Source organism: Hippocampus bargibanti, linkage group LG06, assembly GCF_051943395.1.
Source record: "Hippocampus bargibanti isolate YZ-2025 linkage group LG06, ASM5194339v1, whole genome shotgun sequence".
In the NCBI taxonomy this organism is placed as follows: Eukaryota; Metazoa; Chordata; class Actinopteri; order Syngnathiformes; family Syngnathidae; genus Hippocampus; species Hippocampus bargibanti.
The window spans coordinates 18694501-18755448 of record NC_142739.1 but is presented as its reverse complement, the minus strand read 5'-3'; the positions used below and the strand labels follow the sequence as shown (position 1 = coordinate 18755448).

The window sequence follows — 60948 nt, the reverse complement described above, 5'->3', positions numbered from 1 at the left end:
AGCTACGTAAACAGTTAGCAAGTTAAGTGCAACCATCCAAACATTTTTTTCATGTTGCTTGGCCTTATTTTCAGAATGGTGGATTACATATCTAAATTGAAAGAATTTTCTAAACTGAACTTTCAATCGAAGCAGGAGATAATTAAAGGAAGACCAACACACAAACGGTGAGGGATGAATGTAAATCTTCTGGACAGCTTCTCAGCTTTTTGGCCGAGAAGGATCTCATTGAAACTATGCCTGAAGCGACAAAATTGCTCCAGCTCGTGCTCACTGTTCCAGTTACTACAGCATCAGTGGAGCGGTCATTCTCAGCACAAAAGACTGAAAACATACAGTCGTTACAGGACTGATCTAGGACGACTTTCTTCACTGGCAGTGATCTCCATTGAGACAGAGAGACTTGGACTTCAATTATAAGTAAAGATAACACGATAATAATGTGTTTTAATTCCTTTTTTCTATGCTATAGTTTGTATACAGTATATAAAGAATGCTGACATGACATTTTAAGCAAAACACGTTAACTGTTGTTAGGGCGGCCCGGTAGTCGAGTGGTTAGCACACCGGCTTCACAGTGCAGAGGTCGCCGGTTCGCATCCCGGTCCGGCCTCCCTGTGTGGAGTTTGCATGTTCTCCCCGGACCCGCGTGGGTTTTCTCCGAGTCCTCCGGTTTCCTCCCACACTCCAAAAACATGCATGGCAGGCAGATTGACCACTCCAAATTGTCCCTAGGTGTGCGTGTGAGAGTGACTGTTGTATGTCTTTGTGTGCCCTGCGATTGGCTGGCAACCAATTCAGGGTGTCCCCCGCCTCGTGCCCGAAGACAGCTGAGATAGGCTCCAGCAACCCCCGCGACCCTAATGAGGAATAAGCGGTACGGAAAATGAGATGAGATGAGACGTTAACTGTTGCCAATCAAACGGTGAATAAGCTACTCTGTGGAGTTCAGATGTTTGTAAATGTGACTGTGATGACAGTGCCTCACCAGCCATGAACCTCACCGCACGTCACTGCTATGGTGGACAGGTGGCTTTCGCTACAAATGGTGCCATCGGCTACACGGGTCTCCTTGAACAACGAACTGCTGCGTGAGCGGGTATGCCTATTCAATTTGAATGACATGCAGGACAGAGGAGCATTGAAAAAAAATGCACCGAATGAATTCTTGCACTTAATGTTCCATTGTTTTGTGCCTTTGTCGAATTGGATTTTTTAAGTGCAAGAACCCCCCCACTGAGTAAGAAAACCAATATAATTATTGGTATTTGATGTTCAAAAAAAATTACAAACTTTCGCTTATACATATTAACACCTTTACATGGTTTCTTCATGAAGAATAGTAACAATAAACACATTTTTTGGCAAAAATAACATTACACACAACGAGATGACAGGGATCAGGATCAGCTGGATGGAAGTTTTTGGAGAATCCAGTCTTTCAGAAGCTCCATCTTTTGCAGGGAGATTTGGTGGTGGAGGCCGGGAAAGGAGTGGAAAGTGGTTTTCATCCCTGCCTTCTGTAGCAATGCCAATGTGTCCTCTCCCCAGTGGTGAAGAACCAGCTCATCACTTGTCCCATGGCACTGGAACAACTCCGGAACGGAGTGTCCTGCTCTGACTCGCTCCTCCACTGCCTTCATGACACAAAAACTTTACAAGTAAGGGTCAGTGTGCTGTAAATGTTCACGTCTCAGAGATGAACGTTTTCCTGAAAATAAAAATGTGAGCACTGAAGGTTGTTAACTAATATCCTGATGAATTTTAGACAATTTTCCTGCAAATTTCCAGAGAATTTTTCATGAAATTTTGAAAATTGCGATTCCAAGAAAATCCCAAGGATTTTCATCACTCACAAGTACCATATTTTCCGGGGTATAAGGTGCACCCCCAATGTATAGTGTATTTTCAAACTTTTTCCGTATATTTCCAAACTTTTTCCAGATATAAGGCGAACCTTCAATGAATGGAAAAGTTTTCCAAATATAGTATATAAAAATATATAAAACCTTTCCATATCTAAGGCATACCATTTCATATGGCGCGACAGTAGGGCTGAGGTTATGCAGTCGGTGAATGCTGACAGTTGTTGCCTTGTGGCTCATTATTACTTCACATATAAGGTGCAATGGCATATAAAGCACAAGGGTTATCTTTTGAAGAAAATGAAGGCTTTTGGGTGCACTAAGCAGAATTTTGCTTGGGCTCAAACAAGGTCTTTTAATACTACCACTTTTAGTTGTGTATTCCACAACAATCAGAAAAAAATCTGGCATTTTCACACACAACACCAAAAAAGCTCAGAATCACATCCAGATGGCGGCCAGCCTACGGAAGTATAGATTTACTGGCGCCACCAATACTAGGCCCAATGCATCCTCGTAGAAGAGTGCTTCCAGGTGTCCTGTTGAGGAACCCCCATCACCCACAGGGCCCCTTCAAAAGGCATCTTTCAGCATCAAAGTCTGAGATTGGTATTTTACTGGAGGCGGTTATACAGTATTTGTGATTCCGTCAATGTCACCAAATTAGAGATTTTGAGTCAAACTGCAAGCAATGAAAATGGATACCCTCTCCCGGCAAATTCCTGTCACTGTAAAGTGACCTTGAGAGTTTTGAAAGGTGCTTAAAAATAAAATGTATTATTATTATTATTATTATTATTATTATTATTATTTGTCATCAGGGTGAATTTTTCTTTTTTGGCTTGGGGCAATTTCAGTTATGACCTCCGGCCATTAGATGTTAGGAGCAACACCTGCTGTCAAACAATAAAATGACATCCAGACGCTCCCCATCTTACAAATGAGATATGTTCGGAGCGGTCGTTTGTCGGGTGAATTTGTTCGGAAATTGTTTCAGTGCTATATTTTGTATGGCATGTATGTTTAAGTCAACCACTGAACGGGGAAGTATAAAACACAGACGTTTTAACAGTCGTCAAATTCACACCTACTGTAGTACGACAGCATATACCGACTGTATCCTTGGGTCTTCAGTAAGCCATCACTGAAGCTGCTGGCACATAATTACTGAATTAAGTGCCAGCAGCCATAACTTTTTGTTATGCATTGCGTCCTTCTGGAGCGTCAACTGGGAAGAGGGATTTCCTCCTCACCCACATACTCTACAAAGCCAATCGTAAGCGAGCTCGGCGGATCGGGGCCTAAACTTGTTGGCAACACTTCAGCTGATTGTTCAGCCTTGGTGTCCATCGCGTAAACATCCAGTCCATGAAAGCTCTATGTGCGTGCGTGTGCGTGAAGCACAGTACGCAGCCAATCGCAAACGATCTTGGCCAGAAAAAGGCGCGCAATACAAAATCTAACTTACAGCATCTCTGTCTGAACATTCTTAGGCATACTGTACCTGCAAATATGTTCGTATGTACCGTTATTCGGAACTCGAATGTTCATAAGTTGGGGGGGCGTCTGTATTGGAATCTATTTTTTTATCCTCTGCAAACAGCTATCATTGCAGACAACCGAAACTGTTTATGAATTATTTGTATGGTGCCCCAGAAGGTTCATAAAATCTTGATGCATAAACAGTTTTTAACATCTCCGCATTCCCTTTAATTGTAAGACTAAATGATGCATTTTAAAGCACACAATGCTGTGTCAGGTTACTTTTTCTTTTATCAAGGTGTTTTTTTAGAAGCAAGAATTATTGGCATTTCTTTTGAGAAAAATACTTTGGTGTACAAGCATGGTCAAGTAACAAATTGAACTCTTGGCAGGGCACAGATTTCTGCATACATTCTCCATAAAATGTGATCTGGGAAACATCCACTGTATTTTTGGCGAGTCACAACATTAAAACGTTAACATTGAAAAAAAAAACCCACCTGTTCTATACCCTCATGTTTGAAAGTACCTTGAAAGAGTCATTTGAGTTTCAGCATTCAAATGCTGGTCCACATACTCTCAGTTACAATTTGCAAACAGAATAGTTCTTTTGACCTTATCAAACTTATTTGCTACACCGGAGACATGGGAGGCAGACATGGGAGGTGAATATATTTTATATCCACTTGCTCTGGAGTATGAGGGAGGCGGTTACACCCTCTTCTCTAAGTGTACGATACTGGCCAGAAGGCCCTTTCTTGTGAAATAGAAGGACTCCCTTCCGCCAAAATGCAGCCACTGCATTGGGGAGTTAGCGGGTTATGTATACTCAAGGATCTGATTTAAGATTCTATGCTATCTGTTTACAGTTAATATCATGTGTTGCAAATATGGCAGTGACTACTCTGGCAACTGGACAATCAATCATTCCATTTTGGTAATTTCATCTTGAAGCATAACGTTTATCCAAAGAACCCGTGTTCGGTATTCCAAGATGGTGGAAGGAGGTCCCAATTTGTTGATGTCTGTTGTCTGTTTGACAAACAACAATTAAAATGTCATAAATGTAACCTGAAATAAAACATAGTGAATTTGTATATACTGATGTGTTGTACCTGAAAAGCAATGAAGTCTTTATTGAGGAAACCTGAAAGCGCAAAAACCCCAGCAACATCAGGGTGGTAGCGACACACCAAGTGGAGGGCCATAGCGCCACCCATGGAGAAGCCCCCTTGCATTTGGAGCGACAAAGAGAAAAATAATAGATTATTCGCCCCAGATCTGAACAAGGGATGGAACCTTACTACCGACTGAACTTCTTTCAAACAAACTACAAGTACAGAAACTTACACATGGAAACTTGCTGATACCAATTACTTATAATTGGTAATGCCATTAAGTTCTTTGGCAATTTCAATAACAATTGATTGTTGTTAACCGTAGTTTGTAAATGTGTAGGTCTTGTCTCTCTGCCTGTGAAAAGCACATAGTTTGCCTTGTGGAGAAAACGTGGTACTTAAACAAAGCTACCTTACCCTGCCTTACCATTACTAGTCCAATAAAATTTGACTCAATTTCATGGTCGATCTAAGTTAGTCAGCATAATTTGTTCAGAATGTCATTATAATAACAGAAAGTTTGTTCTTACATTTTAAGAAGGATGAGGAGAAAAATGTGATCCAAGTGGAGCATTCGTAGCTACATGTTTTGAAACTATCATTGTGAAACTCATTGCTGATAATTGCATTTTCAGGCAAGTTACGCAAAATACAGTAATTGGGGGGCTCCAGAACCAGCATTGTTGACTCAACAAACAGCATGGCATAATTTACGGGCAGTTAGGCTACATCCACAAAGACCCCCCACCCTCCTTTCTCAAATCCTCTGCACCAGCATGATTCTGCTGTTTAACACTGGCATCAAAACAAATTCAGAATATTCTGCTTCACATTCCATGAAAAATCTGAAGAAAATAATGAATCAATGAACTGTCATTGACAATAACTTATTACGGCAATGAAGCAAGCCATTGAATGTTTATCCAACACGTCTGTAAAAACACAATTTTGTTTAATCTGAGATCATAATCCATAAATACAGATAAATCAAATTGAGACTTTTAATTGTGTCTCTTTTTATGCCGCAACGTCAATGGGACTATTTTGTATGAACGCGATTGACAGGAAATGAGGCAATGTAAGATCACTGCACATTGAGCAGAAGACTTTGAGAAGATTGTGAAAAGGTCCTAGGACAATTATAGCGCACACTTAATTGCATTTTAAGACAAATTATAGTTTTTAGTCACAGTCTAGTCTCAGATTATGAGTATGTGTTTTGCTGGGACACTACAGTACAGTATTTACAAGACTCCAACTGGATGTTTTCCTCACAAAGCACGTCTCCCATCATTTTTTAGGAGTTTACTACCTTATCCTGATTGACCAAGATGACGGAGTGCACTGAATGCCAGTGACTCTAAAACTGTGAAAAATGTGAGGGGTTAGCCCAGCGTAAATTGATCAAATGGTTTTCTGCCTTCAGAGGTATCATGAGCACTTCAACTATATTCAAAGATATTGTGCAATCCCAGAAGTGGGTGTGAAGTTTAACACCTGACACCATTTCTCCCGCTCCTGCTGGCATTGACATAGAAATAAAACTCTTTGACTCTGGGTGTCATGCCACTGTGTGAACTCATAAAAGACACACGTGGCTAGTCTCGAGTATACGGACAATTTGTGGAAAAACAAATCTATGACACTAAAAATGACACGTTAACAAATGAACATAAGAAAAATCATAAAACGTTTCTGAGAAAAGAATACGGAATTCCGCATTACTGACAATTAATGGAATGTGTATTAAATTCAAATTCCCCCTGCTTAGACGGAAACAGCAGTCTGCCGCCTCAAAATGGTTTCCATTGAAAGTCTGCAGTTTATAAATTAGGCAGGCTAGTGCACTTTGGGTACACTGGGCAGCATTTCCACAGAACACCCAAGTGAATCCACTGAGTATTTATAGTTAATGACAAAATATTATGATTTAGTAAGAACGTATTTCGGCACTTTCCCATGAGCATATGTTTTTTCACTTGCAGTACTTAGGCATCAAGTTGGGGCGCTTTTCTGGCCTTTCGCATTACGTCTTTCACACAGTTCTCTCAAACCTCCAACCTCCCCATGCACCACGACCTTCATAGTTTCATGACTTGAAGGTTAACCCTTTCCCAACCTCTTTCTGTAGTTTCCTCTTTCAGGGGTGACCAGCAACCGTGAAATTAAAACAGGTGATGGCCTCCCATGTGTTTCCTGTGGGAACTCTTACCTTACTCCAGTCATAATATTTATAGTAGTTCATTTGGCTCATTGTATTTCACAGTAATTTAGATGCGCTTGATAAGAGGAATATTTGAAGCAAAAAGGTTTTTAGACAGATAAATGTCTTTACAAACACTTTATTCACTGTTGGCAGAATATAAAAGGCCCCAGGAACTTGATGAGTTGCATTCTTTATTTTATTCATGACAATGGGCGGCAGGGAGTTGGGTTTTGGGCTCTGTGCGAGTTTGTGTATGAGAAGGAGAACGGCATGAGAGGAAAAGAGATACTGTACTTGGAGCAAGGGAGGGCATTGAGTGAGTGAGTGCGTGAAAGGGACAGAGTGGTAGTGTTGGGAGTTGACAGATTGCATAGCCACCATTCTGCCAAAGTAAAAACATTTGACAAAGGGGAGGGTGTTTAAGTCAGTTACTCATGTGTTCTAACCATTTTAAATACAAGTTTTATTCATGAAGCTCTCCAGAGAAACATTTAGAACCCTAGATGAGAAAGTTTCTTCAACCGTCATCAGTACTTCTTTGAAGGTGTCGGACGTTTCGCTTCTTGTCCGAGAGGCTTCGTCAGCGAACTTAAATCTTTTCCTCGTAGTTTGGCCCTATATATATATATATATATATATATATATATATATATATATATATATATATATATATATATATATATATATATATATATATAGTAAAGTCTCGTTATATCGATATTCAAGGGAGTCCGAAAAAATATCGATATAACCGGGACTATCGATATATCCGATCCTGGGCCGAACTGCATTAAACAAAAGCCGCCAAAAGAGGGCAGCCAAGCGCCATATAAGAAACGGAGCTGGCCATTAGCTCCCTTTTTTTTGGGTGACAGATGTTCCCCCAATGTTGCCTCAAAATGGCACATATAATTCTTTAATGATTGTAAACATGTATGCTTTAATGTTCAGAACTACAGTGTATTTGAAACATATTCATAACTGGATGTGTAACAAGAAAGCATATTATCCGAATCTGAAGCCATTGTTTGGATTCACAAGCAATGCAAGACGTCTTGGCGTGAAGTCATTTTTATTTGCATTTGAATAAAAAGTGACATCGGCTGTCCTTTAATACACAGTATGGAATGTTAATAATTTTCAAAATCATCGCGCTTCAGCAGACAAAACAAGAAACATTGTTGCAAAAAATGATTGCATTCATATACAGTACAGTGGGCATGTACATAACACAACAGGGAAACTGCAACGCTTACATCTTACTGTATTATGTATACAATTTAAAAAAGTCATCAATCTTCTTCTGCTTTCCATTTTTACCTTTTAACACAAACACTTCAATCTCGTCTGCTACACACGAGCTAGCGTCTGAAAATGAAAATGGCTCTGCTACACGGGTGCTGGGCACGTAACCAAGTCACCTGACCAAGTCGACCAATGGCGCGACTGATGGCGTGACACGTAACCAAGACACGTGACCAAGTTGACCAATGGCGCGACCGATGGCGTGTCACGTGACCGATGGCGTGTCACGTGACAAAGTCACACGGCCAAGTCGACCAATAGCGCGACCGATGGCGGTACTATCGATATAACCTATATATATATATATATATATATATATATATATATATACTGGTCACATATACTCACTATACTATACATATCACATATACAACTTGGTCATATATATATATATATATATATATATGTGACGGGTGTCACAACAGTGACTGTCTTCATCTCCACGATGCTGCTGTATTAATGAAGACGAGACGCGTGGATGTGTCTTTTTATTTCTTTTATTTCTGCAACACAGTATGGCAGAAGGGATGGGTGAAGTCGCATGGGTTTCGTCTTGTGATTAACCTGAATCTCCTCGAGATTGTTCTCAAATGCAAAACATTGTAGATAACAAAACAGAATTAACAACGTGTGATCGTATAGTGGTTATTTACAGAAAAAGAGAATACAACACAAGTTCACTGTTATTTACAAGATGTCCCTGAACGCATCATGGGCGGAGACTCGGCAGAACACGCGGTGCGCTTGTAATGGCTGGCGCACAGTTCAACCAGCCACGGACACTCACGGGCAAATGAGACACGACACAAGAAACTAAATATTGTTCAATAAAAACGAAATGAAACAATTATTACCTGCAACACAGTATGGCAGAAGGGATGGGTGAAGTCGCATGGGTTTCGTCTTGTGATTAACTGCGCAATAGAAAAGCACTATGAAGCTAAGTTCCACTCGACAAAACGTGAAGTAAATAATGACACAAAAAGTAATCTGGACTAGAATGAATAAGGGAACTAATTAGATAACACTAGACAGTAAAAAAGGGGAAACAAAATAAGATATTGTCATGAAAATGCGCGTTAATCAAGACCAACAGAAAATTGCGACTCACCCTGAATCTCCTCGAGATTGTTCTGGAAACTATGGGCGGGACATAGTGCCACACTGTGCGCCGTTGCGTCACTTCCTTCATAATTTAATAACCTAAGTGTACAACTCCGTTACATACACCCCCCTTAAATTATGCAGAAGTGAGGCAACATACACACGGAAGACAACAGAAAGACCAACAGGCACAATAGACAAGGTTATCGGGCAAGGATGTACAAAAATGCTGTCTAATTATGTCGCTCATCTGACCAACTACGTCAGGTGACTGGAGTAAGGGATCTGTCGCCGGTGTGTCAGGGTCTGTGCGCTCGTCGGAGATGCACTGTACTGGGTCTGGGAAGGAACTCTGTCCCCACTAACATAAGTGGCCTCAGCTCGCACCTGCCCATTCCCCTCTGTACAAACTACTTCACCCTGCATAGCACTACATAACTGTGACAGACTGGAGAAAGGTATCTGTTGCTCGTGTATCAGTTGTCTGTGCGCTCGTCGTAGGTGCACTGCACTGGGTCTGGGAAGGAACTCTGTCCCCACTAACATAAGTGGCCTCAGCTTGAACCTGCCCATTCCCCTCTGTACAACCTGCACCACTCTGGATTGCACTACACAACTGTTACACGGTTGGGAAGCCTCTACCTCTACCAACACACTCATTCAAAGGTGTGCTACTTGTTACATGTAAGGAGCTCATTCTTAGACTTAACACATGAAAACACGTACATGAAAAAAACACACTAATTGCAAAACAGCAGGTCAGACAATTAACACACTACATGTATTTCCAAAACGGGGGTCGACACACCGTCCACCGAGTGATGGGACTGCACAGCGTCTTCATTGTGCAGCATCGCGGTCCCGGTCCGAAGTGGAGAGTCACTTGTGAATCCGGGTCACGGCACCAATGTGACGGGTGTCACAACAGTGACTGTCTTCATCTCCACGATGCTGCTGTATTAATGAAGACGAGACGCGTGGATGTGTCTTTTTATTTCTTTTATTTCTGCAACACAGTATGGCAGAAGGGATGGGTGAAGTCGCATGGGTTTCGTCTTGTGATTAACCTGAATCTCCTCGAGATTGTTCTCAAATGCAAAACATTGTAGATAACAAAACAGAATTAACAACGTGTGATCGTATAGTGGTTATTTACAGAAAAAGAGAATACAACACAAGTTCACTGTTATTTACAAGATGTCCCTGAACGCATCATGGGCGGAGACTCGGCAGAACACGCGGTGCGCTTGTAATGGCTGGCGCACAGTTCAACCAGCCACGGACACTCACGGGCAAATGAGACACGACACAAGAAACTAAATATTGTTCAATAAAAACGAAATGAAACAATTATTACCTGCAACACAGTATGGCAGAAGGGATGGGTGAAGTCGCATGGGTTTCGTCTTGTGATTAACTGCGCAATAGAAAAGCACTATGAAGCTAAGTTCCACTCGACAAAACGTGAAGTAAATAATGACACAAAAAGTAATCTGGACTAGAATGAATAAGGGAACTAATTAGATAACACTAGACAGTAAAAAAGGGGAAACAAAATAAGATATTGTCATGAAAATGCGCGTTAATCAAGACCAACAGAAAATTGCGACTCACCCTGAATCTCCTCGAGATTGTTCTGGAAACTATGGGCGGGACATAGTGCCACACTGTGCGCCGTTGCGTCACTTATACATATTTAATATCTACATATACAACTTGTTACATATATATATATATATATATATATATATATATATATATATATATATATATATATATATATATATATATCCCTAAAGCCCAGACGTGGCTGTGCCAGACTCTGCTATAATTGGTCCCTGCTCTCAGGTTGGGGGGAGCAGAGGACTACTCCTTCCCCATACTCAGGAAAGGACAATAGAAGTAATCAGTGAGGAAAATAGAAGTAATCAGTGTAGCCACAGGGAGTAGTCCCCCCAAGCTCCCTCCAACCTGAGAGCAGGGACCAATCATAGCAGAGTCTGGCACCGCCACGTCTGGACAGTAGGGATATACAGTAAAGTCTCGTTATATCGATATCGTTTATATTGATAATACTGCTTATTATGATACTATTTTCATTTCCCGTGCACATTTCTAGTCTTTTTATGTATAATTAGTTCCGTTAAGTATGATTCATGGTTTTTACGATAATCCGGTTACTACGGTGCTCTTTTTCATCTCCCGACGGCCATGCTATGTTTATATCGATACAAAAGCAGTTTAAGGTGATTCGATATTTGCTGAGGGATTTCTATACAGTAACACCATTATCGAAATCTGTATCAGTTGGTTGACTTGGTCACGTGATTTGGTTACGTGACCAGCTCCCGTGTCTTGCAGTGTAGCAGACGCCATTTTGCTACCGTCTTCAACCATAGCAAAACAAAAGAATTGTGACCTCGGAACGAAATACAAAGCAATCGTGGCTGTTCAGGAGAATCCAACACGAAATCAAAGCCAAGTATGTCCCAGGAGATTCGAGGATGATGAGGATGAAGAACCAACAAAGACACATGCGTTGCAAGGTGTTACGGACATACAATCTTACTTAGAATCCAGAGAAAAAGCATCAGTTTTTTTTAGAAATGTTAAACAAGATTGAATCGTTTGTGTTAAAAGGTGAAAATGGGAAGCGGAAGAAGATTGAAGATTTTTTTAAATTGCATAATAAGATGTAAGCGTTGCAGTTTCCCTGTTGCAGTGTTATGTACATGTACACTGTACTGTACTGTATATGAATGCAATCATTTTTTTGCCACAATGTTTATTGTTTTGTCTCCTGAAGCGTGATGATTTTGAAAATTACTGTACATGCCATACTGTATTAAAGATCCCCCAGTCATGTAACCGGCTTATGTGTTACTGTCACAATAAAAAAAAATGTAGCAGAGCTCACGTCTTTCATTACTGCTGCAATAGCATCAGAAACATACTGTAATGCCCCTCAGCATGGCAAATGTTGCGCACAGTCGCTGCTATAGCGGGTCGGACAACAAACGTAGCAGTTATCACATACAGATACTAACAGGAGCTGCTGTTACGCCACAGCTCAGCCATTCTATTCAGGCACTCTCTCGAACCCCGTTGTCGGGTCCTCCCAAGCCCCAGTCATGTAACAAGCTTCCGTGTTTAGATCTGTCGACGCGAGCACAATAAAAAAAGGCATAGCAGAGCTTATATACAGTACTGTTGTTCAACACCAATTTAAACCATGGGGAAACGTAAGAATTGTGATATCCGAACAACGTACAAGGTAATCGTGGCTGTGGAGGACAATCCAACAAGCAAATCCTTCATCGCGAAAGAGTTTGACGTGCAGCAGAATACTTCATCAACGTAAGTAATGTAACCGTTGCAGTTTTTGTTTTCCATCCATGTATTTAATTGTGTTGCATTCAGATATCTTTATCGCTTGCAACAATCACTGTTTTTCATATGTTTGTACATGCTGGCGTTCGTGGGTTCGTGTGAATAGAACAACGTGAGCGGCGTAGCAGCTCTGTACGGAGCTTTGAGACGCCGGCGTAGGAGGGGGAAGCGTGCTCGTCAAGCTACGGCAGCGTGGATTTCGAACGCCGCTCCCATCGATCCACCTCGCTAATCTACGCTCACTACCAAACAAGATGGACGAACTTCTGCTTCTCACAAAGACCAATAAAACGTTTGCCCGCTCTGCTGCGCTGTGCTTCACTGAGACTTGGCTCAGTGACCGCCACCTGGATTCCGCGCTACACCTACCCGGATTCCGTCTCCTTCGGGCCGACCGTGACACGGAGCAATCGGGGAAATCCAAAGGCGGTGGACTATGCTTCTACATCAACGAAGAATGGTGCACCGATGTCACGATGCTCGACGCACACTGCAGCCCTGGTTTGGAATCGCTGTCTCTCAACTGCAAGCCATTCTACTCGCCACGTGAGTTCGCTTCCTTTATTCTCGTTGCCGTGTACATCGCGCCACAAGCTAATGCTAACGCGTGTATACAAACGCTAGCGGACCATGTAAACCAGGGGTGTCAAACACACGGCCCGTGGGCCGGAACCGGCCCCCAAGGAGGTTCAATCAGGCCCGCAGGATAATTTGAAAGTGGAAAAATGCATAAAAAGACATGGAATTGATATTTTTAATTCGCTGCAAATCATGGATTATCCTCTAAGGGGCAGACTCGTTCCATCAGATTAGAAGACACGCCGCATCACTGAGGCAGACTCAAAACAGCAGACGGTGTCAATGCGCCATCTACTGCTTGTTACGACGTTGTTAATACTTTGGTCTCTGCCTCTCCGCTACACCCTCATTAGCCAAAATGTCGTTATCCAAACGGAGAAAAGTAGATAAGGAATGTAGAATTTTCAAAGAAAAATGGACCACGTCCTATTTATATACAGAGATGCACGCAAAACCTTTGTGCTTGGTGTGTTTGCAACAAGTTTCGGTATTGAAGGAATATAATATTCGACGCCACTACGAGACTCATCACAGCGAAAGATATGACGGGTTGCAAGGACAACTGAGAAGAGAAAAGATTAACGAATTGCTGGCGGGTCTGAGGAAACAGCAGTCAACTTTCATCCGGGGCCGAGAATTCAATGAAGCAGCGGTAAAAGCCAGCTACCTAATTGCTAGTGAAATAGTATTAGCATCGAAGCCGTATTTCGACATTTCGACGGTGATTTCGTTAAACGATGCATGATGAAGGCGGCTGAACTTGTATGTTCCGAGAAGCGACAAGCTTTTGCCAATATTAGCCCGACGAGGAATACTATAGCAGAGAGGATTTATTGCATTTTCCGTGGCAATTGACGAGAGCACTGACATCACAGACGTGGCCCAACTGGCCATATTTATTCGAGGAGTTGATGAGACATTGACTGTTACTGAAGAGTTTCTTGAGTTGGTGCCAATGATGGACACCACAACAGCCAAGGACATTTTCGGCTCTGTCGTTGCTGTATTGGACAGAGTTGGAGTGGACCGGTCCCGCGTTGTCAGCCTGGCTACAGACGGCGCGTGATCCATGTTCGGAAAGAAAGCAGGTGTCGCGACAAAGTTCAAAGACAAAGTACAAGCCCTTAATGGAGGAGATTGTTTCTGGACATTTCACTGTATTTTGCACCAGGAGGCATTATGTCGCAAGTCACTGAAAATGGACCACGTCATGGAGGTGGTTGTTGGCACTGTAAATTTCATCCGGTCCAGAGGTCTGAACCATCGTCAGTTTGACAAACTTCTCAGCAACATTACCCACAGCCTGCCATAGCACACTTTAATGTTAGTCAGCAGGTTAACAGCAGTACTGTTCATACAACTCCATAAATTTTCAGTATGTATTGTATGTGTATGTATGTTTCATGTACGAAGTTTACAGATTTACAGGACAGGTGAACACTTTCTTCATTACACATTTAAAATCACTCTCCGTTTGTAAGGTGTACGCAGGGATTACATTTAGATTTTATACGCGTATGTGTAAGTGGTTTAAAAATTCCCTTCCTTTAAAAGTCTCATTTAATCTTAAAGTGCATTACTATATTTTTCAGTACCAATTAAAGTTTTGTGCCTTTGTACAATCAGTGGGATCAGTTGCAATGCATATTTGTGAATGATAAAAGTAAATTGCACATTTCTCTAAGGAAATATGAGGTGTTTCATGAAATGTTTTGTAAAAGGATAGTTCATTAAATGTCAATATTTTCCTAATGTTCTTGTGCTTCTTTACACCAAAACAAAGGAAATACATGATATTTGTTCTATTTTTAGCAGAGTATGGTATAATTTTAATGGTCCGGCCCACTTGACATCTCCCTAGGCCGTATGTGGCCCGCGATGCGAAATGAGGTTGACACCCCTGATGTAAACCATCTCGAACTAAAATATCCAGAATCACCCCTGATCATTTTGGGTGATTTTAATCAAACACGTTTAAACCGTAAACTTCCCAAATATAAGCAGCATATTGACTGTTTCACCAGAGGAGAAAACATTCTAGATCAGGGGTGGGCAAACTTTTTGACTCGCGGGCCGCATTGGGTTCTAAAATTTGACACAGGGGCCGGGCCAGGAGCATTTGGAGGGAGTGTTACACATTACACATACGCGTATGTGTAAGTGGTTTAAAAATTCCCTTCCTTTAAAAGTCTCATTTAATCTTAAAGTGCATTACTATATTTTTCAGTACCAATTAAAGTTTTGTGCCTTTGTACAATCAGTGGGATCAGTTGCAATGCATATTTGTGAATGATAAAAGTAAATTGCACATTTCTCTAAGGAAATATGAGGTGTTTCATGAAATGTTTTGTAAAAGGATAGTTCATTAAATGTCAATATTTACACGTATGTGTAAACCTAAAGCATTAAAGGACAACCGACGCTCCCCGACAAGTTATGTCCATAATTTATAAAATCACTTCAAATGACTTTTACTGAGCGTTTTTTACAAAGATTCCACAGCATATAGCTATAGTTTACGTTCTAAGACTTGCGCTGAATATTCACGAAGCCTTGTTTTCGAGTTGATGACAATCCCCATGTGGCGTCACGTTTGGACCGCCCCTGACCGAGAAAGCGACACACAATGCATTTTGGGTACTTTGTTTGGTCTGAAAACTTCGTGTTGATGGCGAAATTAGAAGGAAAACACATAAATAACGCCATGGTGAATTGTTGTGTGTTGCACCAAGACAACCATTTGATATTCGCTGACACAAATTCCCAGCTGACAAATCAGCTGCATTTTCTGGGTGCGACATTGCTGTCATTGACGGCTCGAATTGATATGGGAGGACTCCTTGAATCAATTGCAAACATTTATGCTTTCCTCTTCAGAACTATTTGAATCATATTCATAACTGGATGAGTAACAAGAAAACATCTTCTCCGAATCTGAAGCCATTGTTTTGATTCTCGAGCAAGGCAAGACGTCATGGCGTGACGTCACGAACAAAGGGGTGGGACCTTCTGAAACTGGCCATTTCCGGATTCATTTTGAAGTCATTTTTATTGGTGTTTTTCATTTAACTAAAAATATCAGCCTGCCTGTTTTGGGTATTATAGATGCTATAAAACGTTTTTATAATGTCAGTGGGAAACACAAAAAAATGGTGCCGGTTGTCCTTTAAATGTAGTGTGTACAAACCTTATAGCACAGTAAGAACCCAATTTATTAACTGTATTTCAAATGTGAAAAATATCCCTGATCAGTTAATAAATTTGTCTCAAGGAATATGGCGTTTACATACTATTTTGCAGATACTTGGAGGAGGAAATGGAAATAGATTAAAATAACATGCACTGTGATTCATCAAGATTGCGTCTGTTTTTAATAAGTTTCCATCGAAGGGGCAAAGTTAAAGAAATCAACATTTATTGAAAAATTGAATCACTTCCAACATTCAAAAAATATTATTACACAACGAAATATTCAAGCTCAATAATACCTACTTGTGTTAAATTCCGCCAAATCATAGATGGTTTGTCCTGACCGCGCGCTCAACAAACTCCTCACTGACGCCCTCGCCTTCACGTGCAAACAATACACGTGTACCGTTGCCGAGCACACAAACATCTGCAACCTGCAGTGAAATTTGCATACTCGGCACGGCAGCCAATCAGAAGCATGCTGCTTTCTTCCGGACTTTCGCAAGCGTTATAAAGTCGTGCAATTGCATATCATTTTCCAAAATAAATGCACAGAACCTCAGCCCAGAAGAAAGATTCAATAGAAGCTAACAACATATGTGACGCTACAAAACGTAAATTTACATTAAACCGTGACTGTAAAGTGTACGTGAGACTCATGAAAGGGGCTGAGTGGCTCGTAGGAAGCAATGCAAACGATGATGACAATCGACTACTGCAGCAAAATCTAGCCATGCACATTTATCGTAAACTAAGCTAGGTAGCATTTGTAGTCGGTACATTATTGATTTAAAAAAAACGTTATACTTTGTGACAATGTTTTTTAATGTGATTAGTTGTCTCATTGTGCTTCAGATTGTGAAAGATGGGGCAGGCAACTTTTCGGTTATCTGCCCTGTTGTCCGCTAACTTTTTGTCATGAGTTTCAGACGCTGTTTTAAATTTCATCCGGTCCAGAGGTCTGAACCATCGTCAGTTTGACAAACTTCTCAGCAACATTACCCACAGCCTGCCATAGCACACTTTAATGTTAGTCAGCAGGTTAACAGCAGTACTGTTCATACAACTCCATAAATTTTCAGTATGTATTGTATGTGTATGTATGTTTCATGTACGAAGTTTACAGATTTACAGGACAGGTGAACACTTTCTTCATTACACATTTAAAATCACTCTCCGTTTGTAAGGTGTACGCAGGGATTACATTTAGATTTTATACGCGTATGTGTAAGTGGTTTAAAAATTCCCTTCCTTTAAAAGTCTCATTTAATCTTAAAGTGCATTACTATATTTTTCAGTACCAATTAAAGTTTTGTGCCTTTGTACAATCAGTGGGATCAGTTGCAATGCATATTTGTGAATGATAAAAGTAAATTGCACATTTCTCTAAGGAAATATGAGGTGTTTCATGAAATGTTTTGTAAAAGGATAGTTCATTAAATGTCAATATTTTCCTAATGTTCTTGTGCTTCTTTACACCAAAACAAAGGAAATACATGATATTTGTTCTATTTTTAGCAGAGTATGGTATAATTTTAATGGTCCGGCCCACTTGACATCTCCCTAGGCCGTATGTGGCCCGCGATGCGAAATGAGGTTGACACCCCTGATGTAAACCATCTCGAACTAAAATATCCAGAATCACCCCTGATCATTTTGGGTGATTTTAATCAAACACGTTTAAACCGTAAACTTCCCAAATATAAGCAGCATATTGACTGTTTCACCAGAGGAGAAAACATTCTAGATCAGGGGTGGGCAAACTTTTTGACTCGCGGGCCGCATTGGGTTCTAAAATTTGACACAGGGGCCGGGCCAGGAGCATTTGGAGGGAGTGTTACACATTACACATACGCGTATGTGTAAGTGGTTTAAAAATTCCCTTCCTTTAAAAGTCTCATTTAATCTTAAAGTGCATTACTATATTTTTCAGTACCAATTAAAGTTTTGTGCCTTTGTACAATCAGTGGGATCAGTTGCAATGCATATTTGTGAATGATAAAAGTAAATTGCACATTTCTCTAAGGAAATATGAGGTGTTTCATGAAATGTTTTGTAAAAGGATAGTTCATTAAATGTCAATATTTACACGTATGTGTAAACCTAAAGCATTAAAGGACAACCGACGCTCCCCGACAAGTTATGTCCATAATTTATAAAATCACTTCAAATGACTTTTACTGAGCGTTTTTTACAAAGATTCCACAGCATATAGCTATAGTTTACGTTCTAAGACTTGCGCTGAATATTCACGAAGCCTTGTTTTCGAGTTGATGACAATCCCCATGTGGCGTCACGTTTGGACCGCCCCTGACCGAGAAAGCGACACACAATGCATTTTGGGTACTTTGTTTGGTCTGAAAACTTCGTGTTGATGGCGAAATTAGAAGGAAAACACATAAATAACGCCATGGTGAATTGTTGTGTGTTGCACCAAGACAACCATTTGATATTCGCTGACACAAATTCCCAGCTGACAAATCAGCTGCATTTTCTGGGTGCGACATTGCTGTCATTGACGGCTCGAATTGATATGGGAGGACTCCTTGAATCAATTGCAAACATTTATGCTTTCCTCTTCAGAACTATTTGAATCATATTCATAACTGGATGAGTAACAAGAAAACATCTTCTCCGAATCTGAAGCCATTGTTTTGATTCTCGAGCAAGGCAAGACGTCATGGCGTGACGTCACGAACAAAGGGGTGGGACCTTCTGAAACTGGCCATTTCCGGATTCATTTTGAAGTCATTTTTATTGGTGTTTTTCATTTAACTAAAAATATCAGCCTGCCTGTTTTGGGTATTATAGATGCTATAAAACGTTTTTATAATGTCAGTGGGAAACACAAAAAAATGGTGCCGGTTGTCCTTTAAATGTAGTGTGTACAAACCTTATAGCACAGTAAGAACCCAATTTATTAACTGTATTTCAAATGTGAAAAATATCCCTGATCAGTTAATAAATTTGTCTCAAGGAATATGGCGTTTACATACTATTTTGCAGATACTTGGAGGAGGAAATGGAAATAGATTAAAATAACATGCACTGTGATTCATCAAGATTGCGTCTGTTTTTAATAAGTTTCCATCGAAGGGGCAAAGTTAAAGAAATCAACATTTATTGAAAAATTGAATCACTTCCAACATTCAAAAAATATTATTACACAACGAAATATTCAAGCTCAATAATACCTACTTGTGTTAAATTCCGCCAAATCATAGATGGTTTGTCCTGACCGCGCGCTCAACAAACTCCTCACTGACGCCCTCGCCTTCACGTGCAAACAATACACGTGTACCGTTGCCGAGCACACAAACATCTGCAACCTGCAGTGAAATTTGCATACTCGGCACGGCAGCCAATCAGAAGCATGCTGCTTTCTTCCGGACTTTCGCAAGCGTTATAAAGTCGTGCAATTGCATATCATTTTCCAAAATAAATGCACAGAACCTCAGCCCAGAAGAAAGATTCAATAGAAGCTAACAACATATGTGACGCTACAAAACGTAAATTTACATTAAACCGTGACTGTAAAGTGTACGTGAGACTCATGAAAGGGGCTGAGTGGCTCGTAGGAAGCAATGCAAACGATGATGACAATCGACTACTGCAGCAAAATCTAGCCATGCACATTTATCGTAAACTAAGCTAGGTAGCATTTGTAGTCGGTACATTATTGATTTAAAAAAAAGTTATACTTTGTGACAATGTTTTTTAATGTGATTAGTTGTCTCATTGTGCTTCAGATTGTGAAAGATGGGGCAGGCAACTTTGCGGTTATCTGCCCTGTTGTCCGCTAACTTTTTGTCATGAGTTTCAGACGCTGTTTTTAATATAATTTGGGCAGGTTCGGTGGGCCTGATTAAAAAGCCTAACGGACCGTATGTGGCCCGCGGGCCGTAGTTTGTCCATGCCTGTTCTAGATCATTGTTACACAGCACTTAAAGGCGCATACCGGTCTGTTGCGCATGCAGCATTGGGTCTTTCTGACCACTATTTAATCCACTTAATTCCCTCATACAAACAGAAACTCAAATGTGTAAAACCGGTAGTCAAGACAGTTAAAACATGGACAGATGAAGCAAAGTTATCGCTACAAGAATGCTTAGATTGCACTGATTGGAGCGTCTTTGAAACTTCAACGGGCACATTGGATGAATACACAGACACTGTAACATCATACATCAGTTTCTGTGAGGACATGTGTGTACCAACAAAGTCGTTCCGCTCATTCAACAACAAGCCATGGTTCACTCCCAAACTCAGGCAGCTTAGGAAAGAGAAAGAATCCACATTTAAAAGCGGCGATCGAGCAGTTTACAAACTCGCCCGAAACAGGCTGACGAAGGAAATTAACATTGCAAAGAAAAGTTATGCGGAGAGGCTTAACAAACAGTTCTCCGCTAACGACTCTGCATCGGTGTGGAATGGCCTGAAAGCAATAACAAATTATCGTTTACCTTCCCCCCAATCAGTGTACAACAATGGTATGGCTGATGAGTTAAATACATACTTCTGCCGATTTGAAAAGAACACCTCCATTTCCCTGGTCTGCCCACCATTACCAGAAACTACCGTATCTCCGCCCTCTGCCCTACAGATCCACGAACTGGACGTTAGACGGCTCTTCAAGCAGCAGAGGATCAAGAAAGCTGCAGGACCTGACAGAGTGTCCCCCTCCTGCCTGAGAGTCTGCGCTGACCAGCTGGCTCCGGTCTTCACACAAATCTTCAACAGATCCCTGGAGCAGTGTGAAGTCCCATCCTGCTTCAAACAGTCTACTATCGTCCCAGTTCCAAAGAAACCAGCACCCTCGGGATTGAACCTGTTGCTCTGACATCTGTGGTCATGAAGTCCTTTGAACGCCTCGTGCTGAACCACCTAAAGAACATCACCGGACCTCTGCTAGATCCTCTTCAGTTTGCCTACCGGGCAAACAGGTCTGTGGAGGATGCAGTCAACATCGGACTGCACCACATCCTCGACCACCTTGACAACACAGGAACCTACGCAAGGATCCTGTTTGTGGACTACAGCTCTGCGTTCAATACCATCATCCCAGAACTCCTCATCCCCAAACTTCTCCAGCTTGGTGTGTCCCCCACGATCTGCCAGTGGACCCTCAGCTTCCTGACAGGACGGACACAACAGGTCAGACTGGGAAATATATCATCCACAACACGAACCACGAGCACTGGAGCCCCGCAGGGATGCGTCCTCTCTCCATTGCTCTTCTCTCTCTACACGAACGACTGCACCTCAACGCACCCAGCTGTCAAATTCATAAAGTTCGCAGACGACACCACGGTCATCGGTCTCATCAAAGACGGCGAGGAGTCTGCGTACCGACAACAAGTGGAGCAGCTGGAGCTCTGGTGCAGCCGTCACAACCTGGAGCTGAACACGCTCAAGACAGTTGAGATGATCGTGGACATCAGGAAACATCCATCACCACAGGTACCCCTCACACTATCCAACTGCCTGGTGTCAACCGTTGAGACCTTCAAGTTCCTGGGAATCACAGTCTCCCAGGACATGAGGTGGGAGGTCAACACCAACTCTATCCTGAAAAAGGCCCAACAGAAAATGTACTTCCTGAGGCTGCTAAAGAAGCATGGCCTGCCACTGGAGGTGCTGCAACATTTCTACACGGCTGTCATCGAATCCATCCTGTGTTCTTCCATCATCGTTTGGTTCGGGGCCGCCACAAAAATGGACAATATCCGACTTCAACGGACAGTTAGGACGGCGGAAAAAATCATTGGCACCGCCCTACCCACTCTCGAGGACTTGCACACTGCAACAATCCAAACTAGGGCGCGGAAAATCCTACTGGACCCTCCGCACCCTGCCCAGTACCTTTTCCAGCTACTCCCCTCAGGCAGGCGCTACCGATCCATGTGCACCAAATCCAGCAGACATTTAAACAGCATCTTCCCCCAAGCCATTAACTCTTTGAACTCTTTCAACAGTCGCCAAAATGGAACGGTATAGAAAGTTAGCAGTTTTTTTGACGACGATACTAGTGCAGCGTGCTCTACCGGAAACAAATTCCTTGTGTGTTCTACATACTTGGCAATAAAGATGATTCTGATTCTGATTTTGCATCGTCTGTCAGCCTGTCCATCACCATAGCAAATAAGAAGGGGCTTAGAGCTGACCCGTGGTGGAGTCCCACCTCCACCTTGAATTCCTCCGTCACACCGACACCATACCTCACAACTGTCTTACAGTCATGATACATGTCTTGCACCGCTCTGACATACTTTTCTGTCATTCCAGACTTCCTCATGCAATACCAGAGCTCTTCTCTGGGCACCCTGTCGTACGCTTTCTCCAGTTCTACAAAGACACAATGCAATTCCTTCTGACCTTCTCTTTCAGCATTCTTAAAGCAAACACTGCATCTGTCGTACTCTTTTTTTGGCATGAAGCCATCCTGCTGCTCACAAATGGTCACTTCTGCTCTTAGTCTAGCTTCAACTACTCTTTCCCAGTTTCATTGTATGGCTCATCAACTTTATTCCTCTGTAGTTAGTACAACTCTGCACATCATCTTTTTTTTTAAAATGGTCACGAGTACACTTCGTCTCCATTCTTCAGGCATCTGTTCACCATCTAAGATCTTATAACCCAGTCAGGAACACCACCGCCACCTCTCCAAGACACTTCCATACCTTGATTGGTAAATCATCAGGCCCGAGTGCCTTCCCCCCCCTTCATCCTCTTCGGCGCCCTCCTCACTTCATCCTTGCTAATGTTTGCTACGTCTTGGTCCACAACACTCACGTCTTCTCCTCTTTGTTCCTTCTCATTTTCCTCATTCATCAATTCTTAAAAGTACTCTTTCCATCTTGCCATCACACAATTGGCACCTGTAATACATTGCCATCTCTATCCTTAAACACCCGAACCTGCTGCAGGTCCTTACCATCTTTGTCTCTCTCTGTCTCGCCAGCCTGTAAAGATCAGTCTCACCTTCCAGCCGAGCATACAAGTCATCATAGGCCTCTTGTTTGGCCTTTGCCACCTTTACTTTAACAGTGCGCTGCATCTCCTTGTACTGCTGTCTACTCTCGTCCGTCCTCTCAGTGTCCCACTTCTTCTTTGCCAACCTCTTTCTCTGGATACACTCCTGCACCTCCCCATTCCACCACCAAGTCTTCTTATCTACCTATATTCCACTCGATACATCAAGTAATTTTCAAGTACGCCATTTCTCTTTCTGTCTTTACCATGATAGAACAACTTAAACCCTGACCCTAAACCTCTAGCCTTGCTCCCTTTCCACCTGGTCTCCTGGACACACAGTATGTCTACCTTCCTTCTCTGCATCATGTCAAGAACCTTTACCTGTCATTGTTCCTACATTCAAAGTTCCTACTCTTAGTTCTATACTCTTGCTGTTCCATTTCACTCTTTTCCTCTGGGCACACCTACCTCCTCTCCTTCTTCGACCAACAGTAGTCAATTTTCCACTGGCACCCTGAAGGTCAACAGTAACAATGGCGGCCGTTGTTAACCCGGGCCTCGACCGATCCGTTATGGGATTCAGAGGTTTGATTCGCATATTTGTTTTGGCAAAAAATTTTACGTCGGATGCCCTTCCTGACACAACCCTCTGTATTTATCTTGGGACCGGCACAATAAGACACTGGCTTGTGCCCCCTTGTGGCAACATTAATTATTCATTTTTAACACAACGTCTGAAATTCACTGGAATTGGGTTGTACGAAAATGCTTTTAAAACAACAGTGTAGCTGCGAATATTCCACCAATATGCTAACAGGGAATTTGCTTGGACTTCGGGCGTGATGTCCTTTAAATAATATGGACATTAATGCTCAAATACTGTGGAAACATACACACAGGTAGGATGACAATACTTTAAATTAATTAATTAAATAAAGTCCATTCGGAATGGCTGTTCCAATGCTACTTCAAAGGACAACCGACGTCACTTTTTTGTTTCTCAACTGACATCAGAAAAACGTTTTATAGCATCTAAAATACCCAAAACACGCAGTATGATATTTTTAGACCAATGCAAAACACAAATAAAAATGACTAAAAGTTTCCAAAATCTGCAAAAAATTGAGCTGCGAATTGGGCATTTTCAGAAAGTCCCGCCCCCACTTCGTGACATCACGCCAAGACGTCTTGCATTGCTGGAGAATCAAAACAATGGCTTCAGATTCGGAGAATATGCTTTCTTGTTACACATCCAGTTATGAATATGATTCAAATAGTTCTGAAGAGGAAATCATACATGTTTGCAATTGATTAAAGAAGTCCTTCCGTGTCATTTTGAGGCATCTGGACTGCAATGTAGCATCCCAAAAACGAGGCAGAAAATGGCGATCAAGCTCCCTGTGAGGAATTAATCAGCCCGTTTCCACAGGCTGATAAATTCCTTATATGGAGCTTGGTCGCCCTCTTCTGGCTCTTTTTGGTGCAATATGACGTTTTCAGACCAAACAAGCACAGCAAAATGCATTGACGTGATGGAAGGATTGCTACAATGTGTCCTTTTTTTCAGTCAGGAGCGTTCCTTCAGTGACGTCACGTACGGACTCGTCACCAACTCAAAAACAAGACTTCCGGAATATTCAGCGCAAGTCTTAAAACGTAAAATATAGCTACATGCGGTGGAATCTTTGTAAAATACGCTCAGTAGAGTCATTTGAAGCCATTTTACAAATTATGGACACAACTTCGGTTATCCTTTAACTCATTCACTGCCATTCCCAATTTTTTGGGGGGAATTGAAAATATGACGTTTAACGCCATTCCCAAGTTTGTTTGGGTTTTGGTGTTTCTTGCGGGGTAGGGGGTGCCGATAAAGCGCTGGTCAGATGTTTTTTTTCCATTCCACAAAGGGGCAGCATTTGCCTTATGTACAGCCAGACCCACTTGCACCTCATATAACTCCAGACCCATATAACTTTGGAATTATTTGTTTTTTTCTGATGAAAGAAGAGAGTCTAAGGTTTCTTCCGCTGCATTGAATGTTTATGTACCCCTAAAACTCAATATTCTGTGGGTCCTGGAATTTGAGTGAAAATAACCAAAACGTTGCCACTGGAGTGGACAGTTTTGCACGTCTGGCAGTGAATGAGTTAATAGCACAAATTCTTCCCAATCTGTGAAAAAAAAACTACTAGGTAATGTTAACAGAGTTCAATTACAACCCATGTTTACTCCATTCACGCACGTCACCATAGTTCCACTAAGAAGCCAACAACTGGAGTTTGCTTTTTTCCCGTTGTTACTCTAATTTTTGGACATTCTTATTTGAAGTTCTTTATTTTTTTCCATTGTTACTTTGTGTTAACTTTTAAATCGAGTTTTGAGAGATTTTTCCTTTCCAAATCTTTGAGGGTAAAAGATTCAAGAATTCAAGGACTTTCTTTTGTCATACCAATACAGTGGGACCTTGGCTTACGAACTTAATTGGTTCCCAGACAGTGTGTAAGGCGAAAAGTGTGTCTCCCAAAAATTAATTTCCCATAAGAAACCATTAAAATGAGAATAATCCGTTATCAGGTCCCCATAAAGCATAATTTTCTACTTTCTAATTTTCTAAGGCTTAAAACTACACAAAATATACCTTACTTTATGTATAAAAAATGTTCTATAGTATTATGATTAAAGAAATAAACTGCACTGTACAATAAAGTCATTTTATTTACCTTTGTGATGGTCGGTAATGGCTTGATGGAATGGAGTGTCCAGTTTCCTTAGCATTAAACAATTGATGAGGAACATGGGCTTCTTTCACCATCTTGAGGAAGTGTCCCTTGTAGGTGCTTTCTCTGTGATAATTGTATCTAGTTCATCAATTGTGATCTGTTTAGCTGGGTTACTAGCGTTTTGCATCAAGTGTATAGATGACTTGTGCGGGTTATTTGTGGGGCCTGATTGATGGGATATCACCTGTAATACATTGCCATCTCTATCCTTAAACACCCGAACCTGCTGCAGGTCCTTACCATCTTTGTCTCTCTCTGTCTCGCCAGCCTGTAAAGATCAGTCTCACCTTCCAGCCGAGCATACAAGTCATCATAGGCCTCTTGTTTGGCCTTTGCCACCTTTACTTTAACAGTGCGCTGCATCTCCTTGTACTGCTGTCTACTCTCGTCCGTCCTCTCAGTGTCCCACTTCTTCTTTGCCAACCTCTTTCTCTGGATACACTCCTGCACCTCCCCATTCCACCACCAAGTCTTCTTATCTACCTATATTCCACTCGATACATCAAGTAATTTTCAAGTACGCCATTTCTCTTTCTGTCTTTACCATGATAGAACAACTTAAACCCTGACCCTAAACCTCTAGCCTTGCTCCCTTTCCACCTGGTCTCCTGGACACACAGTATGTCTACCTTCCTTCTCTGCATCATGTCAAGAACCTTTACCTGTCATTGTTCCTACATTCAAAGTTCCTACTCTTAGTTCTATACTCTTGCTGTTCCATTTCACTCTTTTCCTCTGGGCACACCTACCTCCTCTCCTTCTTCGACCAACAGTAGTCAATTTTCCACTGGCACCCTGAAGGTCAACAGTAACAATGGCGGCCGTTGTTAACCCGGGCCTCGACCGATCCGTTATGGGATTCAGAGGTTTGATTCGCATATTTGTTTTGGCAAAAAATTTTACGTCGGATGCCCTTCCTGACACAACCCTCTGTATTTATCTTGGGACCGGCACAATAAGACACTGGCTTGTGCCCCCTTGTGGCAACATTAATTATTCATTTTTAACACAACGTCTGAAATTCACTGGAATTGGGTTGTACGAAAATGCTTTTAAAACAACAGTGTAGCTGCGAATATTCCACCAATATGCTAACAGGGAATTTGCTTGGACTTCGGGCGTGATGTCCTTTAAATAATATGGACATTAATGCTCAAATACTGTGGAAACATACACACAGGTAGGATGACAATACTTTAAATTAATTAATTAAATAAAGTCCATTCGGAATGGCTGTTCCAATGCTACTTCAAAGGACAACCGACGTCACTTTTTTGTTTCTCAACTGACATCAGAAAAACGTTTTATAGCATCTAAAATACCCAAAACACGCAGTATGATATTTTTAGACCAATGCAAAACACAAATAAAAATGACTAAAAGTTTCCAAAATCTGCAAAAAATTGAGCTGCGAATTGGGCATTTTCAGAAAGTCCCGCCCCCACTTCGTGACATCACGCCAAGACGTCTTGCATTGCTGGAGAATCAAAACAATGGCTTCAGATTCGGAGAATATGCTTTCTTGTTACACATCCAGTTATGAATATGATTCAAATAGTTCTGAAGAGGAAATCATACATGTTTGCAATTGATTAAAGAAGTCCTTCCGTGTCATTTTGAGGCATCTGGACTGCAATGTAGCATCCCAAAAACGAGGCAGAAAATGGCGATCAAGCTCCCTGTGAGGAATTAATCAGCCCGTTTCCACAGGCTGATAAATTCCTTATATGGAGCTTGGTCGCCCTCTTCTGGCTCTTTTTGGTGCAATATGACGTTTTCAGACCAAACAAGCACAGCAAAATGCATTGACGTGATGGAAGGATTGCTACAATGTGTCCTTTTTTTCAGTCAGGAGCGTTCCTTCAGTGACGTCACGTACGGACTCGTCACCAACTCAAAAACAAGACTTCCGGAATATTCAGCGCAAGTCTTAAAACGTAAAATATAGCTACATGCGGTGGAATCTTTGTAAAATACGCTCAGTAGAGTCATTTGAAGCCATTTTACAAATTATGGACACAACTTCGGTTATCCTTTAACTCATTCACTGCCATTCCCAATTTTTTTGGGGGGAATTGAAAATATGACGTTTAACGCCATTCCCAAGTTTGTTTGGGTTTTGGTGTTTCTTGCGGGGTAGGGGGTGCCGATAAAGCGCTGGTCAGATGTTTTTTTTCCATTCCACAAAGGGGCAGCATTTGCCTTATGTACAGCCAGACCCACTTGCACCTCATATAACTCCAGACCCATATAACTTTGGAATTATTTGTTTTTTTCTGATGAAAGAAGAGAGTCTAAGGTTTCTTCCGCTGCATTGAATGTTTATGTACCCCTAAAACTCAATATTCTGTGGGTCCTGGAATTTGAGTGAAAATAACCAAAACGTTGCCACTGGAGTGGACAGTTTTGCACGTCTGGCAGTGAATGAGTTAATAGCACAAATTCTTCCCAATCTGTGAAAAAAAAACTACTAGGTAATGTTAACAGAGTTCAATTACAACCCATGTTTACTCCATTCACGCACGTCACCATAGTTCCACTAAGAAGCCAACAACTGGAGTTTGCTTTTTTCCCGTTGTTACTCTAATTTTTGGACATTCTTATTTGAAGTTCTTTATTTTTTTCCATTGTTACTTTGTGTTAACTTTTAAATCGAGTTTTGAGAGATTTTTCCTTTCCAAATCTTTGAGGGTAAAAGATTCAAGAATTCAAGGACTTTCTTTTGTCATACCAATACAGTGGGACCTTGGCTTACGAACTTAATTGGTTCCCAGACAGTGTGTAAGGCGAAAAGTGTGTCTCCCAAAAATTAATTTCCCATAAGAAACCATTAAAATGAGAATAATCCGTTATCAGGTCCCCATAAAGCATAATTTTCTACTTTCTAATTTTCTAAGGCTTAAAACTACACAAAATATACCTTACTTTATGTATAAAAAATGTTCTATAGTATTATGATTAAAGAAATAAACTGCACTGTACAATAAAGTCATTTTATTTACCTTTGTGATGGTCGGTAATGGCTTGATGGAATGGAGTGTCCAGTTTCCTTAGCATTAAACAATTGATGAGGAACATGGGCTTCTTTCACCATCTTGAGGAAGTGTCCCTTGTAGGTGCTTTCTCTGTGATAATTGTATCTAGTTCATCAATTGTGATCTGTTTAGCTGGGTTACTAGCGTTTTGCATCAAGTGTATAGATGACTTGTGCGGGTTATTTGTGGGGCCTGATTGATGGGATATTTAACCTTCCAGTCTACACTCTGCTTTTGAACTATCAAAGTTTAAATGGGTCCAAATTTCACTCTTTTCTATCCATTTTCTCACCACTACATGTTTTTCCCCTTTTTCTTTTTTTGTTTCAAGCTCTGTCCTCTCCCTTTCATGTGTGTGTTTTCTCTGTCTGTCTGCCTGTCTCTTTAATGTTTAACTCCCCCACACTGCTGGGTTCTTGACCAATCACGTGGCTTTAACCGAAGACGGCATTTTGTTTTTTTGGAGAACGGCCTCACTCTCTCTCTGTCTGTAACCCCATCCCCCAGTGCTGCGTTCTTGACCAATCACGTGGCTTTAACCAACGACTGGGAGCGGGGAATAGAGGACAAAAAAAAGTCTGCTGCCATTTCCTTGTGTGGAGAACGGGCTCGTTCGCGAACGACACATCACTCATGTAATGTAACGTTCGTAAACCGAAAAGTTCGTAAGCCAAGGTCTCACTGTACATGTTTCGGCACAATTTTTGGGGGGGTGAAAACAAGACACGATTAAAAAACAAGGCATGCGGCCCAGTAGCTGAGTTGTAACCATGGCAACTTCACAGTGCAGAGGTCGTGAGTTCAAATCCCGCTCCAGCCTCCCTGTGTGGAGTTTGCACGTTCTCCCCGGGCCCGCGTGGGTTTTCTCCGGGTGCTCTAGTTTCCTCCCACATTCCAAAAACATGCATGGCAGGCTGACTGAACATTACAAATTGTCCTTAGGTGTGAGTGTGAGACCATATGGTTTTTTATCTCTGTGTGCCCTACGACTGGCTGGCAACCATTTCAGGGTGTCGCCAGCCGAGTGCGCGAAGACGGCTGGGATTGGATTATCAGAATCAGAATCAGAATACCTTTATTCGTCCCGCAATGGGGAAATTTGCAGTCCACAGCAGCAATTGAAGAGGGATGGGGTTGGGGTGGGAGTGAAAGGATAGTAAACAAGATATTCTAAGCATAACAAAATAAAAATGTCAACTGTATACTGTGCAAATGTAGATGTGCAAAAACCGTTCTGTAAACAAGACTGTACATAGTGCAGAATCAAGAGATGCATTTAGATATATTGCAACAACCCATATTTACAAGTGTCCAGTTTTTTTTTTTTTTTTTTTTTTTTTTTTAATAACAATTAAGGCTAATGATTAGTCGAGTCTTCTTGGTGTGCAAAGATGAAAGGCACCAATGATGCGGATGAAAATGAATGAAAATGATAGAAGCATCAATTTTGGATATTTATCATTTAACACTTGACAAAAACACAAGCGAGTTCAAGAATAAAGTATTCAACATGCAGGTACGAATGGTGAGAGGCTATGGAGTAGTTGGGTTTTAGTATTTGAATATAGACTACATTTTAATTTCATTCTCAATCAAAATAATCGTGTTTAGTATTTTTTACATTCCCGTCCGTTTACCATCATCAATCAATTTATGACAAAAACAGCCAATTACAAGCAATACGATGAACACAACACACAGATCATATATTGAAATAATAGTGAGAGAGATTAGATAGGATCAGACTCATACCGATGATTATTTGATGTTTGGGGATCCCGGCATTGACTTCATCCTGAACGATGGACCCTAAGGTGCTGCACATGGCATCTATGGATTGTAGGTTTTCTGGAGATCTTGTACCGGTGGACGGAGCTCCATGCATTGGTGTGTATGGTCTGATTGGAATTAATGGTTCAAATGTCAGCTCAAATGACAGTGGCACGCTAATTCTGGCTTGCGATTAGTGGTTTCAGTCCAATAATGACATGAAAAGCATTTTAACCTTTCAAACTACTCTGTAAATATATGTTGTCAGAGCTACCGGGTTTACAGCAGCGACTGTATTTTATTATTTTACTTCTTCCTTTCATAAATTTGCTGCTGTGAATTGGGGATTTCTCCACTGCAATACTAATAAAGGTTTTCTTATCTATTGTGGCTGCAGTATTAAAAATATTCACATACAATTTTGGATTTGCAGAACTTTAAAAGGAGGCAACAATTGCATGTGAAATGCTTGTTGTCAAAAAGCTTAACATTCAATCTCTTGTAACGCTTTTGATGTCTTTTTACAAATTACATAATTCAATTTTTGAGAATCAGAATCTTTATTGGCTAAATATGTGTAACACACAAGGAATTTGTCTCCAGTAGAACACGCTGCACTAATATCATCATAAACCAGGACATGACAAATAAGTATGGAAGGGCATTCTGTCATGGAAGTGGTACCTCTCAGGAACAACTGACATTGTGCAAAGTATCAAGCAGAGCTAAAGTGATCAGTGGTATAATAAAATATGATAACAGTTGTACACTTGGTGCAGAAAAGACTGTCCTTGAAAAGGAGTAATTTGGTATCAAAGAAAGAAAGAAACAGTCAGAGATCACTTTAAGAGTGTAAACATTCAAATCAATTTTGACATTTGTTGAAAAGTGTCTCTGTGTTTATCACATCTGAATAAACAAGGTTCTGAATAGACAGTATTATTGAGGGTTTTTGAACTCTGCTATAAATGTATTTTAGATACACACTAGCCCAGGCTGGGTCACATTTTCATAAACAATAACGCAAGTTGAAAAGGATTTTGATTGATTGAATTGGATTTGCCTTTATTAGTCTCGCAGTGGAGAAATATACATTTCACAGAAGCAAAGTTATGAAAGAAATGAAAGTAGAAAAGCAAAACACAGGAGCTGCTGGAAAGGCAGCCACTCTCGCGGCATTGCCAGTGTTCCTGGTTTTACTCCAGGCACATGATCAAAACATCAACACCACACCCAATCACTAACTCACTGTAAATTCTCTCCACAATTACCTATACAGTTCACACATGGACTCAATCGGATCTCACACAGACTTTGTACAAGGAGGCTGGCAAGACTGCTTGCTATCAACTTGAACCTGTCTAACTGATTTAAGACATTTGCGCTCTTCCAAAAGGCTCCAACTCCTCCAAGTAGACAATTTCAAAGAATTCTGAGTCGTCTTTGAGAGATATTTAGTACATTGACAAACAAACACACACTAACCAGACCTTGCTGGGGCTGTGGGGTAAATGACTCTGATGTGGGAAAAGGTCAGTCCAGCCATCATCACATCTCGAACCCAAGCTCTTAGACCTTGCCCGGTGTCACCTAGTCGTGGAAAATAAATCCACCAGCAAACCGATTATGACAATCATGGAAATTATATGTTGATATTGTGTCCAGCGTTATATCCTGATTTCTTCAACAGGCTATTATCCTTTTACATTGTTCGATTCACTGTAGAATAATGGTCCAAGTAAATGCGCTGTAATACATTAATGAATGAAAATGCTGCACATATGTTTCAGGGGCCACTTTATTCCTTAGCAGACGATATTGTATATGTGGACAGACGTTATTAATCTTTGTGCGAAAAGTAATACTTTTTGATCGCAAAATCCGTGAAGTGGTCCGTCCGCTTGAGCATTAAAAATACATTCAGGTAAAACTTCTTGCATCTTTGAGAGTTTCGGAAACAACGCACCTGATCCATGCAGGAAGATAAGTGAAGCGGAGTGCTTCCCGGAGGGAGAAACAACACACTTGCGAAGCTTCTGTATAGCAGCCATGACGGTCAATAACGTAATCTCACGAGATTGCTCGTGATTCACAAGGGCCTCGGTCTTTCTTTTTTTAGTGTTGAACTCTTCTTTTCCTTTAGGCTTTCCCCTTCAAGGGGTCGCCACAGCAAATAAGTGTCCTCCACCTTTAGAGGTTTGATCCGCATGTTTGTTTTGGCCAAGCTTTTACGTCGGATGCCCTTCCTGACACAATCCTCTATATTTATCCGGGCTTGGGAGCGGCACAAGAAGACATATGTCCGTTTGTGGCTACAGAACAAGCAACTCGCTCAGTAAAAGGCTTCCAAACACAAAATGGTAAACACAAATCGGCACAGCAACATTAAAAAAAGCAAAAACTATACTCACCATTTGATGACAATGCTCTGATCTTACTGTGAAATGGGCATCTCTTTCCTTACATTACAAACAGAACCAGTATGATAAATCGACCATTGCTACGTGTGGCTAAGGGTGTTTCTTTGCACAAAATAATCCGTGATGACGATTTTTCTCTTTCAAAAAGAAACAGTAATATTGAAATACAAACAAAAGAAACAATATTTTGAAAGGTTACTTTTCTAATTTTCTAGTTACTGCAAATAAAATAAAACAAACATAAAACAAAATAAAATAAAATAAACAAGGCACCAAATGTGAGAAGCTATCCATCTCCCGTTGAAGTTGAGCTGTAACCAGCCAATCTGCACCGAAGTGTCCGAAAGCATTGTGGAGTTTAGAAAAGCATTGCTATTGTCACGGTTTGCAAGGTGGTGATGGCGGTTGTGGATCCCAAAAAGCAGGCAGGAGGGAGCAGGAGGTTGTGTTTGACAAATTGTATTAAAATAAAGTCAGCAGGAAAAAAATGTAAAACATCAAAATCATCTGAACAGAAAAAATATAAAGTATCAAAAGAAAACTAACGTGCCGAACGTGGCAGGCTGACACCAGCACATGTGCAGGGGCAGGCGGGGCCGACTGCGCCACCCGTTGGCCGCCAACCAGATCATGACGGTACTCCCCCTCCAAGGGACTGCTTCCAGAAGTGCCAACAGTCTCCCAAAAGGTCCAACTCGCCAGGGAACGATGGTGGAGACGGCAACAGTTGCCTCTCCAGCATATGATGGGCGGCGGCCTGATGGGAACGGGACTCAGCCTGACTTGGACGAAGACGCGACACGGATCGTCGTGGACATGTGTGCGACCCTTCTCGCACATGACGACACACGGCGCGACGTGGACGTTGCACTGCTAGGCGCAGAGTGGCACCCGGACGGGCGTATGGGAACGGGTTTTGACTGGACGTTGGCGTGGACGTTACGGCTCGTCGAGTGATTCTCAGGAACAACTGACATTGTGCAAAGTATCAAGCAGAGCTAAAGTGATCAGTGGTATAATAAAATATGATAACAGTTGTACACTTGGTGCAGAAAAGACTGTCCTTGAAAAGGAGTAATTTGGTATCAAAGAAAGAAAGAAACAGTCAGAGATCACTTTAAGAGTGTAAACATTCAAATCAATTTTGACATTTGTTGAAAAGTGTCTCTGTGTTTATCACATCTGAATAAACAAGGTTCTGAATAGACAGTATTATTGAGGGTTTTTGAACTCTGCTATAAATGTATTTTAGATACACACTAGCCCAGGCTGGGTCACATTTTCATAAACAATAACGCAAGTTGAAAAGGATTTTGATTGATTGAATTGGATTTGCCTTTATTAGTCTCGCAGTGGAGAAATATACATTTCACAGAAGCAAAGTTATGAAAGAAATGAAAGTAGAAAAGCAAAACACAGGAGCTGCTGGAAAGGCAGCCACTCTCGCGGCATTGCCAGTGTTCCTGGTTTTACTCCAGGCACATGATCAAAACATCAACACCACACCCAATCACTAACTCACTGTAAATTCTCTCCACAATTACCTATACAGTTCACACATGGACTCAATCGGATCTCACACAGACTTTGTACAAGGAGGCTGGCAAGACTGCTTGCTATCAACTTGAACCTGTCTAACTGATTTAAGACATTTGCGCTCTTCCAAAAGGCTCCAACTCCTCCAAGTAGACAATTTCAAAGAATTCTGAGTCGTCTTTGAGAGATATTTAGTACATTGACAAACAAACACACACTAACCAGACCTTGCTGGGGCTGTGGGGTAAATGACTCTGATGTGGGAAAAGGTCAGTCCAGCCATCATCACATCTCGAACCCAAGCTCTTAGACCTTGCCCGGTGTCACCTAGTCGTGGAAAATAAATCCACCAGCAAACCGATTATGACAATCATGGAAATTATATGTTGATATTGTGTCCAGCGTTATATCCTGATTTCTTCAACAGGCTATTATCCTTTTACATTGTTCGATTCACTGTAGAATAATGGTCCAAGTAAATGCGCTGTAATACATTAATGAATGAAAATGCTGCACATATGTTTCAGGGGCCACTTTATTCCTTAGCAGACGATATTGTATATGTGGACAGACGTTATTAATCTTTGTGCGAAAAGTAATACTTTTTGATCGCAAAATCCGTGAAGTGGTCCGTCCGCTTGAGCATTAAAAATACATTCAGGTAAAACTTCTTGCATCTTTGAGAGTTTCGGAAACAACGCACCTGATCCATGCAGGAAGATAAGTGAAGCGGAGTGCTTCCCGGAGGGAGAAACAACACACTTGCGAAGCTTCTGTATAGCAGCCATGACGGTCAATAACGTAATCTCACGAGATTGCTCGTGATTCACAAGGGCCTCGGTCTTTCTTTTTTTAGTGTTGAACTCTTCTTTTCCTTTAGGCTTTCCCCTTCAAGGGGTCGCCACAGCAAATAAGTGTCCTCCACCTTTAGAGGTTTGATCCGCATGTTTGTTTTGGCCAAGCTTTTACGTCGGATGCCCTTCCTGACACAATCCTCTATATTTATCCGGGCTTGGGAGCGGCACAAGAAGACATATGTCCGTTTGTGGCTACAGAACAAGCAACTCGCTCAGTAAAAGGCTTCCAAACACAAAATGGTAAACACAAATCGGCACAGCAACATTAAAAAAAGCAAAAACTATACTCACCATTTGATGACAATGCTCTGATCTTACTGTGAAATGGGCATCTCTTTCCTTACATTACAAACAGAACCAGTATGATAAATCGACCATTGCTACGTGTGGCTAAGGGTGTTTCTTTGCACAAAATAATCCGTGATGACGATTTTTCTCTTTCAAAAAGAAACAGTAATATTGAAATACAAACAAAAGAAACAATATTTTGAAAGGTTACTTTTCTAATTTTCTAGTTACTGCAAATAAAATAAAACAAACATAAAACAAAATAAAATAAAATAAACAAGGCACCAAATGTGAGAAGCTATCCATCTCCCGTTGAAGTTGAGCTGTAACCAGCCAATCTGCACCGAAGTGTCCGAAAGCATTGTGGAGTTTAGAAAAGCATTGCTATTGTCACGGTTTGCAAGGTGGTGATGGCGGTTGTGGATCCCAAAAAGCAGGCAGGAGGGAGCAGGAGGTTGTGTTTGACAAATTGTATTAAAATAAAGTCAGCAGGAAAAAAATGTAAAACATCAAAATCATCTGAACAGAAAAAATATAAAGTATCAAAAGAAAACTAACGTGCCGAACGTGGCAGGCTGACACCAGCACATGTGCAGGGGCAGGCGGGGCCGACTGCGCCACCCGTTGGCCGCCAACCAGATCATGACGGTACTCCCCCTCCAAGGGACTGCTTCCAGAAGTGCCAACAGTCTCCCAAAAGGTCCAACTCGCCAGGGAACGATGGTGGAGACGGCAACAGTTGCCTCTCCAGCATATGATGGGCGGCGGCCTGATGGGAACGGGACTCAGCCTGACTTGGACGAAGACGCGACACGGATCGTCGTGGACATGTGTGCGACCCTTCTCGCACATGACGACACACGGCGCGACGTGGACGTTGCACTGCTAGGCGCAGAGTGGCACCCGGACGGGCGTATGGGAACGGGTTTTGACTGGACGTTGGCGTGGACGTTACGGCTCGTCGAGTGATTCAATTCAAACTCAACGCGACGTAGGCTAACGTAGACGAGACCAGTCCATAGCAGTTTCGAGATCCAGCGGTGAGTGGGGCCTCAGACTGACGTGGACGTTGCACGGCTCGTCATAGATGTGACTCAATTCAACATGCACGACGGCGCGTAGCTGGACGTGGGTGTGCACTGCCAGACACCCAGTGTCACCCTGGACGGCCACCTGGAAGGAGGTCTCGACCTGACGTGGACGTGAGTGTGAACCTTTTCACACAATCACGGGATGAAGCATCGGCTCGACATGGACGTTGACTGCCAGGCACAGGGTGGAAATGAGACCCGTCCGTTGTACCTGCGGGATCCGATTGTTGGCCGCGTCATTCTGTCACGGTTTGCAAGGTGGTGATGGCGGTTGTGGATCCCAAAAAACAGGATGGAGGGAGTGTATATATATATATATATATATATATATATATATATATATATATATATATATATATATATATATATATATATATATATATATATATATATATATATATATATATATATATAAATAAAAAAATCCTCGCCTCACCCACCATGGGTGGTGTCTGTCCCCCATTTGTTTAGCTCGGGTCCTCTACCAGAGGCCAGGAAGCTTGAGGGTTCTGCGCAGTATCCGTGCTGTTCCTTGCAGTGCGCTTTTCTGGACCGAGATATCTGATGTTGTTCCCGGGATCTGTTGCAACCACTCGTCTAATTTGGGGGTCACTGCCTCGAGTGCTCCGACCACCACAGGCACAACTGTCACCTTTGCCTTCCAGACTCTCTCCAGCTCCTCTCTGAGCCCTTGGTATTTCTCAATTTTCTCATGTTCCTTCTTTCTGATGCTTCCATCACTCGGGACCGCTACATCCACAACAACGGCTTTCCTTTGCCCTTTATCTATGACCACGATCTGGTTGGTTGGCCATTACCATCTTGTCAGTCTGTATCTGGAAGTCCCACAGGATCTTTGCTCGGTCATTCTCTACTACCTTGGGAGTTGTTTCCCATTTTGACCTTGGAGTTTCCAGTCCATACTTCGCACAGATGTTTCGGTAAACTATGCCAGCCACTTGGTTATGGCGCTCCATGTAGGCTTTCCCTGCCAGCATCTTACACCCTGCAGTTATGTGTTGGATTGTCTCAGGTGCCTCTTTGCACAACCTACACCTTGGGTCTTGCCTGGTGTGGTATATATATATCCCCTGATTGTCGCTCTTCCCGCACCTCATCCTCTGTTCCCCATTGTCTGAGACATTCTCTGAGTATATCATCTGTTGGAGCCTTCTCTTTGATGTATTCATTGAGCTTGAATGTTTCATCCTAGACAGTGGCTTTCACACTCACGAGTCCCCGGCCTCCTTCCTTACGGCTTGTGTACAGTCTCAGGGTGCTGGACTTGGGATGGAACCCTCCATTCATGGTGAGGAGTTTTCGGGTCTTAACATTCGTGGTCTGAATCTATCTGAATTGTGGTCTGGGTGAGGAGGAGGAGGGGAAAGGTGCCGGATTCCACCGGTTTGATGAGTGAGACATGGAAAACCAGGTGGACCTTCATGGAGGCGGGCAGCTGGAGTCAGACCGCGACCGGGTTGATGATGGCCTCCACGGCAAAGGGGCCCGCGAATCGCGGCCCCAATTTGGGAGTAATCCCGGTCAGCCGTAGGTCCCTTGTGGACAGCCAGACCTTCTGGCCCACCTGGTAAGCCGGCGCGGGACGGCGACGGCGATCCGCAACCCTCTGGTTCCGGGCTGCCGTGTGCGATAGGGCTGCTCTGATCTCCCTCCATACACGATGGGCCCGCCGAAGATGGTGTTGTATCGATGGGACCTCCACCTCCCCCTCCTGTGTGGGAAAGAGCGGCGGCTGGTAGCGACATGAATGGTGACCGACCTGTGACTGAGAAGATCAGGGTGTTGTGGGCATATTCCACCCACGGGAGATGGATGGACCAGGCCAAAGGACGATGGAGGCACACGCACCGCAGGGCCGCCTCCAGGTCCTGGTTCTTCCTCTCGGTCTGGCCGTTGGACTGTGGTTTGTAACCGGAAGACAGGCTGGCCGACGCCCCCATGAACCTGCAGAAACGCTTCCAGACGCGGGACACGAACTGGGGCCCTCGGTCCGACACGATATAGGGATCCCGTGGAGACAGACGACGTGGTTGACCAAAAGTATCGGCGTCTCGATAGCGGACAGCAACTTGGTCAACGGCACGAAGTGGGCCGACTTGGAAAACCGGTCCATATCGTGAAGATGACCGTCTTACCACGGGATGGGGGAGAGGCCGGTGATGAAATCCAAAGATATGTGGGACCAAGGGCGCGATGGAACCGGTAGGGGGCGGAGCAGTCCTGCTGGGGGCTGATGGGAAGCCTTGCCACAGGCGCACGATGGGCAGGCCTTAATGAAGTCTGCTACGTCGTCGAGGAGCCGCGGCCACCAGAAACGCTGGGAGATGAGGTGCTCGGTGCGGCTCACCCAGGGGTGACAAGCCACCTTGGAGGCGTGCCCCCACTGCAGCACCTCCGAACACAGCAACTGGAGAACGGACAGTTTGCCTGTGGGACAGTTATCAGGAGCCGGGGTACCTTTTAATGACTCCAGGACCCTCCGTTCTACCTCCCACTGGAGCGCCCCCACGATCTGGCGGCCGGGCAGGATGGGTTCCACGAGGTCTTCTTGGCCTCCTGGCTCGTGGATCCGCGAGAGGGCGTCGGGCTTGGTGTTTTTGGTCCCTGGACAGTAAGTAAGGGTGAAGGAGAAGCGGGTGAAGGAGAAGCGGGTTAAGAAGAGCGTCCACTGTGCCTGGCGTGCATTCAGTCTCTTGGCGGCCCGGATGACAGCCAAGTTTTTGTGGTCGGTGAACACGGTGAAAAGGCTCTTTCGCCCCTTCGAGCCAGTGCCTCCATTTCTGAAGAGCCAACACAACGGCGAGCAGCTCCCGGTTGCCCACGTCGTAGTTGGCTTCTGCGGGGCTGAGGCGGCGGGAGAAGAAGGCGCAGGGGTGCAGCTCTTGGTCGACTGAGGAGCGCTGGGACAGTACCGCCCCAACTCCCGTATCCGAGGCGTCTACCTCCACGATGAATGTGGCGTTGGGATCAGGGTGACGGAGAACTGGGGGGTGAGTGAACGCCCGTTTAAGCAGGTGGAACGCGGCGTGCGCCTCTTCCGTCCACCTTAGTGGAGGTGAGTTGGGTGAGAGGGAGGGCCTTCCGGCTGTAGTCACGGATGAAGCGGCGGTAGAAATTGGTGAAGCCCAGGAAACGCTGTAGCTGTTTGCGAGCGGTGGGCGTGGGCCATTCTACCACCGCTTCGGTCTTGGCGGGGTCAGCCCGGATCTGCCCCCGCTCTATGATGAAGCCCAGGAAGGATAAGGAGGGAGTTTGGAATTCGCATTTCTCTGCCTTGATGTATAGTCGGTTCTGCAGCAGCAGCTGTAGAACCAGCTGGACGTGCTGGCGATGTGCATCGAGGGATTCAGAAAAAATGAAAATGTCATCCAGATATACAAAAGAGAAAATATTCAGAAAATCCCTCAAGACGTCATTAATAAGATTCTGGAACACTGCAGGTGCATTGGTTAGGCCAAATGGCATCACCAAGTACTCGAAGTGTCCCAGTGGTGTCTTAAATGCGGTCTTCTACTCGTCCCCCTCTGTTGGTTTCAAATTCTTGTTTCTCTCCTGGTTCGGTGTTCCACGTTCTGTGATCAAAATATCAGTGACGACAATAGATGGTGAACAAAAAACTACTTTATTCTAGTGAGACAGAAAAAGTACTTCTCTCGTCTAGGCAGGAGCGAAGTCAAGAGCACACGAAGAAAGATCACAGAGAAGTGAAGAGCTCCCGCTCTGACTACTTTTTTGAATGTCCAATCAGCTATGGACAACTCAGTGTTGGAAGAACATAGGCTGAAACTTGATACTCGTTACATCCTGCTTTTCACAACGGTTCGACTGATACTTTATTCTATGTAGTCTAAATTGAACATGCAATAACATAATATGTACTAAACTAACATGAAATAACGTAATATGTTTACTAATGTGCATAAGCACTCTATCATTCCCTTCTGTTGCACATTTAAACATCAGTTCATACATTTCCAAAACAGTTTTCATGCATGCACGTCATACTAACTGCACAGGGAACCATTCTTTATATTTTTACTTTACTCATCTAATCTAATCTAATCTGACTATCATTATCTAATATTATCTAACCTAATCTAACCTATCTAACCTATTTAACACCATGGAGAAGGCGAAAAACCTCTATCACAACTTTGCTGCTGTGATATGTAACCTCTCCATTTGTGAGGGTTTTTAATTTTAATGAGGAAAATTCCTTCTCGGCCCTCCGTTTCTTTTTTTGCTTTTGTTTGTTGGAGCAACCACACTCTGGCCATGGTGTACTATTCCTAGCTACAACACAGGGTCCCCTTCACGCATTTGTCGATACAAAACCTTTGCGTAATTCACCTGAGAATTAGTTATCATATTCATTAGCGTAGCTCTTAAGCATGGAATAATACAACCAATGACTAAGAAAATAAATACAATCACAATTGCGAAAGGGATAAACATTCTGAGCAAAGTCATATACCAAGGGCCCCCAAAGAGCCCAGCAAAAATCCACGGGTGATCAGTCCGTCGATCTTTGGCCATGGCATCTCTGAGATCCCTGATAACAGACAAAGCATCAGTCATGTTTATGGAATTTTCTTCTTCGGGTATGTATGTACAACAAGTGTCACCCACCATAGCACAGACGCCCCCTTGTGGGGCTGTCAAAAGGTACAAAACCATTCTATTTTGCAGCACCATTTGTCTAATTGCTGCAATTTCAGTGTTTTGCATTTCATCTACTTCCAAACTGGCATTTACAAACACTTGAAACCTGTAGTCACTTGTTTCAATTCGTAGCATGTTTTTAGCCACTCCAATTTGTGGAAAAAGAGCTAAAATTACCTTACTTCCCGTGCTATGGTGTTTGAATTGTTCTGGAACATCAGTTCCCCAGATCGAATCATGGGGCTTAAAAGACACTCTTCTTTTCACATGATGGTGCGCTGGACGACTGGTAACGATGAAAGTATTGTCAGTTACAGTAACAGGTGTGCACATACCGTAGGCTCTCGGAAGAATAAAAGAATATACTTTCCAACCACATAACCACCAAAGATGTGAAGATATGGGTAAAATGGTGACGTTAGTGTTTAACGGTAGCACATATAAACATCTATCCTCATCTATAAAACCTCTATAAAAAAAGTTTTGACCTGTACCTTATATTGCAACGCATACTGGTAATCGCAATCCGCTCTCGGTCATAACCTGATTTTCAGTTTCCAAAATGGTATCTAAACTTGGAGCAATCTCTCCTCTCGAAGCATTGCGAAGAACTGGAAAATGTTGATCAGGTTTATGTGACGATATTAACATATACGCAGCTCGAGCCATTTTATCTCCAAATACCTTTGAATGCACTCGTTGTTGCATCACCGAATGTGGCATATAGGAACAAACGAAGCAATTACTTTTCCTATTTTGTTTAGCAATTAATGTAGCATAACGATACCACGTGTTTGATAACAATGGATTCCAGTCATGTTTTTCTCCTGCAAACGGTTGATATAATGTGTCCATGACACCTGAATTTTGGGCTTTTTTGTCATGTGTTTCAAACGGAGTCTCAACCAGTGGTCCAAGCCTTCCCTGACTTGATACGAGCGTACCAAGAACCATGAGGATAATCACTTCCATTTTGTCGTGCTTCGTTCACGAGGATGTTAAGGGGAAATGAGATGATTCCTGCATCTTGTAGTGGCAAGCAGGCTACAGGATGTGCCATGCTAGGGCACTTTTTCTGAATTTGTTGGATGTATTAGTGGAATTTCGCAGCTTGATGGAATGGGAGGTTCTACGTGTGTCATTTGGATTGTCTTCACGAATTCGTACAGCAAGATGATGTGGACCAAACCCATGGCTATTGAGTAGTTTGGCTCCGTCTCTCTTCCACCTGCTCAGGATCTGGTTGGTGAGCGATCTTGCAGTGGCTTTGATGCACCCAGGTGGCTCTTTCGGCGATCTTGATCAGCACGGTGAATGGCCCCTCTGACTTTGGTGCAGACCTTCATCAGTGCCTTGTCTCCGGGGCACAGCAGCCTCTGTTCCTGTGGAGGGAACGAAGAGGACTGCAGCAGTACACATGCTGTGGACCTCTTTTTGTTGTAAACATTTCACACAACGATTTTGCCAACAAAACGCTTGGATCTGATTCATTCTTTTGCCCAAAGTTCACCTTCCCATAATGGGAGGAAGAATGGTCTTCCATTGCAATATCTCAAAAGGTGTTAAGCCATTATTAGTGGGCATTATTTTCATATATAATTTAATCAGAAATAGACGTTCAGGCCATGGTTTGCCTGTTGCCTCCATCATTTTTCTGAGTCGATTTTTTATCGTACCACTCGTTCTTTCAACTAATCTTGCACTCTGTGGATGGTATGCACAGTGATTTTTTAATTTAATACCTAAATGTTTGGAAATTTTGGTTATTACGTCATTAACAAAATGTGGCCCATTATCACTCCAAATTATTCTTGGTATTTATAAGAATTACTTGTGCTTAGTTCAATGAAATCCATGTGGACCACTTCAAAGGGGTGTGACCCCTGTGGAAATGTTCCTCTTTTTGGTCGCATATTACCCTGTGGATTATGCTTACATCATCTCAAACCATCCCTCCTATTAATACATGTGACCTACCATGGCTCAATCGAGCCACCATATGGAACATGTTTCTCAGTAAACATGGTTTATTACCTATTTTATGCAGCTCATCAACTAGCTTAGCACCATCGGCCAGCCACAAATCTTTTTCGGATTTTTTAGCTAACGCTTGTATCCTTCAAAACTTGTGTGGGTACTAATTCACGTCTCTCTTGATTTACTAGTTTGAAAGTAGTCTGGGCAGCCTTCTTGGCGGCTGCATCTGCTCTAGCATTACCCGTTCTAATCCTGTCTTTAGCCCTTATTTGTGCTGCACATTTGTATACAGCAACTTTTTGGAAAGAGGATAGCTTTCAATAATCCTCTCAATAAATCTGCATGTTCAACAATCTTTCCTCCTAGCCATTTACGCTTCAGTCAATGCAACAATTTCTGTTGTTTGCGTTGAATACGTTTTTGGTAATGAACCATCAGCAATAATTTCAACGTGGATGCTGCCAGGTAAAGGTGTGTCATCCAAATCAGGTTGTAGAAATGTCATCTTCAAGAAGTTCAACTTCTTTTTGGCAAAACTGTAACATAGTCAAGGAAGTTATATTACCTGTACTTTCTAGATTTTGGAACAAAGTGATTGATACAGTTTTTTTTCTCTTCAGTTAGTGAATCAAGCAAGATGTCGTCAATGTACAAAAGAATTTGAGAAGTCATTGAATTTTTTCTTTTTTAAGGTCAACAATACATGAAGACATTTCTTGTGAGAAAAAAAATGGTGTAACGACTGAGTGTCCCCAGTAGGGGACGTGTGTTCCAATCTATTCTTATCCTACACCACATCTGGTCTACATAAAGCAGTAAGGGGAGGGGGAGAGTGAATGGGGGAAAAGAGAGGGCAGCCTTCTAGAGGACGTGGTGGAGTGGACCCCGCGTGAAGATCCTCCCCCCCTTTGACCATGACTCCCAAGCTCAAATTCCCCATTCCACAGCTCGCCCCGCCTACTGCATCGGTTAATTCTCTGTCTCAGCAATGGCGATTTTAAGAACATGAGCTCCTTTGTCCTTTTAAGGCAGGAGGTACTTTTTCAGCGGACATTTTTGAAGACATAGCTTTTTCATTCTTTCCAATCTGCTTGAATTGGTCAACATATATGGAATCCTCATCATGTCAGAAAAGAATACAGTTGGGGTGTCAGAAAAACACATTGAAAGCGTCCTTTCAGTATGTTTTTACATGTACCCCATTTTTTTTCATGTTGAATTTCATATTGCGGTGGATTTTTTCCATAATGTCCGGATGTTCTCACAAACCAATCTCCGTTGGGCTGTCACCTCCTCATACGTAATGTTTGATCCCATTGGAGTTATACCAGTATAACACCCTTTCACCCAATTCCAATGATGTCCCAGGCATCTCCTAAGAACCTTCAGTGTTTCTTGTTCATTCAACTGATAAGAAGCACACAATTCCTCAAAATTCCCAGTCCAACTTTTCACATTCTCAACAAAATCACCTAACCCTCTGCACGCTTCAGCTACATCACTGTCGCCGATAAACCAAGATAGTTAGGTCCTGTATGCTTGAAGAATTAGGATTAGCTACTTGAATAAGTGGAAAAGCTTCGCAATCGCTTTCATTATTCATTTTAATTTCATTCAATTCTTCAAGCGGATACAATTGTCCAGAACAATTTGCTTTGCTCCTTGTACGCGAAGAAACACAATCACCATCACCAACAATCTGATTTGCAAAATCAGGTTGTAATTGTCGTATTCCTCCAGTAGGGGTCATGAGCGCTCCATGCTGCTGGTCTGCCCAAGAGACAGTCATCACAGGTGGGGGGGTCTGAGGTGCTTGCTCAGGGCAGCCCACAGCCTCTCCTCTTGGTCTCCCATGGGGGTGTTCTGCAATTTGTAACAATGGCTGCATCCGATCTGCCATCTTTTTTAATTCGTTTCACTTCCAATTCATGCTCTCTGATTCGCGCTTGTATAAGCCATCTATCACAAGCTAAAATCTCATCACGGATCTTTTGGAGAGATCTGCCAACCGCAGACGCCTCCTGGAGTTTCAATGGCTGAACTTGCAAAGCACCAGAAAATTCACCACGTTCCATCCACTTCTTACAATAAAGTTTACTTCCTGGGAACTTTTTAGACATAAATTCAACATCCCGATTAATTGGAGTCTTTTTGGAAAAAAAATGCACCCATTTCCAATTTTCCAACAAACAAATTCCTTCTGTTCACTATCACTCAGAAAAGGGCACACCTCGCGATGTTGATTCGAACACAAAGAACAAAGGGGTGCAGGCCGCGCCAGTCCCCAGTCACGATGCGCGTTCACACGCACACACACGCACACTGACACGCGCAGTAACTGACTTCTTCGGCCCCACTTTTTTTTTTTTTTTTTTTTTTTTTTTTTTTGAGACAAAGCAACATTTCAATATTCTAGCATAGAACAACCAATTTAAATGTATTATTTTTCAGATAACCCAGTACCAGTAGCAGCTGCTCTTTAAAATAACATAACGTCCGCATCAGAATTAAAAAACCTTTCAGTTTCCCAATCCAAAAGCGGCCCTCACACAGAACTGAATTCCAGGAATTCACCACCTTGTGAATAATCTTTCACTGGAAAACTTCTGAATCTAAGTCGGCGTATGGTATAACCAGACACATCTGGCCCATAAAAGCACCAGAATTCGTCGCGTACACAATTCCGTTAGTGAACCACCGGTCCAGTTTTCTTTTTGGGCTCACCTCAGTCCAAAGAAAACCGCGTTACACCGGTAGGTACATGGGTTAACATGAATAAGACACCTCTGGCCAGAAAGGAATCTCACAATACATTCAAATAATGGCTGCTAGCGCGTCACTCACCTAGTGAACCTCGAACACAGCCGTGTAGTCAGTCAGCCAGAATGCCGGAAAGTTCCACCACGCCGATACGAGCAGGTATTTCCAAGAGGATTATGATCTTCCTGTCTCCCGTGATCACGGACAAACTCCACCGGAGAGAAGAAAAAAACAACTCTCCGTCTCTCGTCAGTTGGCGCCAATCAAAAAGCAGGTTCACCGCGCGTCCCCACGCGTCGTCTCCTGTTGAATTTTTAACGGGCAGGACCGCCGGGAGCTTTTTGAGCTCTTTTTTTTCCGTCTCTCGTTGACTGGGGCACACATGTGGCACTCTTCAAACGCTCAGGCTGGTTGACTGGCACGGGTCACGGCACCAATTAATGTTGGTTTCAAATTCTTGTTTCTCTCCTGGTTCGGTGTTCAACGTTCTGTGATCAAAATATCAGTGATGACGATAGATGGTGAACAAAAAACTACTTTATTCTAGTGAGACAGAAAACGTACTTCTCTCGTCTAGGCAGGAGCAAAGTCAAGAGCACACGAACAAAGATCACAAAGAGAAGTGAAGAGCTCCCTCTGACTACTTTTTTGAATGTTCACAGCAGCGATCTGTTGTCCAATCAGCTACGGACAACTCAGTGTTGGAAGAACATAGGCTGAAACTTGATACTCGTTACATCCTGCTTTTCACAACGGTTCGACTGATACTTTATTCCATGTAGTCTAAATTGAACATGCAATAACATAATATGTACTAAACTAACATGAAATAACGTAATATGTTTACTAATGTGCATAAGCACTCTATCACCCTCTTTAACCCGAATGAGATGGTACGCGCTCCGGAGGTCCAGTCTCATGAATACGGTCGCGGCCTGGCGGGACGCGAAGGCGGAATCAATCAATGGGAGCGGGTATTTGGTCTTGATTTTTATTTCGTTTAGTCCACGATAGTCCACGCACGGATGCAGAAATTTGTCCTTTTTGGCGATAAAAAAGAACCCCGCTCCTAAGTGTGACGGCGATGGCCGAATGAGCCCGGCCGCGAGTGAGGAGCCAATGTCGTCCCGGAGAGCCTGTTGTTCGGGTTGTGAGACCTGGTAAAGTCGAGAACTGGGGATGGCGCAATCGTAGGGATGGTGCGGTGGCAATTATAGGGCGCTGTCCTTGCTGAACGCCTGTCGTAGGTCGTGGTGACAGGGCGGGACCCCCGCTAAACTAATGACCTCGGGGGGTGGTTACGAGGTGATGATGACCCGCCCGCGGCCGACCTAAGGCAGTGTGCGTAGCAGAGGGGGCTCCACCCCTGAATGGTAGGTCGTCCCACGAGAATGCCAGATTGTGGGTCCCAAGCCAGGGTAAACCGAACACGCTGCACTAATATCGTCGTCAAAAAAACTGCTAAGTGGCACTATACAGTTCCATTTTGGCTACTGTTGAAGAGTTCAAAGAGTTAATGGCTTGGGGGAAGAAGCTGTTTAAATGTCTGCTGGATTTGGTGCGCATGGATCGGTAGCGCCTGCCTGAGGGGAGTAGCTGGAAAAGGTGGTGGGCAGGGTGCGTAGGGTCCAGTAGGATTTTCCGCGCCCTTGTTCGGATTCTTGCAGTGTGCAAGTCCTCGAGAGTGGGTAGGGCGGTGCCAATGATTTTTTCCGCCGTCCTAACTGTCCGTTGAAGTCGGATTTTGTCCATTTTTGTGGCGGCCCCGAACCAAACGGTGATGGAAGAACACAGGATGGATTCGATGACAGCCGTGTAGAAATGTTGCAGCACCTCCTGTGGCAGGCCATGCTTCTTTAGCAGCCTCAGGAAGTACATTCTCTGTTGGGCCTTTTTCAGAATAGAGTTGGTGTTGACCTCCCACTTCATGTCCTGGGAGATTTTGATTCACAGAAACTTGAAGGTCTCAACGGTTGACACAAGGCAGTTGGATAGTGTGAGGGGTAGCTGTGGTGATGGATGTTTCCTGAAGTCCACGATCATCTCAACTGTCTTGAGCGTGTTCATATCCAGGTTGTGATGGCTGCACCAGAGCTCCAGCTGCTCCACTTGTTGTCGGTACGCAGACTCGTCGCCGTCTTTGATGAGACCGATGACCGTGGTGTCATCTGCGAACTTTATGAATTTGACAGCTGGGTGCGTTGAGGTGCAGTCGTTTGTGTAGAGAGAGAAGAGCAATGGAGAGAGGACGCATCCCTGCGGGGCTCCAGTGCTCGTGGTTCGTGTTGTGGATGATATATTTCCCAGTCTGACCTGTTGTGTCCGTCCTGTCAGGAAGCTGAGGGTCCACTGGCAGATCGTGGGGGACACACCAAGCTGGAGAAGTTTAGGGATGAGGAGTTCTGGGATGATGGTATTGAACGCAGAGCTGTAGTCCACAAACAGGATCCTTGCGTAGGTTCCTGTGTTGTCAAGGTGGTCGAGGATGTGGTGCAGTCCGATGTTGACTGCATCCTCCACAGACCTGTTTGCCCGGTAGGCAAACTGAAGAGGATCTAGCAGAGGTCCGGTGATGTTCTTTAGGTGGTTCAGCACGAGGCGTTCAAAGGACTTCATGGACACAGACGTCAGAGCGACAGGTCTATAGTCGTTCAATCCCGAGGGTGCTGGATTCTTTGGAACTGGGACGATAGTAGACTGTTTGAAGCAGGATGGGACTTCACACTGCTCCAGGGATCTGTTAAAGATTTGTGTGAAGACCGGAGCCAGCTGGTCAGCACAGACTCTCAGGCAGGAGGGGGACACTCTGTCAGGTCCTGCAGCTTTTTTGATCTTCTGCTGCTTGAAGAGCCGTCTAACGTCCAGTTCGTGGATCTGTAGGGCAGAGGCCGGAGATACGGTAGTTTCTGGTAATGGTGGGCAGACCGGGGAAATGGTGGTGTCCTTTTCAAATCGGCAAAAGTATGTATTTAACTCATCAGCCATACCATTGTTGTACACTGCTTGGGGGGAAGGTAAACGATAATTTGTTATTGCTTTCAGGCCATTCCACACCGATGCAGAGTCGTTAGCGCAGAACTGTTTGTTAAGCCTCTCCGCATAACTTTTCTTTGCGATGTTAATTTCCTTCGTCAGCCTGTTTCGGGCGAGTTTGTAAACTGCTCGATCGCCGCTTTTAAATGCGGATTCTTTCTCTTTCCTAAGTTGCCTGAGTTTTGGAGTGAACCATGGCTTGTTGTTGTTGAATGAGCGGAAGGACTTTGTTGGTACACACATGTCCTCACAGAAACTGATGTATGATGTTACAGTGTCTGTGTATTCATCCAATGTGCCCGTTGAAGTTTCAAAGACGCTCCAATCAGTGCAGTCTAAGCATTCTTGTAGCGATAACTTTGCTTCATCTGCCCATGTTTTAACTGTCTTGACTACCGGTTTTACACATTTGAGTTTCTGTTTGTATGTGGGAATTAAGTGGATTAAATAGTGGTCAGAAAGACCCAATGCTGCATGCGCAACAGACTGGTATGCGCCTTTGAGTGCTGTGTAACAATGATCTAGAATGTTTTCTCCTCTGGTGAAACAGTCAATATGCTGCTTATATTTGGGGAGTTCACGGTTTAAGCGTGTTTGATTAAAATCGCCCAAAATGATCAGGGGTGATTCTGGATATTTTAGCTCGAGATGGTTTACATGGTCCGCTAGCGTTTGTATACACGCGTTAGCATTAGCTTGTGGCGCGATGTACACGGCAACGAGAATAAAGGAAGCGAACTCACGTGGCGAGTAGAATGGCTTGCAGTTGAGAGACAGCGATTCCAAACCAGGGCTGCAGTGTGCGTCGAGCATCGTGACATCGGTGCACCATTCTTCGTTGATGTAGAAGCATAGTCCACCGCCTTTGGATTTCCCCGATTGCTCCGTGTCACGATCGGCCCGAAGGAGACGGAATCCGGGTAGGTGTAGTGCGGAATCCGGGTGGCGGTCACTGAGCCGAGTCTCAGTAAAGCACAGCGCAGCAGAGCGGGCAAACGTTTTATTGGTCTTTGTGAGAAGCAGAAGTTCGTCCATCTTGTTTGGTAGTGAGCGTAGATTAGCGAGGTGGATCGATGGGAGTGGCGTTCGAAATCCACGCTGCCGTAGCTTGACGAGCACGCCGGCTCGCTTCCCCCTCCTTCGCCGGCGTCTCAAAGCTCCGTACAGAGCTGCTACGCCGCTCGCGAGCAGCCCCGAAAAACCCTGTAGATTTTGGTGTGTCGGTGAAAATAGTCCAAGAGTGGATTCCCCAATGCTCAGTAACTCTTCCCTCGTGTAACTGAGTCGCGTAGGATCGCAAAAAACAAATGAAAATGACAAAACCAGGAACAATACTAGGGAGCGTGTGACCGAGGCTGCCATCCGCGGCGCCATCTTGGATCAATCTAATTCACATCAGTCTGCGATTCTAATATTTTTAGGCCAGCAGAGAATGCCTTGCAGGCCCTGACGTCCGACCACTGATTTATCCAGACAAAAAAATCATTCCAGACTAGATGTCACGTCCGCTCGAGAAGTGGTGACAATACTCGAGGGACGACGGAGACGGAAGGTAGAAGGGATCGGATCCGAAATACACGGTGAAGACAGTGATTCCAATAAAGAGTCTTTACTGAGACACATCAAACATAACAGAAAGTCAAGAACAAGGAAGAAGGGCGAGGGCAACGGCAAACAGACCTGCGTGCGGAAGGGTGACGGGGGACTTCCAGCAATACAATGACAACGACAGAACGGTAAGTGAGGCTTTTATAGCCAGAAGGCACAATCAAGGAAATGGGGAACAGGTGCATGAGTCAGGTGAGCCGGGAGGGGAGGGGCCCGCTCAAGGAGCAGAGGAGGAAGAGAAAGGAGCGGAGGGGCTCGCTCCTGGCGACGACGAGGATGTGACACTAGATGAGTGGAATAGAGAGTGAATGTATTTCTGTTTTTTATAAGAGAAAAACAGAAATCCATGGAAATAAATGAAGAGAATCTTACTATCAATAATGTGTAATATTCAATAATATTCAACCTGTGGCTGGAGAATTCCAAGCCACCTTTGGTAAAGATTGAGATATTTTACATTTTTGTTCTGGTTTTAATGTTGTAGTAAAGTGTGCCATACAAAAGTAAGAAGTCACTATGACTGTTTTGATTCCTCTTTACCTGGACCTACCATTTTCGGGAGTACGTTACTCTGCCATTTCTCCAAATTACTTGCTTTTCACATGGGAATTTGGGAAGCCAACATTTGGTCATGCCACTTCTTGGAGAGGATTGGTGATAGAATTGACATAATCGTGAAGAGACAATATGCAATGAAACGGAATATGATGAAATAATATCTAAATTAAATAGAATGGTATGCTATGGTTTAGGCATGTTCAGTCATGAATCCTGCACTGCCCCTGTTATCTTGATAAATACAACATGTTTTCCAGAACTCTGTCATACTGTGTGGTGACCTAATGGAATGTCTGGATCTGCATATCAGTTTAAACACATTCGAGCATCTTATCTTGTATAAACCTTGGCCTAGTTAGCTTGAATTCTGGTCATTTTCCAAAGCCAGGCACTCACTGGACCACACAAAGTTTGTCCGTGCGCTGACCCTTCTCCAATACTACAATGAGCAGGGGAAAAGTGTCACTTTCAAGGGCCCAAAACAAATTGAGTCACTGCTTGTACTCATTGTAGTGTGATTTGACGGTGTCACAATGCCTTATTGGTAGACAGAACCACTCGGGAGAAAACCTAATTGCAAAATTAAGAATTGACTCCACATATTCAAAGAAATGCTTTATGTTTCTCGACATAGTTAGCGCGTGTGTGCCAATATTTAGTGAAAATGAGAGCCATTTTCCATTGAGAAATTGGTACTTTTGGCTTGTTCCATCACAAACCATCATGGCGTGTGATTTCTTTATTTATGCCTGGATAGTTTTTATTTATTTGTGTATTTGTTCATTCGTTTCCTCGTTCATTCATTCATTCATTCATTCATTCATTCATTCATTCATTTATTCATTCATTTTTAAAAATCCATGCATTTTTTCATCCTGGGTAGGAATCGTCCACGGCTGGGTAATGAAGCAAAGGCCAGATGCATGAAAGGCAGCACCTTGTACCTCTACAATATCAGAATACTGAGGAACCTTGTGTAGTAATTCAACTCCAACACTTACAAACTTCACTGATTATTCATTTGACGACAAATGGTCCAAAATAGAGAATATTCTCAATAAGTAATTATGTGTGGGTCATCCATCGTCCAGAGGAAGAGGTCATTGATAAACGGACAAATTCCTCGTAACTGACATTCTTAATTCTGGCTGCTACTGAGGAAGTCGATGGGAAAACGCACACTTGGCAGAGATGTCAGTTAATTGAGACAGAGCTGGATTTTTTTCCTCCTGAATATTCTTTAAAATAGGCTGAGTACACACTGGACAGATTCACAGTCAGTCATGACAGAAGCATGAACAGAAACAATGTTGTGTATTCACATTGAAGAACATCAACTCAGAATCAAACAAATCACATTAATACCACGGATGAAAAAAAAAAAATCAAAATTTTGCTGTACTCGTACAATTGTACACTGCTTTCGGATTGAAATTATTTATTATTATATTCGTTCGTTCGTTCGTTCGTTCGTTCGTTCGTTCGTTCGTTCGTTCGTTCGTTCGTTCATTCATTCATTCATTCATTCATTCATTCATTCATTCATTTATCCATCCATTCATTCATCCATCCATTTTCCGGACCGCTTATTCCTCATAAGATCAGGGTCGCGGGGGATGCTGGAGCCTATCCCAGCTGTTTTCGGGCACGAGGCGGGGGACGCCCTGAATTGGTTGCCAGCCAATCGCAGGGCACACAGAGACAAACATCCAGTCACTCACACTCACACCTAGGGAAATTGTGTTAACCCTAGTGTTCAATCAGCCTGCCATGCATGTTTTTGGAATGTGGGAGGAACCCAGAGGACCCGGAGAAAACCCATGCGGGTGAACATGCAAACTCCACACAGCAAGGCTGGACCGGGTTTTATTTATTTATTTATTTATTTATTTATTTATGAATTTATTTATTTTTAGCTCTCCCGAAAAGTGCCACATTGTGAGAGTGTGAGGTTGTCGTGTTTAATTGTATCCGTTTTTATTTGTAATCAATATTCTTCTCCGTCGTCCAATGTACAATTTGGTGCAGTGGTATCTGTCTCATCCCACGACACGATGTCATGGTAAGTACAATTCTCTTCAGTATCCTGCTTCAGTCCAAAAGCAGTGTGCAGCCTTGGCAACTTTTTTCTCAGCTTTATGGCTTCACATTAAAGACCCTTCTCCTGCAGATTTGCCAGAGAGCGCCACATAACTCAGCCAACATGAAGGTAATTGAACAGTTATACAGTGAGACCTCAACTTACGAACTTAATTGGTTCCCAGACAGAGTGTGTCAAAAACAAAATTCCCATAGGAAACCATTAAAATGGGAATAATCCGTTCCCGGGATTTCATAAAATATAGTTTTTAACTAAATAAGCCTTAAAACTACACACAACATACCTTATTCTATGTATAATACATGTGTTATTGTATTGTAATGAAAGAAATACACTGCATTGTATCATAAAATCACTTTATTTGCATTTGTGATGGTCATTGATGGCTTGATGGAATGGCGTTGGAGGTCGAAGGTCAAAGGGAATTGCTGTTTGGAAATAGAGGCACATTACATGTGGACTGTAATTAAAGAAATAAACTGTGCTGTAAAATAACGTTTTATTTACCTTTTTGATGGTCGTTGATGGCTTATGGAAGGAGAGTCACCTTGCATAAGGACTGTTGATAAGTTAACCTCTGGTGCTGTTCGGTCGTGTGCTTCCGCCGAAGATCACTCCGCCAGCCGTGGTGGATGTGTATTATGAAAATAGTGCTTATTATAAGGTTTAATTTTCAGAGATTTGAAGTTTGTAAGATAAGGTGTTTGTAAGTTGAGGTCTCACTGTATTTATTTAGCAATGTGCACTTTAAAGTTCTTTTCCATTTAACTTCACCATTTTTGGATTTGTTTTCAAAATCGCTGAATTTTCACATTTACCGTTCAGATACTAAGTAGAGACGAGCGGTTAGGCACCAGCCGGCTGAGCCTCACCATGGATTGCGCAATCACTATGCTAACTCTGCTGGCTTGCTCTGCAGCGAGACCACATTGTTGTCCCTCTACATATCGCTATTAAAGTATTCAAAAGTTTTTAGTATATGAACTAAATGTCTATATTTTACCTGGTGTATATAATGTACCGTCACTGTACATTATAAACACTGTACTACAGTTTATTTTATTTTATTTTATTTTAATCAAAACTGTGTGCATAGGTGAGGCAAACAGTTCTCCTGCCTCATGACAGGGGGTGCTGGTGATTAGAGATTCTTCTTGCGACTCCTTGGCTGCAGAATAATAGAATTAGTGACAGCAAGCTACAGTAAACAGTTAGCAAGTTAAATGCTACCATCCAGTCATTTTTTTCCATGTTGTTTGGCCTTATTTTCAGAATGGTGTATTACATATCTAAATTGAAAGAATTTTCTAAACTGGAATTTCAATTGCAGCAGGAGATAATAATTAAAGGAAGACCAACACCGGACAATACAGTTCACAAAGTGTGAGGGATGAATGTAAATCTCCTGGACAGCTTCTCAGATTTTTGGCCAAGAAGGATCTCATTGAAACTATTCCTGAAGCGACAAAATTGCTCCAGCTCGTGCTCACTATTCCAGCTACTACAGCATCAGTGGAGCGGTCATTCTCAGCACAAAATCCTGAAAACATACAGTCGGAACAGGACTGATCAAGGACAACTTTCTTCACTGGCAGTGATCTCCATTGAGACAGAGAGACTTGGACTTAATTTATAAGTAAAGGTAACATGATAATAAAGTTTTTTTTTAATTCTTTTTTTCTATGCTACAGTGTGTATACAGTATATAAAGAATGCTGACATGACATTTTAAGCAAAATATGTTAACTGTTGCCAATCAAATAAGTGAATAAGAATATATATATATATATATATATATATATATATATATATATATATATATATATATATATATATATATATATATATATATATATATATATATATATATATATATATATATATATATATATTGTGATATCATGAGAGGCTAGCTCTCAGCGGGACAGGACAAGAAGTGCAATGGACGACAGGTTTGGATACAAACAAAAGGTTTTAATCAAGGGTTCCACGGGGAATTCACAAGCAACAAAGGTTTGAATAGTGTCTCTTCCAATACTTATCAAAAATAAAGTCTCTTCTGATACTTAAATCCAAATAAAGTCTCTTCTGAGGTAAAACTGAAGACGGAGTTCTTTTCCAAGAGTCTCTAGACCTCACCTCTCTTGACGACCTCCTCATGTAGCCTAGCCACCTTAGCTAGGTTCAAATCCAGTGTCCAGTCGTGTGGTCCCAACTGGCGATGAGTTCCACGCAGCAATCAACTTCTTCACAGAGCACAGCAATCAAGCTTGTCTTTCCCCAAGCTCCACACTCAGAAGCTCTCTGCCTTAAGAGCCTCGCTTGCCAATCAAGCCCTGATCAGCTGCAGGTGTGTGGTTTTAATTGCTGCCTTCCACCAGATGGGGCCAAGACTCTCTCTGGGTGGAGCCATCTTAGGGGGATGTATTTGCCCTCCAGGACACAGCCTCTCGTGACATCACAATATATATATATATATATATATATATACAGTAAAGTCTCGTTATATCGATATTCAAGGGAGTCCGAAAAAATATAGATATAACCGGCACTATCGATATATCCGACCCTGTTTGCATGTAATTTTCTCCGTGCGTGCATAGAAATAGTATCAATATAACCGGGACTATCGATATTACCGATATCGATATAACGAGACTTTACTATATATATATATATATATATATATATATATATATATATATATATATATATGTGTGTGTATATATATATGTAAATAAATAAATGAATAAATATATATATATATATAATATATATATATATATATATATATATATATATTTTATTCATTTATTTATTTACATATATATATACACACACATATATATATATATATATATATATATATATATATATATATATATATATATATATATATATATATATGGTATATATACGGTATATATATGATGTCGATGGAGGTCGAAAATTTAAAGCAGACTGTACATGTCAGTACAAATATTCAACAGTAACAACACACTACCGCACAATTTGGTGCCCAATCAAACTGTCCCAAATCTATCCCAAATGGTTAATTAATAATCAAATTATCTTGATTATAACAGTCTTTTAGGCTTAATTGATTTGCTTTCAAAAATGATTTTTGTCCGGCTGCAGTTTTCACACTTCTCACACAATGTACAGTGTTCCTCTTATGTTGTATCCATTCCTCAGATAAGGCTAGTCTGATTGACGAAAGTAGTTCGAGCCAGATACCATACACTGTACACAGTACTTAAAATGGGAAGAGTGTATCTCATTCATATCGAGCAGGGTGGAATGAAATGAATTTTCCTCTACTAGCAGCAAAGGAAGAAACCAACTTCTCAGTACAATGATATTCAGCTGGCTCGATTTTTTTTTTTAATCAAAGATAAATGATCCAGTAGTTTTCATTCTCTGTTCTGCTTGGCCTCTCTGGGAAACTTGGTACATCTGCTCTTTAATTATGAGTGTGAATTAAGTGTGTAAATAATAACTTCAAACCAGAGCAAACCTATCATCTCAAAACAAACAAATAAATAATTAAATAGAAATAAATACAAATAAAAATAACCCTCCACAGACATGACACTGGTGATGGAATAATTTCTAATATGTGTTTTCGAGAGATGACATTAACATAATGTGCAAAAGATCGACATACAAGAGTCAGAGAGCAATGGGATTACAAAACTATGCCTCTGGGTGAAATGGGGACCACTGGGTGTCAGCAAAAACGTTGGTTATACTCCCACTACTTTGCTGGATGAAGTCAGCACTCATTTTCAGATGTAAATTTAAACTTCTAAAATAGTTCGGTTCAAGACCGATTTTAGCGATAGTGCCTTCATCTTCAGCACGACTTTAGAAGTTCGTGGCCTGTAATGTTTCAATTGTTTTCAGTATTTTATTAGATTTCCTTTGCAGATTTTCATATCTGAGGGAAAATTCCCTGCCCCAAACTTGACAACATAGTGAAGGGATGGTATTTTTAGATTTTCATGCCACTTTTGACTTCATAGGTCATGATTTGCTGCTTGAAATACTGTCTGCATTGAGATTTGGTGTTCGTCCACTAAGGTGATAAAGAAGTTATTTAACCTGTAGATCACACCCAGTATTTATTCATGAATTTTTCCCTCTCAGAAACATTTGAAATGTGGCTCACCCTAGGACAATTACCTGGGACCATTGATTTTTCACTGTACATTCTTGACATACGTTGCATCCTGAATAGGTACGTACAGCACAAATGTAATGTATGAGAGCATGGGTGCCCAATACAGTAGGTCAACCGGGATCTTGAGAAAATAAGAAAACAGCAACATTCACGACTCCAGTCAAAATTTCAATTGCACTGTCCAACAATCTGTGACCCTTGCCCTGATGTTCTGGACAAAAAGGCTGTACGTGTATTTGTATGAGACTAGAGTGTGTGGAACCATGTGGTGTGTAGATGTGGTGTGTAGATGTAGTTTGTTTGCATTGTAGTGCCCATTATTATTACCAATGTTCATGCCCCCTGGTCCAGTTGATAAGCACAGAGAGAAACAGTCGGGAATGTATATGCGTTAACTATCTTATCAAAGGAAAAGACGGAGGAAACATAGTGTTGGCATTGGTAGGCCTGGTAATTAATGTACACAATCACACTGACAGCCACCCCTGCCCCTCTCATGCCTCTCCCAGGAGAGAATCTGATTTGGCACAAAAAGAAAAACAAGGTAATGAATAATGCGGTGTGAACAAGAGAGTCAGATGAATCTCAAACCACCCCTTTACTATTTTCCATCTGATGTATGTAATATGTTTTGAAGACATTCCAGCTCTGTGGAAAATGTGCGTGGTAAGTGAATAAACAGACATCGATTCAATTCCAGCGTCATATAAACTGGAACACGGTCCTTGGAGGGGCTTGCGAGAGGGATCTGTGGTTCCGGGGCCTATTAGAGGGCTCTTGACTAGACTAGATTTTTTTTGAGAGATTCAATACCCAGTATACTCGGTCAGATGTTTAAGGCTCACGTTGTCCAGTCAGTGACAATATGAGTGATGCAAGATGAGTTGAACTCCAAACAATTGGGACCACAATCTACAATACATACAAATTTTGTTACAGGGGTTTGTTTCACAAAAGATACGGGAGGACGTTTCAACTCCAAACTAAAAATGACAATTTTGTAGGACAAACGATTAAGCAACAGGCTTCCAAAGAGATTTTGCTGTTTGCTGGATTTAGTGCGTGAGAATAGTCAGGGTTGTGGCAGGACTACATGAAGATGCTGCACCATGGTTTGCACAGCACCAGCTAAAGTGGAGGACATACCTCCTCAGAAAGTGTAAATGGCTATGTAACTAATCTGAAACTTGAAACACAAGAGTCTTGTGCAATGTCCAAACAGTGTTTTTCATCAAATTTGATCTTTGTATGTCTCTTCTTTTCCTTTTGGCTTTTCCCTTCAGAGGTCGCCACAGCGAATCAATGTCGTCCATCTAACCCGGTTTTGTGCATCATCTTCTCTCACACCAGCTACCTTCATGTCCTCTTTGACAACATCCATAAACCTCCTTTTAAGTCCTCCTCTCGGTCTGGTAGTTCAAGGCTCAGCATCGTTCTCCCGATATAGTCACTCTATCTCCTCTGGACATGTCCAAACCATTTCAGTCTGGCCTCTCTGACTTTCTCTCCAAAGCCTCTAATATGAGTTGTCCCTCTGATTCTACTCATTCTTGATCATGTCCAAGCTGGTTATTCCCAAAGAAAAGCTCAACATCTTCATCTCTGCCATCTCCAGCTCTGCTTTTTGTCTTTTCTTCAGTGGCACTGTCTCAATTCCAAACATCATGGCTGGTCTCACCACCATTTAATACACTTTTCCTTTCATCCTGGCTGAAACCCTTCTATCACACATCACACTTGACATTTTTCTCCAGCCGTTCCAGCCTGCCTGGACACGCTTCTTCACCTCTTTTCCACACTCTCCATTGCTCTGGACAGTTGACCCCAAGTGCTTAAATTCTTCCACCTTCTTTATCTCGTCTCCCTGTAGAATCACTCTTGCACTTGGATCCCTCTCATTCACACACATAGTCCGACTTGCTGCAACTGATATTCATTCCTCTCCTTTAAGTAATCACATAAAAAAACTAATGAGATGAGGACTGTTAACTACAACATTTTGGCCGTGATGAACATAACATGTTGAAAACCATGAAATACAACCAAACATGGAAAGCGTGCCCACTGCTCACCATACTTTCCAGGGTTTTTAAAAACCAGTTTAGTCATTTTCCCTTTGTGTTTCAGAGGCAGCCATGGGTGATAAGTTCTGTTTCATTTTGTTCTGCAATCTGATAACATAGCCATTTGTTGCTGAAATTTAAATTCCTGTCAAAATCAGTCTTATTTACCACCAGTAATTAAAGCATACTTTATCCCCCAGTCTGGATGTGCCCATACTGTGGTGATTATAACCCTCCATTTTCCGTCATAGTAAATCAAGACACCATAACACGTGAACTTGTCGGTTGTGTATGGCGTGATGGATGGCCGATCCAGTTCAAAGCATTTTGTTTCCAAGGAATGAAGAGACGATGGTTGTTTGACAGCAACATTATGTTGTTAACTACAACATTGCAGATTCAGGGCCAATTGACAGTCAGCAATCTCGCGGGCTCTTGTCCCCCTGACTCTGCAGAATCAATTTTGATGATGTACAAGTCGGATGTGCACGGATGATAGGAGTGCAGAATTTGAACAAAATCTGAAATCATATAGTTTCCACTGCACGAACAAAAATGATGCATTTCTTAGGTGCGGAAAATAAAATTGAGTTGCTATGGGAACATAGCGCAAGAAAAGATTGAGTTTCACTGATTCGTATGCTAAGTATTCCTTTTGAAAATCAGAATACAGAACCTAAAGCCAGATGATATACAGAAATGGGGTTTAAATGTCAATGTTTGGGTGGAAATTATGTTTTAGTACAGTATTACACTGGGGGCAGATCCATACTTACTTGATGAATTTGCTGTCAAACAACCATCGTCTCTTCATTCCGTGGAAACAAAATGCTTTGAACTGGATCGGCCATCCATCACGCCATACACAACCGACAAGTTTACGTGTTATGGTGTCTTGATTTACTATGACGGAAAATGGAGGGTTATAATCACCACAGTATGGGCACATCCAGACTGGGGGATACAGTATGCTTTAATTACTGGTGGTAAAT

The 60948-nt window shown here is 42.4% G+C and overlaps 1 protein-coding gene across 1 annotated transcript; it reads right to left on the bottom strand.

Annotated features, from left to right (window-relative positions):
* Positions 1-1406: 1406 nt before the first annotated feature.
* Positions 1407-32849, bottom strand: lyplal1 (lysophospholipase like 1). The gene is made up of 5 exons (XM_088999484.1): positions 32765-32849; positions 32289-32388; positions 30781-30926; positions 4463-4578; positions 1407-1637 (listed from the first exon to the last, which is right to left on the bottom strand). Exons 1-5 carry the CDS (start codon positions 32847-32849, stop codon positions 1407-1409), a joined length of 678 nt encoding a protein of 225 aa, XP_088855610.1.
* Positions 32850-60948: the final 28099 nt, after the last annotated feature.

Bases quoted from the DNA above. Each gene is read 5' to 3' on its own strand.
- lyplal1 (XM_088999484.1), bottom strand. From the start codon at position 32,849: ATGGCTGCTATACAGAAGCTTCGCAAGTGTGTTGTTTCTCCCTCCGGG. The intron at 30,927-32,288 runs GTCTGGTTAGTG...AATTCCAATCAG, and splicing joins TACCCCACAGCCCCAGCAAG to ACCATACACACCAATGCATG. The intron at 4,579-30,780 runs GTATGAGTCTGA...TCCAAATGCAAG, and splicing joins CAAACATCAAATAATCATCG to GGGGCTTCTCCATGGGTGGC.